Below are 72,089 nucleotides of genomic sequence, written 5' to 3'. Positions count from 1 at the left end.
TTTGGTATCTTTTAATTGTATGTTTTTTTTTCCTATAATCCTCTGCCTTAATATTAATGAGAGTAAAGATTGATAATAATGGATAAAGGGTTTATTGCTTTTTTTCAGCTAACAAGTACGAGGATCAGAGCATCATGAAGAAGAGAACAGAGTGTATTAAAGGACAAAGAGAACATGAGAGATCTAGAACCCTGCAGAACCAAACACACTGAAGAACAAACAGGTTGGTGTTTACTCTTCATCTTTTTTATCAATGAGGCTGAAGAACCATTAGGTTATAAAGCAGTTCAATTGTTTACTTTCTGTAGATTGGAGAGAAAAAATTACGCACTTCTCACAAAAAAATAGGGATATTCAAACTTTTGGTGAAATTTATGGAAGATGTAAAAAGTTCACCCTACAGTGATATTATATCATGAAAGTATGGTGTATTTAAGTAGAAGCATGCAATGGTGATTTCTTTATCTCAATTAAAACTGAAGCTATCAACAGTGGTGGGAATACCAGAACAGAAGTCAATGTCTCTTGTCATGTGTCCTTGAGCATCAATTACAGCTTGACCACGATGCCTCATGCTGTTCACAAGTCGACGTACTGTCTGCTGAAACATGGCATTGCACTCTTCTTGATGGGCTGCCCTCAGCTCATTGAGGTTCTGGGGTGCAGGGTTACGACCCTCTACACCACGACTCCACTGATCTCATTGGTTTTCTATGGGATTCAGGGCTGGAGAAAGTGCAGGACACTCCAGTTTGAAGCACCCCAGCCTCCAGCAGCTGTTCCCTGATGATGTGATCTCGATGAGCTGGGACATTGTCATCCTCGCAGGTCGTCTAGCTGATGATTCGAATGATCTGACGTGACACTCGTGTGTCTGGAGTTGAGTGTAGGGATGGGCGATATGGCTGAAAACTGTTTCATCATATCAGTGTTTCATTTCAGTCGATATTGATAATTATTTATATTTTTATGACCTATTTAAAATAAGGACCAGGAGAAAAATATATTGCATTTAAACATTTAAACTTAACCTTCCTCTGATCAAAATGCCCTCAGTTATTAAAACAGAAATGTCAACAACCATGGAAAACTCAAATAATACAAATGTAAACATAAGTCTAAAGTAACATTTAAGGTGCAAAATGAAAGAGAATGTAAGAAATGCCTAATAAAGTGTAATAAAATAGTGGAAAGTGTTAAATATAAACATAGAGAAACCTGAGAATTTAGCACAACTTTAGTGTTAGGAAGTTCACTAGCTGTTCACCTTCTGGTGAATAAAGTGTTTTAAAATATGTGCAGTGTTTTGTAAACATAAATAAAACTGATGTAGACTGAGATACATCTCTAATATAAAAAACAAACCTGATACAGTACATTAACATTGTATGAAATATAAAACCTTCAGAAATATGAAAAAGTAACTCTTCAGGTTATTCTTACTCTAATAATTAATCATACTTGAAATTGAAACTATTGTGGCTGGGATGCACAAGTACGTTTTCGCCAGCAGAGACAATCTGGAGAAGTTGTGTTCATGTAGCCTCCACCAGTCCAGAGGGTTAGACTCACTGTCTGCATGAGAGCACATCAGGTACATTTACAGCTCACTCTCCACTTTTTGCTTTTCAGTGAGAAGCAAAGCATCATCTTCTTGGCACTGTTTTTTGAAAAAGCTGCTTCTTAACACCCAGTGGCACAGGTGGTCCACTGACAGATCCTCTTCTGCAGCTTGGTCTGCTGCTCCCTCAGAAGGCCTTGCCTGTGATTGGCCCTGGTCTTCATCTATGGGGACAGCTTATTTCTCATCGAGGTCATAATTTTTGTCTTCAGCTCTTTTATGAGCTGAGTGTCCCCCTCATTAACTTTCAGCAAACTAAAGTGAAACAAAGGGGGAGCACAGGCTTCACGTACGAGACAGCCACATATTACTTGGCAACACTGGTTCAGGTGGAGCGGCAGTTACTACACAGAGCCGTAGTCTACCGAAAACTAACACAAAATCGTTTTCAAAATCGACAAAGTATCGCCTGCGATTTTAACATCGATTTTGTGTAGACTGTCAGTGAATTATGGCTTGGTGTAGTAAATGCCAACCGGTGTTGCCAAGTCTGTGGTGGTTTATCTTGTCCGCGGGTCAAAGCGACCCCAATACAAATAATGTGATATTTAGCCCCTAAAATGTGAATTTTACCAAGCAACCCTGCTAAAAAAACGTATATTTTAACCCCGGGAAGCAATTTTTTAATCGGGGAACCTTCTGGAAGCGCGATTGGGCTAGTTTTGGACTAGTTTTGAGAAGCAACTTGGCAGGATTTGTTGTGAAAACCTGGCAACCCTGATCTGAACACACGTGCTGGGGATATACTTCTAATTACAGGAGTGTCTTTACTGAGCCCTAGTAGCCTCTCAAAGTATCTGTATTGCAGTTTTTTACTTTTATTTCAGACCTGATGGAGGAGAATGAGGAGAGTGACGAGCAGAAGCATCATCATGGTACAACGAGAGAAAAAACTTGCTCACAGACCAAAAGAGTTTATTTACGGAAAAGAAGAAATAAGAAAGGTTTCACCTGCACTCAGTGTGGAAAGAGTTTGACATACAAACACAACCTCAATGTTCACATGAAGATCCACACTGGAGAGAAACCGTTCACATGTGATCAGTGCGGGAAGAGTTTCACACACAAAGTAACCCTTCAGCAACACATGATCCTCCACACTGGAGAGAAACTGCATGAATGTGATCAGTGTGGAAAAACATTTTCATGGGCTTCAGGCCTGAAGCAGCACATGAAAGTTCATACAAAGGAGAAACCACACTCATGTTCTTTCTGTGGAAAGAGTTTTTCACAACTGAACAATTTAAAAGTTCATCAGAAGAGACACACTGCTGTGAAAGATTACATGTGCTTTGAGTGTGAGAAGACGTTTACTACGGTTGCACAACTGAAGCTGCACAAGAGGATCCACACTGGAGAGAAACCTTACATGTGTTCATACTGTGAGAAGAGATTCAATCAGTCAGTACATCTGAGAAGACATGAGAGGATCCACACCGGAGAGAAACCGTATCACTGCACTGCATGCGGGAAGAGTTTCCGTCATTCATCAACTTTTTGTTTGCATATGAAAAACAAACACAGTAAGTAGATCATAGATCCAGCACCTTTAAATCTTAGTTTTCAACTTCGCCAAATGTGGCACTCTAATGCATTGAGTAATAATATCTGTCCTAACCAGCAACAGGACAAGGAAACAACATCTAAAGTTTTCACCGTAGATAAAGTTCAAGATCAGCAGTTTCATCTGTGAGATCCAGATTAACTCAAAGATGGACCAGATCTGATAGTTTCACTGTTGTAAAACATTACACTTTATTACAGGTTGAATTGTATGTTCAGTTCTCTTATAATGCTTATTTATCAATTTTTTTTTTAAGTTTAAGCTTTTATGAAAGAAGATTTTTAAGTCCAAACTGTTGTTCAGAATGCATTATTTTTAACTTGTTTTTATTCTTCAACTTAAAGTGTAGTTAGAAAATACAGATGTAAAGTATGTTGCTGTAACTTTGCTGTTGGCCGTTTCTTCAGTTTTATTTTCGGGAGATAATTTGGTTTTCTTATAAGTCCATACAAATCTGTATGGTTTGTTTCCATTTTTATTTGATTTGTTGTCTGCTGATTTGAATTCTCTAATTTTGGTTACATTTAAAAGCCATATTAATTGGATTTTGTGGATTTAGCTGAACTAATGTAGCTGGCTGGTTATGGAATCGTCTGGTGATTATTATCACCAAAAGAGGGCACTGACAACTTCACTGATTACATTAAATGATTACATTTTTGTATTGTGGATTCGTAAAGTCATCATTTTGTTTTATTATGTTCTGTCTGCTAGTTGCAGTATTTACTGTTTCATAGCCTGACTTTTGATGAACTGTATTAAAACTAGGGTCAGTTTCACCCACAAACATAATTATTATGAATTCTAATATTAGTATATGGAAGTTGGAACCAACAAACAATTAAAAACAAAAAACAAATATATGGTCCTTGTTTTCATTTATTTATAGATAACCACAAGTGAGATTTCAATTGAAGTTTCATTAATAAACTAGAAACTAGCCTATTATGTGATCTTTGGCAGCTGGGACTTGAATAGAAGATTTATTGCAAAGGGAAAAATTTTTTTCGACAACAATGGAAAGATATAATTCTTTCTTTTATGATTGTTTGGTAGGCCACTGATTTGCCAATTTGTTGAAATTGAGATTCATACATCATCTGAAAGCTGAATAAATCATCTTTCCATTGATGTATGGTTTGTTAGGAGGACAGTATTTGGCCGAGATACAATTATTTGAAAATCTGGAATCTGAGGGTGCAAAAAAGTCAAAATACTGAGAAAATTGTCTTAAAGTTCTCCAAATGAATTCTTAACGATGCATATTACTTATCAAAAATTAAGTTTTGATATATTATGTTAGGAAATTTACAAAATATCTTCATGGTTTTGTGCTCCAGGGTCACATTTGTTAGACAGTCTTTATTTTTGGTTATATTATATGCAACGTTAGTTCACTAGTTGTAGCCAGGGTTTGACATGAACTTTTTTGGACTCCAGACACTATAGATAATAATTTTCTGAATTTACAAGCCTGGACTGTAGTTGCATTCAGATGCATTTACAGACAGTTCAGTTTAGCTAAAATATAGCACAAATGCATTTACAACAATAATGTTGTGAGCTTGGTATTTTTATAAAATAATACAATTGTATATACTTACAAATAGTTGTCAGCAAGTGTATTGATTACTGAGTCATTGAAGCATGCCTTTAAACAATTTGTTCATAGGGCTAATTCAAGAATGTAGCAAGTGCCTGTCTTTATGAATTGAACACTGAATTATTGACCCAAATTCAGAAGCAAAACACTGCTGCTGAGAGAAGCACGACTGTCCTGCTGTGATCTTTGTTTGCAACTATTTTAGCCAAATCGAGCAAAAACAGTCAAGGTTGACAAAATATCCTTTCAATAAATTCAGATATTGAACTAAAATATATTAAGTAGGCTACTAGTTTCGACTCTTGAAAAACTACAGGGTTGGTTTAATTTTCCTTTACTGTCTTCTGTAGAGAACTGTGCGATTGCAGAATAAAAAAAAAAACTTTAGTTTTACTGGCTAAGTGACTCTCTCGTTTATCAATCTCTTTATTGAATGGACATTTAAATATATTTATGAGTGTAAATATGATTTCGGAGGGATTTGATTTGTCTGACTGAAGGAAACAAGATGATAAGCAATTTTTTTTTTATGGATCAAAAGAAGAATATCCCGCTGTTTAAACTGTAGTCCTACACTTCAGCGGCAAGAAATTAATGTAATGATATCCTACTTTAAAAGGGGGGTACAATGGTGTTTCGTGTTTTCAGAGTTGTTCACAGTGTTAAAGAGATGTATTCTCATGCTAAACATGGCCAAGTTTTTCTTAAGACAATTATGTTTATGCAAGTAACGTTACTGGGCTGCGTACAAGTTAAATGTAGGTTAAACTGTAAATCCGTCAGTCTTTCAGTTACCTTCAGTGTCCACTGGCAGAGCGTGCATGTACTTTATCAATTCATATGGCATGCTATTTTAGGTTAATGTTCTAAATGCTTCCAGATAGACAAAGTTACATGTTAATGGAGAAATATGTCTGAATCAGTTTCTTTTCACATTATAAATAATAAATAGTCAGATAAGTTCTTAACAAGTGTAAATGTATTCTAATGTACAATATTACACTGTTCATTTTAAGATGCCTTATTACTCATGTTACTCATTAATTTTTTTTTACAAATGTAATGCTCAAATAAAAGTTGTAAAAATACAAATGTATTTAATAATCAGATTAAATACCACATTTACTTATTTAACCTGTCAGCCAGCACCCCCCATTATTGGACTCACAGATGAAAGTGCTCTACCTAACTTATAATTGTAATAGTTTCCTACTTCAGTTTGTTATAAACATAATTGTGGTGTCTTTAGAAAGAAGACACTTTGGAATTTACTTTTTATCAACCACATTTGATAATGCTCAAACATATTAAAAAGTTATAGACACTGAAGTGCCTTTAATTTTTATTACCACTCTTAAATATTTTTTTATTTGATATAAAAATACATGAAATGAGTCCTGGAGCAATCTAGAAAAGTAATGGGTTGAAAGCCACGTCTCATGAGTTTCTGTTTCAAATCTGAATAAAATATCATGAAAAATGAGACTCCTGCAAATATTTTTATGAGACTATGTCTACACCCCCCACCCCCCAAATATAAGAAAATATATTTCCCAATAGTATTGAAGGCTTCTACAAACTATTTAGTCAGTAAACATACCACTGCATAGTTTTTTTTTTTTTTCAATTATAAAACACTAGACAAAAACTTAAGTCTGTTATTGTTTTGTTGTATCTGTTGTCTAGGCAACTATGCAGCATGGGTGAAAACGTAACCAAACACTTTGTAATGTTTTATTTCAATGAAACAAATGTACTGTATTTTAGTTTCAGTTTATAACATATGGGTTTTTTTATATAAAACTATGCAGATGGCGCTCTGTGGCGCAGCAGAAATTTGAACAGCGTTCTGAGTCGTAGCTGGGCACAGCGGACAGACGTCTAGTGTGTGTACAGTCATAGAGAATAATGTGCTCGAATTTTAAAGACGTGGCGCGACGCGAGGTGGCGCTGCGCTTCTCGTCCCGTCTGCGACCCCCTTTAGACATCATATAAGTGATTTATTTGAGCACTAGAAAAATACAATAAGAATAATTTGAGTAAGAAAAATAAAAAAAAGATTTAACTTTGTTTACCAATTACAGAACATCCTCCTGAGATTGCTAGAAATGCATATTTTACAATGAATCACGATGCAAATAAGTGCTGATGTGCTGATGGCCACTTATACAGCGAGCTGATTTGGGCTGATTTGCACTCAAACAGATGGTTATCATGCAGATACATACACATTCAACATAAAACACACTCTCACATATATAAAAACTGTTGAAAAAATAAAAGAAACTAAGGAAATGCGATCGCTGTAAGTTCCGCCTCCATCAGCTGACAGGTGCGTCAGAGCGCGTCACCAGCTCCCAGGAGTGAGCGCCAAATTCAAATAAACTAAAAAAAAAAAAAAAAAAAAAAAAAAATTCAAATAAACTATCTTCCGCCTATTTTTCATTCATTCTTTTTTCCGGTGGATCGCCTCATTCTGTTTGTGACACTGTACGCTGCAAAACCATTCCGTGCTTTTACTACCAAGACACAGTCTCCGATCGTGAGTTATTGCATAACGGACGCAAACAATTCTGTCGCTGAAGAACTGAAACGTAAACAAAGGAATCATGATCCATATTACAACGTTATTGCTTCGTTGGACTACACGTGCTTCATGAGATTTCGTTCAGTGGACCATACCTTCCTAACTAAACCGGGATTTACAGCTGTGGATGTGTTTATGACTCGTTATTACGACGGATCTGGTATGTACAGCGTTTCTAATGTTCATGTTTGTATCCTTACACAAATGTAGCAAATACAGTCTTTATAAGCTTTCCATTGAAAAACAGCGATCTGTCGTCGATGCTTGAGGCTTAGATCTTTATAATGATACATAGTTTGTCAAGATTAAATTTGTCCCGTTTCATTTAAACTTCTTATGTAATGTTCCTGTAAATAAAGAAGTGTGTTGTGAGTGATCTGAAGAGATTATTACACGGCAGTATATTTGTAGCATATTTTATTTGTGTATTGATTGCTTGATAATTCAGAGATTCAGCACTAGTTATATTCTTCATCATTTGTTCCTCTGAACTCTCATGATCTTGATCTGATTGTCATGTCCAGGTCCTGATGAGCATCTGATCGTCTTCAGAGACACAAAGATCTCAGTGTTGAGCTGTTCATCTGCAGTATGTCAGAGAAGAGAGGAAAGATGAGTCTCTCACACAAACAGAGGTAAGACTGAGTCTGCTTTCAGAGAAGCATTTTAAACACTGCTGCACTTTCAGAGGATTGCTGTGGGAAAAAACACAACCTTAACAAACTGTGTTTTATATTTACAAATGATTTACAGAACTTCAGAGCTTCATAACTTTTACTCAAAAATAACACTGGTATTTTAAAAGAAGCCAATAGATGATAAATATCTCAGAATCAAAAAATAAAAATCATAATTTACAGTCAATTTACAGTCGCTCTTCAGCACTAGATATGTCCTTAAGTCAATTATTATTTCAAACACTCATAAAAAAATGTTTCTTTATAGGTTAGCTCATTTCTCAATCGAAATGTATTCAGTGCCCCTGACTATCACTCTATTCACTTTCAAGGTACTTTACTGTTTAGTTTTGGAGAAAGTCCATTCAAGCTCTTACACCATGCCTCATTCTCAAGCACTATATACATTATACACACAATGACTTCTTGCATTTTACCTTTTACTGTCATTTAATGTAGTGAATACCTTCTGATTATGTTCTGAACTGATTATGTTCATCATCCATTTGAGAAGTCATTATTTGTGTGCTTACGAATTCCTCACCATCAGTTACATTTATTATATCTATGTTTCATAGCCCAGTCAGTGTTGTGTTTGGTTATGGTTATATATATATAACCTTATTCTTCAGTCTATTAAATAAAAATGCTCCGCTGGAAATCCTCACTTCTCATCCTTGACTGAATCATCACAATTATATGGTATTATGATGAACTGTTGAATTATCTATTTAAATTAAAGAGATTGGGAAACACAGTTGATAACAGAAAGAAAAATAAAAGTGATGCAGTGTCATTACTGTCACTTTCAATCTTTTAATACATCCTTGCTGAATAAATGTAATAATTTCTTTAAAAAAGTCAATTCATGCTAACAGCAAACCTTTAAATGGTACTATAGCTCAATGCTAATAGCATTTAAATATCAAATGCTCTGCAATGTCTTTCCTGAAGGGATAACGAGAGCTTGTTGAGAGAACTGGACTCATTGAAACAGAAATATCAGCAGCAGCACAAAATCAAACGTAAGGTAAATGGAAACACATCTGTAAACCATCAAAATAATACCAGTTTATGTCAATAATAAATCCTTTTTTAGTAATCACTATACAAACTTCTATCCTATGTCTCTCTTTTTCAGATTATAACGTTCATCATCAACATCGTTCAGTCAAATGGGATAAAATGTTGCAAAAGAACAGGAAGTTTGTTCACCTAAAGCACACAAAATGTTCTCATAGTCAGTGAGAAATGTGATTGAAGAGGAAAGTGTGATCTAATTCATGACTTCATCGAACACAATGCTGTTTAGTTATAAAAAGAGCTTGAAAGATAGAAACCGTTCCCGTAACTCAAACTACATTTTTATCTCCCGCTTCCCCAACTCTGTCCTCCATGGAGCTGGCATTGAACTTGAGTCTGAGGAAATACTCACTGAAAGCTTAGATAGCAAACTGATCTGTGTGCCATTTTCTCTTATAATTACTGAATCACAGATCTCTGTTTTATCAATAACTGGAGCAGATTCTTTTTCTGATGAAAAATGTTTTTTTGTTGTGGTTATTTTTCTTTCTAGAGAGACAAACCTCACTGCTTTAGTAACAGCTAACAAGCTTGTATAGTCTGATGTGTTTGATTTCATGTTCATGATCGATGCTTAGTCCTGGCTGCCACATCTCTGCTGTTAAAGACTCTGACACAAAAAGAGAAACCAGACACAGGTACACACACATACACACACGCTTCCCTCTCACACATGTACAAACCACATGAATCCAGAGCTTCCTCTTGTGGTTTGTTGTAGTTACACCGCAGAAGAGCCTGAAATAAACTGCAGAGCGGGAGCAGGAGAGCTGTGATAGTGGAGAGTTTTCAGATATATCACCATCCTTCAGCAACACTACACTGCCTTTAGAGCGCTCTTTTCTCATTTAAAACTCGAATGCATCTGATATTGTGCTGTGGTGTGGTGATAGTAAAAGAAGTATCTGAAACAGACAACTGTTGATAGTTCTGATAGTTCTGCCATTTAATGAAAGGATCAGTATCATTATACGGCAAGTTGATCTATGTCAATTGTAAATGATGTAAATCATTTACATTTTCTGTTGTGATTTTTATCCATCAGTGAACTCTAAACTCTAACTCTAGTGATTTCACAACAAACTTTAGTCTATCAGCAGAATTTACCATGTGTAATTAACCGTGTAGGGTGAAGCAATAGACCAAAATGACTGAAAGCACTTTGAATCATCTGTCAGTGTTTTAAAATAGTTCAGTAAATGACGGACATTTGTCTCTTAATGCAACCTCTGCAATAAATGCAGTTTTAAAGTCAGCATTTTTGTGTGGAAGGCTTGTCAAGATGGTTTTATTTAGCAAAAAATCTGCTGCATACTCTGCCACCCTACATGGTCAATTCTGCTAATCGACTAAAGTTTGTTGTGAAATTTGGTGAAACATTAAAGTTTTAGTCGTTTTCAATTACTCTCATAATAAATAATAATAATTATGTTCAAATATATGTTGGCTTTCTCAAGGCCAACAAAGAAGATTAAAAGAGAAACATCATTCAATTTAGTATGTAATAAATCTAATAATTCTAATTTATTTAATACATTTAACTATATTAATTTCCACAATTAATTATTAATGTCACACACACACCTTCCTAGTGCCTTTTGACTTAAAAGATGAGGGTGGTAAATGTTACAGACATATTAACAGACATATTAACATGGAACTGTTCAGTCTATTATTGATTTTTATTTCCACTTCACAACATTCATGCAATACTATAACCTAGAAATAATTTAAAGGGGTGACTTGCAAGTCACAGCAGCACGAATTATGTGCGCAGCAACATCTGACTCAAATATTATTTTAATTAACAGTGAGCTGTGGTTTCAGACATTACTCTTATAAGACTCTTATTCTGCCTGAAAGAATATAGAGACCGAGCTGAAGGCGGAGCGATTCGACCAATCAGATGAAAGCAACGTTTCAGCTCCGCCCACAAGTGCGAATTAAATATTGAAGCCATAAACCGTTTTTTAATCCCCAAATGACAAAATGAGAAATCAAGTAAAAAACTCATTTTCCGTTTGTTAACCTAGATGGAATAACGAATAAACGAGACATTTTTCACTTTCTCGTTATTTATTTCATGTTCTCTCACTTGAATCCTCTTGAGTCTTTCATTTTCAGTTTTTTAATTGAAAACGGATTTGGAATGGACAGAATATACCCTGATATAGAAATAGAAATACAGTAAAAAAGTAAGAAATGTAAATAAAAAAATATATACCTATTAGGCTATAGTATAGCCTAATGAATTACATAATAATAATAAACCTGGATTTATTTCATGTTCAAAGGAAAATTAGCCTATGCTTAAGAATGGCTTCTTTTCTTCAAACATTAAACGAAAAAAAAAATCCTCAATAACAAAATAGACCGATTTTAAATAAGTTACTTTGCTTAATCTTAGAAACTCTTGATATCGCCTTTTCCACCAATGGATCTCTCGCTATTTTGGAATGGAATTACACGTCGCTGTCCATGGTTTCATCAGCATCCTCCCATTCCGCAAAGTCTATTTTATTTTATTTGAGTCTATTATAAATAAAGGTTTATCTCTTTTTAGTAATTTTATTTTGCTAGATATTTCCACTTTGCGGGAGTCCCGCAAATAACTTTATTTTCCCTCAACCCGCACACAATAATATCCCGCGTCCGCATTCACCAATCAAATATTGTCCCGCGACGCACTCGGTTGCGCTGGGTCCCGCGGTACTCCCGCGGGAATGCAGGTCTCTACTTGAGTGTCGAATGCACATGCACCAACGCCTAGAAAAAATAGGCCCTTTTTGCGCTGCGTCATCAGGCCCAATTTGGTCTTAATCCGGCCCTGAAGGCGGTGCAGTGCCGGCCCGAAGGGTTGTGGGGCCCTAGGCGAGATAAAAAAAAAAAAATTGAGCACACTGGAGAAAAAACAGTGAGAAGAGAGCACATTAAATACAATTTCAATATTTAAGTGTATACATTTTTATTACCTGTAACAAACTCAACATGTAATACATGTGTAAAAATATTTAATCAGATTTAAATTTGGAAAGAGGAGGAGACCTTTTTTTTTGTTTTTTTTTGCATGAATTAGTGGGATAGATAATTAAATGATTATTTAATGAAACATGCTGAATGTGGCCTAATTTTCTCTCACATATCACACAAGTATGTCTGTGATCATGGGCATCATCATCAGCACATTTATTAAACCAAGTATTAATACTACACTAATAAATAATGTATTGTGTTTAGCGAAACATACCTTTACTTTGACCCTTTTTTTCTTCATCTGCTTCTCTTGTTTCTTTTTTCGGCTCCGGAAAGATATCATTTGGATACCATTTAATTTTAAATTAAAATAGCATCAATGTGCATTGCATAAATTAGAAATACGTCGATCAAAAATAGCAACCAGGCTTATGACGTTATATCACTTTAGACTTATTTAAGACACTTTCTCGAGTATATATCGAAAGGAATTTACACAGATATGTGGCTAAGTGGAATATGTTGGAATCTGTACTAAGAATACGTTACGACATTCTAGTTCACCCAATAGCCAATAGCGGGAGGTGTTATGTTAAATAGAGTGTGGTGCTGCTGTGAATGTTTCTAATCTTTTTTCCGCTTTTATTTAGACAGTTTATTATTATTATTATTATTATCGTTTTCAGCTATTTGTCATGTACGAATTATTCAGAGATATTCTTTTAATAAAATATGTTGTGTATTTTGCTCACCGTCATTGTGAATTTTATCGTGTTTAATAGGGTCTGTGCATTACACAAGCGTTATAATTGACACGTGACCACTCATACTATAAGTAGACATTTGAAAAAATGAAACAATTAAAAATGCGTGACATCATCATTTGCGGGGCCCTCAAATCAAAGAGGGACCCCAGCCTGTTGGACGGGCCGGCACTGAGGCGGTGCATTGCCATTGAGACTTGACTGAGTTCACAGCTGAGCGGACATTTCACTCGCTGGCTTCTGAGTCACATTTGCGTATGTTGTACTGCTGGAATTCGTGATTGGTTGACAGAAAATGTCCAATATGAAACGGAACGATAAAATAACGTTATTAACCGGTTAATGTCCATTTCAAATTTTCGATTCTGTTCGGAACTAAAAAAATTATTTTCGTTTCTGTTTCTGGTTCTGTTCCTGTCAAAATATCCTTCGTTTCCGGTTTTCGTTTTCGTTTCTTAAATCGGTTCGGAGCCCTGGTCAAAAGTAATCTAAAGTAGTCTGATTAGATTACCTAAAATGTGTAACGTAATGGATTATGTTACTAACTATAATTTTTGTCATGTAATTTGGAATCAGTACCGGATTACAGTTTACATAGCTAGGCTATTTTAGTTCCCCTCACTCCACAGCAATCCTTTCAATTAACAGTATTTAGAAAAGAACAAGAATTAAAATAGAAGAAGCTATAACCAACATTTGCTCTGTCATTCGACACAAAATCAAATGTTTCCGTATTTGTGATGCATTTGAATTTATTATGTCCTTCACTCACGTTCAAATATCTACGTAAAACAAAATGTTTTACATAACATCACGTGGTACAGTGATAACACTTAATGGCACAGATTTTACTACATATTTAAACTGCGCAGTGTTTTTGTATTTTATTATGATGAAGAGACTGCATTGTCAAAGTAACTGTGTGTGCATGCTGCCCCAGCACAACCACTTGATTTATTTATTTATTTATTTAAAAAAAAAATTTTTCCAGTGGAACTGTGGAAACAACTTCTCATTTTAGTCAAAAAGATCATCGTAATTGTAAACGATTTGCCTGTATTTGTGCACATTCACAATAAAAACAAATCTTTATACTTAAAATAAGCCTAAAGAAAAATAGGATGCCACTTTCTGCGTTTCTGGTTTCCTTTTGCGCAGCACATATAAAATGTCAAATATGTCAATCTTCTGTTCGTTATCTGGCTCGGCTCGTTGTCCATCTTCAGTTCTCTCTTCACAGCAGTTCAGTCAGTGTACTGTTTGAGTAAATGAATTACTCCGGGATATTGGTTTGTTTAAACTCAGAGGGAGTGTCAGCCACATTAAAAAAGTTAACAGCTTAAGTCATTTGTGGATTAATGCGTATTGGAGACGCGAACCGTTTAAAACGATTCAGTTCGATTTTGGTGAACTGGTTAAAGAAGATCCGGTTACATTGAATGATTCGTTCATGAACCGGATATCACAAACTGCTTTGTTTTGAACTCTCTCACAATAGACACGGAAGAGAAGACAATGCTGAATAAAGTCATAGTTTTTGCTATTTTGTGACCAAAATATATTTATATTCTAACGGACCCTTTGATGTCACATGGACTACTTTGATGATGTTTTTCTTACCTTTCTGGACATGGACAGTGTACCGTACACACAGCTTCAATGGAGGGACTGAGAGCTCTCTGACTAAATCTAAAATATTTTAAACTGTGTTGTGAAGATGAACGGAGGTCTCACAGGTTTGGAACGACATGAGGGTGAGTTATTAATGACATAATTTAGATTTTTGGGTGAACTTACCCTTTAAGGAAATGTTGTACAAAGATTAGATTAGATTAGATTCAACTTTATTGTCATTATGCAGAGTACAGAACAGAGCTAATGAAATGCAGTTAGCATCTAACCAGAAGTGCAGGAATATAGTGTTTTATATACATATAAGTGCAGAGTAAGTGAAGCTATGATATACAGAATGTACAGTAGAGTTGCTATAAACAGTATTGAGCAGAGTATATACAGAATATAAATATGAATGCAATGTAGGGATTATATGTACATTATGAACAGAGCAATGTAGGATTATATACACATTATGAACAGCAGCAACGTGAGAGCTGTGGTAATAAATACAGTTGGATTGAGTGTGCAAACGTATTGTTAAACAATGTATTCTATGCAAAATAACAGTAATGCAATGATATTTTTATAGAAATAGTTTACTGTGCTCTGTACAGAAGTACTGTGAGGAGTGCAGTAAAAGAGCAGGTGCAGGTTAGATTGGTGTTGTGGAGTTCAGAAGTGTCACAGTCTCGGGGAAGAAGCTCTTCCTGAGTCTACTAGTGCGAGAGCGTAGGCTCCTGTAACTCCTGCCGGATGGAAGGAGGATGAAGAGTTCATAGTGAAGATGAGAGGCATCCTTGATCATGTTTCTTGCCCTGCCCAGACAGCGCTTCTGATAAATGTTCTCGATGGAAGTTAACTGGGTGTCAGTGATCCATTGAGCAGTTTAAGGCTCCGTAAGTAAAGGTGCTGCTGTGTCTTTTTGACCAGGGTGGAGTTGTTTTAGTTTTCTCCACCCACTGGAGTGCTTTGAGGTCAGATGCAGAGCAACTGCTGTGTCATACTGAGATGCAGTTTGTGAGTATGCTCTCAATGGTACAGCGGTAGATTTCAACAAGTTCTTCAGTAATTCTGTTTGTTAACAGCAGCTGTTCATCACTAATGCTCAATTATCACTCAATTAATCACTTCATTATTTAATTGCAACGTATATCTTCTTTCAGTGAACTCAACTGAATTAAGTACAGAGTACTCACAACTATTAGTTTTTAAAACTTAAATGGTTTAAGGCAATCAGTTTCCTCAAATGGTTTGAGTAAACCTAATTTGTCAGGTGTTTAAGGATATCTGTTGACTCAAACGGTTTGAGTTAAGTCACTTGTCAGGTTTTACAGTGAAGGGTGGTCTGATGATCTTAATGAGCTAACGCTCGTAATCTTCATCGATGTATTTTCTTTCCTTGTTTGTAGCGTCATTGTAATGTTACACATCTGAGCAATTAAAAAACCTGAAATCTCTCGAGGAAAACCTCCAATTCACAAATATGGATGAGTGCAGGACCTTCAGATTTTCTGTGTCAATGAGCAGAAAATGGTTGCTCGCTCAAAGGTCCTGAATTAATTAGTTTTAATAATTGTCTTTCCATTTACTGTTTTTTTCTTCACTTATTGCATTATCTATGTTCTTGATACTTGAAGGTTACACTGTTGTTACAAGTTACTGTTGTATTAGCATTAAAAATGCACTAAATGTATAAATTAATTGTTTTTCTATTTTATTTTTTACTTATTGTCTTACCTGTGGTCTTGATAGTTGTTTATCTAATTACCTTTTATGTGTTACACTGCCCCTTTACTGGTTTTATATTCGTTACTGTAAACTGTACACATTTATTAAGAAGGCCATTATTCTCAGCCACATGTTTGTCACTGACATGACCTCCCCACATGAAAGAGAGAGATCCTCGTGGTGTAATGCCAATGAGATACTTTATGGTGAATTGCATTTAGTGAGATACAGTCTGTGGCAGGCAGACGAGAAGCTGTGTCAGCACACATCAGAAGAGAAGACATTGAAGAAGCCCAGTGTAGTACTTCACCTTTGCTTCATCATCTTTAAAACAATCCTCATCCGTTCTCTTTTGGCCTAGCTCTTCCTTCAGTCTCCTGTTTTCCTCCAACAAACGGTTAATTTCACCATTCCTGCAGCTACAAAGATGATATTCCTGCTGTTCTGCAAAGTTGTTATCTGAGTCTGCGTCATCCATTTGTGAAGCATCATCTGTCCAGCTACATGTAGTGAAGGTACATCATGATCTCTGTGACAGCTTGCAGTCTCCTCGTACTCCGGTTAAACCACACAGAGTGCGTTGATTTAACTTTTGTGCTCCCAAAATGAAATGATGGCACCCAGTCAGGATCGCATTCCAGCATTTCATAGGCTGGTTTGCCTAAAAATAAAAGCTAAAATGATTTCATGAGTAAAGATGAGACAAGGACTCAAACAGAAAGCAAAGGGCTTTATTGAGTAATAAAGCAAAGAAAGAAAAAACCTAGGGCAGACACGAGAACACGACCGATGAAAACACGAGACAAGACAAGAGTGTCCGGTGAGTAAATGAAAGTTCAACACACAGACGAGAGCACACACACGTTCACACAATAACAATATACACCAGTGTCAGGAATACGGACATAACCAGGAATAAACCAGACCAAAATGACAGTCCTGACATTAATAAAGTGTGCGGTGTAACAATGACTCCATTGCTAGTGGTAAAAACAACAACAAAAGTTAAACGTGTTTTGTTTATAACTTACCACGTATAACTTAATATTTCACTGGGAATCTGACTTGAGGGGTTTGTCAGTCTCTCAACAGTGACAAAAAGAGTACGAGTGTTATTTAAGTTACTGTTTATAAGGTTTGAGAAGAAATTCTGTCTAGCTGTGGCTAGTTTCACATTAAAAGCATGAAGGCTGTCTTTATAGATGCTATCGTGAATTTCAAGTTTCTTCTTTTCTGCATTGTCTTTTCATCGTCTGAACTGCTGTTGATCTTCTCCAAACTGATTTCTGTCTGTTTGTTTTCTTACTGACTATTATTGGAGCAATATCATCAATAACGTTCTTAACTTTTGAGTTGAAGGAATCAAGGAGAAGATCAACAGAGTCTGCAGAAGTGCTTGGTGTTAAAGATATCGCCTCCATAAATAGTTCACTTGTGTTCTCGTTAATGCATCTCCTTCTGACAGAGACAGATCTAGATTCAGTGGTAGCAGAGATCAATATATCAAAGAAAATACAGAAGTGATCAGATAGTGCTATGTCTTTAATAACAATGGATGAAATGTTTAGACCCCTACTGATGATTAAGTCTAGAGTGTGTCCACATTTGTGTGTGTGTCCATCACACGCTGAATCAGGTCGTATAACACTGATAAGTGCATGTAATTCACTAAATCTATCATGATCAAAAACATTTTTACTTCCACTCCACACAAAATGCCATATGAAAATATGAGAGATCCCACAGTTACAACAAGTGATCTGTTCTGGATCCATAAAGCAGTTGAAGAATCTGTGAAATCAGTCTGAGAGGAGAAACTATTTGATCAGACACGAAGAACAAACCGACTGAAGACAGTTACAGGAGAAACCAGAGTCAAAGACTCTCAGGATCTCAGGATCAAACACTGCTTTAAGACATTTTTAACATCTATATTTGGCTCAGCTTATTTCTGTTGAACATGACAGCATTGATCTCCAGGAAGCTCAGAAGAGCTGATGATCTTGTGCATCAATGCTGAATAAATCGAGGGTTATTTAGCTGACAGGAGAGTTTGACTTCACTTTACTACAGAGCAGCCTCACATCAGCTCATCTGTCTCATCTCTCATTACTGATCCAGTTTGTCTCTTCATATCTGTGGACTCAAACCGCTCAAGATGTTTGACACAGTTTGCTTCTGGTTGTGTTCGTGTTGTTGTTTGGATATTATTGGTCTAAGATTTACATTTCACACTGTTTACTTCAGTAAACCTTCACCTTAATCTGTGACAAACTCTGTTTGTGTTTGTTCTTCAGGTGTGTTTCTGATTCAGATGAAGTGAAGTCAGTGTCTGTGATGGAGGGAGATTCAGTCTCTCTACAGACTAACACTGAACTACAGACAAATGATGAGGTATTCTGGACATGTGGACACTCAGAGACTCGTATAGCTGAAATTGATAAAGACACTGGAAGATTCTCCACATGTGATGTTCTTGATGTGAGATTCAGAGACAGACTGAGACTGGATCTCTGATCATCACAAACACCAGAAACACAGACTCTGGACTTTATCAAGTGACCATCAGAGAGAGAAGATTGGCCACATACAGATTCAGTCTTACTGTCTCTGGTGAGTCACAATTACATTAAAATCATTATTAGTTAAAATCCCATGCTACGTGTACTGTGTTAACCTAACTGAGACTTGTTATAGCACTTATATATCACTGCTCTTTTTGTTGTTTTTGATTGCTTCCACTGTCTTCATCTGTAAGTCATTTGTGCTGACAGTTTTCATAAAAATATTTTCATGAACCAAATCAAAAAGCAATAAAAAATATATATTTAAAAACATTTATTCAGAGACCATAAAAATGTCAATAGTGCTCAGTGCAGTATAACTTCAGAATGATCTTTATTGTCAGGTGAAGTATTTTTACACACCTAACACATTTAAAAGACGGTCCATGGTTTAATGTGAGATACAGATGAATATTTAAGTTGATGTAAACTCTTCTCTCCACTGCGTCGATCTGTCATCCTCCATTCAGCTTCAAACTGCATGTAACATATACGACAGTCAAGACAATCAAATTCTCTCCCAGATGATTCACTCTTCCTATTATACTTGAACTGTAAATAAAGTGCAATGTTTTTATTTTATTTTATATAAAATAACTTTATCTTGCCAGAGTTTGGTTCTGTTTCTAAATCGTGTTACTTTCTGCCGGGTGTCTGTTATGTTAATGAGGAAACTTGCAAAGATGGGAATTCTGATGCGTATGTGTGTGTTTATCAAATCATTCAAAGCCAATAAATTAGCAAACAAACAATGCACACTCCTCTCACACAGAAAAAGAGACGGCACATACAGCTCTGGTGTTTGTGTTTCAATGGCTTAAAATCAGTTTTAAAACAAAAACAGGTCTTAAAAATGTGTGTCCATGCTACAAATGTAGTCCCTCATTTAGGAAGGAGCTCCTTGTTTTGTCCCGGCTGGTCATTGTCTCCTCTTCATGCCTTGTGGTGGTGTGTAAAGATCACAGTCATCCAAATGATGAAAAACTATTACCGTAAACAATGTATTTTGTGGAACCCCAAAATAAATGATGGAGCATAATATGAAACTATAGACTTTTTATTTCGTCCATCCGATATATGCAGTAAACACAAAGCAACAGAATGTGGACTCATACACATGGTTTATTTAATCTCATGTAATGTGCTGATTTATTAGGCTTTTTATTATATAAAATAACACCAAAGACTTATGCACTCAGTCTGTCTATAATATGAAAACTGGTGAAACAAAGAAAAATATGCTAACGGTGAAATCCTAATAGTTATTCCACTATTTCCAAATTGCAGCATTGCATTGTCAGTGACAGCATTTGAAGATTGATTTAAAAAAATCATTTCAGGTTTAAGAAGTGTTTCAACATTGCATCAACTACTGATGAACACATTGATTTTTGAATCATCACTCTGTTGATTATTTAATCATGTGTAACTGTGTATTTTGGAAGACGTTTGTCTTTCAAACACATTAAAACACACAAATTCACAAACTTTTGTCATCTGATCCTCTTTCACCAAATATGTTTACTTGAAGCACCCCTGAGATTTAAAAAATATATATCTTAATAATTATCACATTTGCATGTTCATGATTCTCTGATGTTGGTTATGTCCACATGACATGCAGGTAAACAAATGAAATGTTACACTTTTTAAGTAAGATTTTATTTTATTTTGATTGGTTTTAAAATTAATTTTAATGTATAATTTTTCATTAATTAATTAACTTGTTATTAAAGTCACAGACCCTAGTTTGGGAAACCTTGATGTAATGTAATGTTTAATGCACTTCATGTTAATAACAACACATGGAATATATATCTATATTTATTAGTCATGGGCCGGTATGAGATTTTGATGGTATGATAACCTTAAGCAAACATAACATGGTTTCACAGTATTGTTGTTACAGCTAGGAAATTATTTCGAATCATGAGTCAGTTCGGGAGTTCGGAGCGGGATCGCGAATCAGTTGAGTCAGTTAGGGGGTCGCGAATCATTTGATTCAGTTTGGGAGTTCGCAGCGGGATCGCGAATCATTTGAGTCATTTTGTGGATCGCGAATCATTTGAGTCAGTTTGGGGATCGCGAATCATTTGAGTCAGTTCGAGAGTTCGGAGCGGGATCGCGAATCATTTGAGTCAGTTTGTGGATCGCGAATCATTTGAATCAGTTCGGGAGTTCGTAGCGGGATCGCGAATCATTTGAGTCAGTTTGGGGTTCGCGAATCATTTGAATCAGTTCGGGAGTTCGTAGCGGGATCGCGAATCATTTGAGTCAGTTTGAGGTTCGCGAATCATAGCTGTATATGGATAGGCATTTTTTAACTAATTTAGTAGCTAGTTCTAATTACGTTTTCCACGTGTGGTTAGGTGCGATATGTGAACTCGTATTTTTTGTTTTAAAAAATTTTATTTTTAAATGACTGGGTTAAAAACTGTACACAATATGTATTTTGTTTTTGAGCAACATACAGAATGTTAGAAACAGAATTAGTTTATATTTTTTCTTTGATTTGTTTCCTAAAAAGAAATAAATAAAGACTGACATCTTTATTTAACGTAAATCTGTTATTACAGTTATTTAATTTTTGTATATTTCATATCATTTCGTTATATAATAATAATCATACACATAATTTGATTTAATAATAACCCAATGTGAAGCAAAAACAGAATGTTCTGACAAGCTTTGAGAAATTATGTATGTATATATTACTCTTTGTATTTTTATGTCAATATGGTAGAATATTATCCTATTTAAATCAAGTTAGGTCAAAAGTAATCTAAAGTAGTCTGATTAGATTATCTAAAATGTGTAATGTAATGGATTATGTTACTAACTATAATTTTTGTCATGTAATTTGGATTACAGTTTACATAGCTAGGCTATTTTAGTTCCCCTCACTCCACAACAATCCTTTCAATTAACAGTATTTAGAAAAGAACAAGAATTAAAAATTTAAGAAGCTATAGCAATACAGACGACAAGCCAAAACTAATTCATTTAAGCCAAAACGAAACTGAAACCAACATTGGTTCTCTCATTCGACACAAAATCAAATGTTTCCGTATTTGCGATGTATTTGTATTTATTATGTACTTCACTCACGTTTAAATATCTATGTAAAACAAAATGTTTTTACGTAACATCACGGTGGTACAGTGATAACACTTAATGGCACAGATTTTACTACATATATAAACTGTGCAGTGTTTTTGTATTTTATTATGATAATGAAGAGACTGCATTGTCAAAGTAACTGTGTTTGCATGCTGCCCCAGCACAATCACATGATTATTTTCCAGTGGAACTGTGGAAGCAACTTCTCACTTTAGTCAAAAAGATCATCGTAATTGTAAACGGTTTGCCCTTATTTGTGCACATTCACAATAAAAACAAATCTTTATGCTTTAAGCCTAAAGAAAAATAGGATGCCTCTTTCTGTCGTCTGGTTCCCTTTTGGGCAGCACATACTAGGCTACTTGTTGCACAGTTTTTTGTTCATTTTCTTCATTTATTAAGTAAAAATGTATTTCTCGTATAGGCCTATTTCTCACAGAAGAGCTGCAGGTGCGTGATGTGATATGAAGATTGTTTGCTGCTTTTTGCACATGTAAAATGAATTCCCAGGAAACAAATGTTAGTATTTTGAACGGGCCACAGACACTTATCCTTTCTGATTTAATTCATTTATAATTTAAAATAATCTTGTTGGTTAACAGTAAATAATCTGTTAACGAGCGTCACTTGTTGGTTAGGAAAAATAACCAAAAGAACATCCCTAACACATGCATTAGCATACAGGTGACAGTTGACCAATCAGAGCATCAGGGAGAAGTTGGAGCGTGTGGACTCATTAAAAGTTACCAATGCTTCAGGAAAAGCTGTATTTTGAAAGAGTTTGTTTGATTACCACGACAAACAATGAGCCAATTTTTCATGTGCAGTGCTTGCCATCTCCTCATTAAACATGATTCTATACCGATTATGTTCATGATAAAAAAGTTTTTGTTTTCAATATGTTTTATTTCATTAAGTACTAGATTAAAGGTGCCATATGCAAAAATTGAGGTAAAAATATCCATAACATGACCTACACGCATCAAAAGAATGAGAAGAAATAAGGCGATGATGTCATTAAAAAAATGTCAAGTTATAGTGCTGCAGAGATATCAACCTTAATTAGCATTAGCATTACTAGCAAATCCGATAAGAATACCAGAGTAAACATCGGCACTGCTTTTAATCGCTGGAGACAACTGATGGACATGAAAGAAATGAGGTTCGACTCTGAACTTGCAACATTTCTTTTCTATTTGTAAGTTAGATGCTGTTAGTATTTCGCTAGAAGTTTGTTTTATATGTTTGTGTATTTGTTTTCGGGAAGTTATAGCATAGAAATGTATCGAAGGCTGTTCGATAAACGTGCTAATGTTAGCGATGGCTAACCGTAGCTGCGTTTGATAATTAGCTATCTATAACTTAACCGTTGTTTTATTTCATAACTAACCCGCTCTGTCTAGTCTGTTGGTCTCCGTGTCCTCTTTGCTTTGTGGTTTTTCTGTGCGTGAAAAAAATTGATGTGTGGCGTGAAAGCGTGTGAAAAGAGTCGATTGCGTGTGTCTCACGGTGAATGCTTGAGAGTTGGCACATTAGTTCTCAAGCAGAATAAAGGACAGGTTGATTATTGCTGTTTACAGTTGTATTGATCTATGATGTGTCCCTGTTTGTGTACAAGGACTTAATTAAAAGTGATACGTGGACCAAGGTGTCTGAGATTGTTCATTTTAAGTAAAGGATCCTAATATTTCGTCCACAACAATATTTAATGAGGTTAACTTATAACTCCTTGTGGTTAGTCTGCACGAGATCAACAAGCTTGTTTGCTTTGCAGCCGCTTTAAATACAAAATAATCATTCGATCTACGTTAGAGCGTCTGAGCGCTCACAAATCTTTCTGCAGCGTCGTGACCCGAGCGGCAAGAGCGATTTTTGACGCTCTAGATGCCGGCGGTGTGAACGCACAGTTAGGCTTCGGCTATGGCTGTAGTGTTGTTGTGAAAGTAGGGGCGGAGCATAGAGACTATGCCGTTTCTCATTTGTTACTCTAGAGTAGACCAATTCACTTTATTGAGGCATACTGCCCCCATCTGGTATGGAATGTGGAGTATGACTTGATTTTTTTGCCAAACATTACAGATGGCACCTTTAAAGCTTTCTATAGATACATTTATGTCTGTGAGGAAGGTTTTCATTGAGTTTCGGTTTATTTTTGTGAAGCACTCCTTTTCAAGACCAGACGACAGAAAGCGCTTCATGTTTGTTTTCTTTATTTTATAAAAGCACAACATTGTGTTGATATTGTAACGCTTTTACTTTCATTTCAGATCTGATGGAGGAGAGTGAAGAGCAGAAAAATCATCACGGCAAAACCAGTGAAAACACTCGCTCACAGACCGAAAGAGTTTCTTTACTGAGAAGAAGAAACAAGAAAAGTTTGACCTGCACTCAGTGTGGAAAGAGTTTGTCAAACAACTTTACTCTGTGTTCACATGAGGATCCACACTGGAGAGAAACCGTTCACATGTGATCAGTGCGAGAAGAGCTTCACAGATTTAGGAAGTCTGAGGAATCACGAGAACATCCACACCAGATAGAAACTGCATGAATGTGATCAGTGTGGAAAAACATTTGTAAGAGCTTCACACCTGAAGAATCACCTGATAGTTCATTCAAAAGAGAAACCACATTCATGTACTTTGTGTGGAAAGAGCTTTTTAGAACTGGGCAATTTAAAACTTCATCAGAAGATACACACTGGTGTGAGAGATCATATGTGCTTTGAGTGTGAGAAGACTTTTATTACAGCTACACATTTGAAACACCAGAGGATCCACACTGTTTCACTCAAACATCTACTACACAAACACACTAAACACATTCAGAGCAGATCATCTTCAGATCCAGCACAAGTTAACAACTTTATTAATCTCACAAGGGACAGTTAGCATAGTAGCATCATATAACAAACACAAGATATGTGATATATAAAATAAAATAAAAACAAACAGAAAAAAATCTCTTCTTTATCAAAGTGATTTTCCCATCATATGGACAATTTAAAGCATAAGCAACTCTTTATTACCACATTCAGTGTTATAGAAAACCCAGATAGCAAATGACATGTGGCCCAGTTCTGGCCCACATCTCCCATATTCTTCTGGCCCACATACCGCGCGGAATGACGGCGATGACTCAACCTGAGTCTGGCTGACATATGTCAGCCACAACTTAACCAGATCTGGGCCACATCTCAGAAATGGTGTGGGTGACATCTGGGCCAGATCTGGCCCAGTTTTGTCAGACAGAAGTCAGCCACAACTGTACCAGATCCATGCCGCATCTCACAAATGGCATGGGCGACACCTGGCCCAGATGTCAACCACGCCATTTCTGAGATGTGGCCCAGATCCGTCCCAGTTGTGGCTGACTTCTGGGTTAGATATGGCCCATATTTACCCTTTCTAGACACAAAAGAATATGTAATTCATCCAGAATAAAGAAAACACTCATGTAGTCTAAACTGCTTTATTAAAATATAAAAATTAGACAAATAAATATACATACATGAATGCAACTGCATGTATAGATATAAAACAAATACATTTACATTATTACAAAATAAAAATATAGTTAAATACACATTAACATTACATTTACATTTAGCAGACACTTTTATCCAAAGCAACTTACAAATGAGGACAATGGAAGCAATCAAAATCAACAAAAGAGCAATGATATACAGGTGCTGGTCATATAATTAGAATATCATCAAAAAGTTGATTTATTTCACTAATTCCATTCAAAAAGTCAAACTTGTATATTATATTTATTCATTACACACAGACTGATATATTTCAAATGTTTATTTCTTTTAATTTTGACGTTCATAACTGACCAGTACATTGAGTACTATTTTTAATCTAGTAGGTTTAAACTGAAATAATTTTTCTAGATCCCTTAATAAACATATTATTTGTTGTCTGTTTTTGGGGAACAGACACACTCTCTATAGAATGGACTGCATATGCCAGAGTAACATTTAATACATTTTAATAAAATTTAACTGGGAGGAACATCATAACTGTAATTTACACAACCATTCAAGAGTTTGGGGTCTGTAAGATATTTTATGCCTTTATAAAAAATCTCTTATGCTCACCACGGCTCCATTTATTGAATCAAATTACAGTAAAATAGAAACACTGTGACTGTTACAATTAAAACAACTCTTTCATTCCTTTGATCAAAGCTGAATTTTCAGCATCATTACTCCAGTCTTCAGTGTCACATCTTCAGAAATCATTCTAATATGATGATTTACTGCTCAAGAAACATTTCTGATTATGTTCAATGCTAAAATACAGACGTGCTGAAATTTTTTTGGATTCGTTGTTACAGACTCTAAACATTTAATGTTAGTGTTACATGCATCAAATTGTTCGAAATCATCTGTTTAAAACAAATTCAGGTCTTTTGAACTTTGTATTCATCTGTGAATCCTGAAAAATAAAATGCATCACGGTTTCCACAAAAAAAAAAATGAAGCAGCACAACTGTTTCAACGCTGATAATCAGTTTCTTGAGCAGCAAATGAGCATTTCTGAGGGATCCATGTGAGACTGAAGACTGGAGGAATGAGGCTGAAAATACAGCTGCACATCACAGGAATAAATTAGTTTATAATGTATTCACATAGAAAACAGCTATTTTAAATTGTAATAATATTTTACAATATTACTCTTTTTACATATTTTAATCAAATAATTAATACAGAGGTGAGCAGAAGATAATTATTACAAATTGTATCAGCTTCAAGCGTACTGTATATTTGAGGTTTGACTTACTGTACTGGTCTTGTGGTCAATAGCATCTTGGAGATGTTGTCTTACAGTAGGTTCACTCCGACTCTGCTGGATGCAGCAGGCCATCAGCACTGAAGAATCTAGGAACAAAACAAGCAATTTGACACAGAGCCAACAATATTTAGTCTGCAGTTCCAGGTTTATTAGATGGAAACAAGCTAGAGCAGGTGAAACAGGCACGTGCACAGGTAGGCCTCAACCTGTGCAGAGCACATGCCCTTTTTGCCCTTACACTCCGAAGTGCCCTTTTTTTGGTGGTGTTTTTTTTTTTTTTTTTAATCAATGCTATTGGTCACCCTTTACGTCTGTCTGTCTGTTTTACCAAATTAAAGTTCTTAAAACGAGCTTGTGTAAATCTTATTGGATCCTCAAGCTGTCAGTAAGCTGATAACTCCGCCCCCTCTATATTCATCGAATCAACTGAAGTTCCACAGCAGCCGCACAGTAGACAACAGCTGAGCTGAACAGTTTTGCGAAGGGTAAATAAATATCTTGTTGTTTGAATAAGTACTACTAAACACTATGTCTATAAAGGCTCATATTTTATTTATTTGATGTCTGACTGACTCACTGACTGAGACATGTGGGACGTCGCCTGAGAGAGAGGGCTAGCATTTGCCATCTAGTCATAGCCAACACTTAAATAGCCTGTGCACACAGTTGCATTTCATCTTTTATAAAATGCTAATTTGGCCAAATGCATTTTACCACAGGAAAAACTGAGCGCTCCGTCTATATACCTAAAAAAACTAGTTTGTAACCTGTAGATGAAAATGTAATGTGATGCCGGCAGCGGCAGGCACCGTCGCGGTTTTAATGACGGACAGAAAAAAAAATCACATTTGCACACATTCACTGGTCAAAAACTATATATTGATAAGTAATACAACAACATAATTTGTTTTTACCATCGGGAAATCATAATAGGTGCGCCCCCGCTGTTTCGTACTGGAACTTACACAAAGCGACGAGCGATCCTCGTCACCTAACATATATTTCTAAGAAATTTCTTCTTTGATTCATGATTGCTGTTAGACTTAATTTATTAACATTTAGGCTAATCATGTTATGATATACTCTCTGTATACTCTCTGTATAAAATGTTGTAAAACATGATTTTACTACAGTAATGTAGTAGTAACTAAAAAAAAAATTACAGAAGATCACTGAAATCTTTATATTTTATCATGCAGAACGTAATTCATGATTCATTCCAAGGCTTCATTTATTTGATCCAAAATACAGCAAAATCAGTAATATTGTGTAATATTTTTACAATTTTAAATAACTGTTTTCTATTTGAATATATTTTAAAATGTGATTTTATTTTTGTGATCAAAGCTGAATTTTCAGCATCATTACTCCAGTTCAGTACTCTTCAGTGTCACGTGATCCTTCAGAAATGCTTTTCACTGCAACTGTACTTTTCACACTATTTTTATTTATTTTTTCATTGCTGGCTTATTTTAGGGAAAGTGTAGTGAATAAGAGACCTACAGGAGACCAACATCCCTGGTCCACCACAGTATCAAATTTTTGCCAGATACATGGGTCACAGAAGGTTGCTGTTGTATTAGATTTAAAGAAGCCCTTAAAACCCTGTTTATCTATATTATCTAATTATCTAATATTATTTTTATGGTTGTTATTAATCGTGAATAAATCTAAAGCTTTTGAGACTATTATTTTGTGTTATTGAATTTGTCATGAAGATGTGACCATTTCTTCCTTTTATCCAGGCTTACTAAATAATCTTGATATAAAAGGGGGGGGGGGTGCCCTTTTTCAGTTTCAGCACATGCCCCTCAAAAGGTCTGTGCACGGCCCTGAGGTGAAATGCAAAAAAAAAAAAAAAAAGAAAATAACAGATTCATTGCGATATATGTTGTGAAAAAAATGCATATTAGGTTACTTAACCTTTTCAGCGCTTCCTACATCTCTGTCAGCAGCTACCTTCAGAAATATTGAAATCTTGGACACTCCCTTCTGTTGTAGAATGATTATTTTGTCACTCTTGAAATCGCAGAACAGTTTTATGTTTACCATAAAAGATCAAAACAACTTTAGTTTTCTGCCAATTTTCGCGCTCCTTGATAACGTGACGTCATCGATAAACAGTAAAGTGTAAATGTTAAGGTTAAATAAATTAAGCAATTTCCAATCATCCATTGAAAGATTACCAACAAAACAGTCAAAAGCTATCATCTACAGATGAAGATTTGATTAAAAGCCCAAACTTTCATAAATAAGAGAACAATAGAGTTATCATACCTGACGATACGTCGTCTTAAAACGGTAGAAATGCTAACAGACTTTTTCGAAGACATTAAACCATTCCTATAAAGTAAATAAACAACAGAAGCGAGTCAAATACAATTAAGAGAAGTGTCAACAACAGTTATAAGTAATATTTGTGTGATTTTATGGACTTAACTCACCTGAAAACAGTGAAATCAGTGAGAAACGGGGTGTTTCCTCGTGACGTGCAGTGTTGCGCTCCGTTTCCATGGCAACTCCATCCGGTCCGCGCGCACGCCCATGAAAGCACGTCACGAATTAAAATTCACACCCTTACGTTACATAAATAAACATATGAATAAACATATGCCCCTTATTTTTTTTCTGTAAGAGGGGGCGCGGCCATTTGTAAATTTAATGTGTCTGGCTTTCGGTGTCATTCCAGCTATATTAGCTGTACAAACAGCTTGTTTTGCTGTGTACTGTTGCAAACTGCTGTATCTTACCATGTTATTTTTAATGTATTGTCTTAATTATGAACGTACTGGTTTGTAGTGCAAACAGTTTTTACCGTTTACTGCACTTTGTTCTTCTTGTTATTTCCCTATAACCATGACCATAATTCTCACACATTCACATACAATTGTTTGGTGGATAGAATTAGATCACTACATAATTCAAAATGTCATTCAATTATGATATTGCTAATTTAAAATTCATTTTGTAGTTTTATAGCCCAGTGCAAAATGCCAGGCCTGCACATAATAGTGGGACAAAGTGGCACTTTTATAGTTTAAGATTTTGTATTGTTGCTTTTACGAACACTCATATATGTATGTATGTGTGTGTGTGTGTGTGTGTGTGTGTGTGTGTGTGTGTATATATATATATATATATATATATATATATATATATGTGTGTGTGTGTGTGTGTGTGTGTGTGTGTGTGTGTGTGTATAAGGTGCATCTTGAAGAAATGTGAATATCATGAAAAAAGTTTTTTGTAACATTTTTTTATTAAAAAGTGAAATTTTCATATATTTCATATTCTAAAGATTCATTTTTTTTGATGATTAGAGTTTAATTTAATGAATGTAATTATTGCATTTAAAAGTATAAAAAAGGAGTTAAACAAATATTATTTAATTATTTAAATTATTTTTAAAGAAACTTTGTCCTGTGGTGTGACAGTACAGGTGTCACAATGGAGGACTTTTTTTTTTATCACACCAAAGGACGTTTCAGCCTTTTCTGTCAATTAATGACCTTGCTATTCCAAGCTAACCTGTCATTAGTGGCAAGCAAGACACATTTGCACATTTTTCAAGGATTATGTAGCTTAACATGCACTTTTTAATAAAAAAAATATATATAATTTAGGGGTGTCATATTAATGCACAACAAAGCATAAAACATTTGTAGTGGTTCCGAAAAAGTTCAAAGGACATGGTGTCACACCAGAGGACATGGTACAAAAATGTAAAAAAAATTGAATAACATTGCAGCTTCATAACAGGTCCGTTTAGGTCAAATAAATGTGTGTATGTATTTATATTACGTGTCCTAAAATATTATGGGCATCCAGTACTCAAAATACTGGCACACATACACCAAGCCAGAACTCAGCCTAAAACCGGTTTGTCACACACAGGCCTGGATCTGGCCCATACACAGCAAGCCACGACTCAAATTAAAGCCGATTTGTCACACACGGGCCAGATCTGGCCCACACACAGCAAGCCACGACTCAAATTAAAGCCGGTTTGTCATACACGGGCCAGATCTGGCCCACACACAGCAAGCCACGACTCAAATTAAAGCCGGTTTGTCATACACGGGCCAGATCTGGCCCACACACAGCAAGCCACGACTCAAATTAAAGCCGGTTTGTCATACACGGGCCAGATCTGGCCCACACACAGCAAGCCATGACTCAAACTAAAACCGGCTTGATGTGTGTGGGCCAGAGATGGCCCGTATAACCTCTGCCGCTGCCAGAACTGAGCCAGATGTGCCATAGTTGGCCCAGATGAGGCCCGAATATGTATGCTATCTGGGAAGTACCACCATGACAACAATTTGAAACCAGAAATGCATCATGTAACTGTAAGAGTAAATAACATTTATAATAAAAATAATAATAAGTACTATGCACCCATTTGTAAGGAAGGTTGTAAATGAGTTAATTACTCTACCCAATGCTGTCACGTCACGGGACAATCATGTTTGGGTCAAACTATAATACTCTGCTTCACAATGGTGAGGTACTGCCTAAATTTCTGCCATACTCATTGAATATCTGTCCATTGTGAGAACAGATAAAGGTAGATCTCTCTCATCTCTCACACTTTTTACAGTCTAATGATTGAGATTCGAGTCTCAAACAAGATCTTTCTTCTGTGTTCCTGGGGTTTCTCTTCATCAGATCCAGAAATGTCTCAGTCTATCAGATAAACATCACAAACTCTTTTCAGTTCATATAATCATTACCTTTCAGATTGATATGTTTGTCTTGGATTATTAGATATGATTTGTCTGTCATTATTCATTAACCCTTCAGAGTAGTCAAATGTATCAGAAGGAGGTGAATGGAGCAGATTGAGAGGGAGAATGTGAAGAAACAGCAGGTGGCGCTAGTGCACTGTTTTAGTTTGGGATCTGCTGTTAGAAGGAAGAAGAAGGAGAAAGCAGGTGTGTTTGTGCTTCACATTCCTGTCCAGTTGGTGGCGCTGATGCACGAGATCTGTTGTTAACTGGACTTTGATTTTCTCCAAGATGAAGTCGTGTCAGGTGACAAACATCAATCGTGAAGATCGCACAGGTGTTTAACAGCGATCACAAACCGGAAGTGTTGGAAAGACTTCTGGATTCTGTTCCTGCAGCACAAGATCGTCTGAACTACTGCAAGTAAGTCTGAATACTTTCACCATTACACTTATTTAGGAGAATGATGAACGCATTTCAGAGCTGGATGAAGGGTGATTTGTTCAGTTATAACTTATACCTGTCTGTCGTCGAATAACAAACCACCGAGAAACAGAAAGATTAATAAAACAAACCGTTTTAAGCCGATCGAGGCGTGTTAAAACATTTGAACAAGTCTTTACAAATGAAGCATTCAGATTAATTCTAAACGTGTTATTTTATTTCTCCTTCTTCCAGTTTAAGACTCGAAACCGAAAGTACTCTGAGGTCAGATCAAACCTGTTCTTCCGGTTATAGAGACGATAAACACGAGCAAACTAATCTTCTTTTAAACTTCTTAAGTAATGTGTATGTAAATAAAGACGTGTGTTGTGAGTGATCTGAAGAGATTATTACATGGCAGTATATTTGTAGCATATTGTATTTGTATATTGATCGCTTGATAACTCAAAGATTCAGCACTAGTTATTTTCTTCATCATTTGTTCCTCTGAACTCTCATGATCTTGATCTGATTGTCATGTCCAGGTCATGATGAGCATCTGATCGTCTTCAGAGACACAAAGAGCTCAGTGTTGAGCTGTTCATCTGCAGTCTGTCAGAGAAGAGAGGAAAGATGAGTCTCTCACAGAAACAGAGGTAAGACTGAGTCTGTTTTTTAGAGAATCCTTTTAAACACTGCTGCACTTTCAGAGGTTTGCTCGAAGAAACATAACCTTAACAAACTGTGTTGCTGGGAAAAAAAGGAAAATGTAACACACTTTGTGTATTTACAACTGATTTGCAGAACTTCAGAGCTTCAGAATGTCCCAATTAAAAATAACATTTGTATATATAAAAAAAAAAATAGCCAATAGATTATAAATATCTCAGAATAGGAAATCCAAATCATCATTTACAGTCAATTTATGCTCTTCAGCACTGGGTCTGTACTTAAGTCAGTTATTCCACATCAGTGATTTTGTTTTTTAGGTCATAAATTGATTGTCAGACATTAAAAAAGGATTGCACACTTATTTTAAAGATTTATATGATAAATATATGATATAATCTTTCTTTAGTGTGTAATGTATCTGTTTGTGTAAAATCTTCAACGTTACAAAGGTCACAGTCTCCTGTAAAGTGATTTATTCTGTCTAACAGAGAACACTGATCCAGAAATGATTAAAATGCCTTGACTGAAGTCCAGATATTAATTTCACAAATGTGTGCATCACAATGTGAAATATTAGTGTAATGCTGTTCAAAGGTTTACACAAAGAGAAGACGAGGCTTCAGTGAGTTGTAGTGTTGTCGTCATGTTGTGGAGACGCTGTGTGTTTGGATGAGAAAGCAAACCCTCTTTGTTTGGATTCAGTGTTTAAGATTTATTAATAACTCTGTTCCTGAGCCGTACGACCCAAAGGTTAGCTTGTGTACAGCACGCTTTATGAAGCTGCAGTGCATTTTCTCCCAGCTTCCTGTGTACAACATCAGATATACACACCTAAATACACTGTACATAAAATACAATAAACCACAGCTAAATATACACTGTACATAAAATACAGTAAACCGCACCTAAATATACACTGTACATAAAATACAGTAAACCGCACCTAAATATACACTGTACATAAAATACAGTAAACCGCACCTAAAATACACAGTACATAAAATACAGTAAACCGCACCTAAATACACACGGTACATAAAATACAGTAAACCGCACCTAAATATACACTGTACATAAAATACAGTAAACCACACCTAAATACACAGTACATAAAATACAGTAAACCGCACCTAAATACACACGGTACATAAAATACAGTAAACCACACCTAAATACACACGGTACATAAAATACAATAAACCGCACCTAAATATACACTGTACATAAAATACAGTAAACCGCACCTAAATACACAGTACATAAAATACAGTAAACCGCACCTAAATATACACGGTACATAAAATACAATAAAGCGCACCTAAATACACGGTACATAAAATAGAGTAAAGCGCACCTAAATACACACGGTAAATAAAATACAGTAAACCGCACCTAAATAAACGGTACATAAAATACAGTAAACCGCACCTAAATACACGGTACATAAAATAGAATAAACCGCACCTAAATATACACGGTACATAAAATACAATAAACCGCACCTAAATACACGGTACATAAAATACAGTAAAGCGCACCTAAATACACGGTACATAAAATAAAGCGCACCTAAATACACGGTACATAAAATACAGTAAACCACACCTAAATAACTGTATTTTATATTGACACTTCATGACATAAAGTTGTTACAGTGAAGAAGAAAAAATATAACTTTTATGAGATTGTATCTGAAACGTAAGAGAGTTGCATAACTAATTAGATCAGTCAAATATTTGCAAAAATATATTTATTCTCACATTTGAAGTACTTTACAGAAATTGTTTAACAAATGTAAATCTGTAAACAAGAATGACTGCTATCTTTAAAACTCTCCAAACGTTTCTGTGACGGACTAGAGAGAATGTGTGTCAATATAAAACAGATGAACCTCCTGTAGTTTCTCTTCTCTCTTTGTGTCATTTAGTGTAAGATCAGGATCACATGTGTCTGTGAAGAGTGACTGGTCAAAGGATGGTGACATACCGGAGTTCAGTGATGAAAAAACACCTATCAAAAGGTATTTATTATCTATGACATTATAATGTAGTGTTGGCTTATTTCTCCACTAAGATGCTTGTGATAGAAATGAATGAAATAAACAATAAATCACCGATTTCCTCTTTATTGAAACTCAGTCTGGAGCTTCTTTCCAGTAACACAATCACACAAGCAGCCACAAGGAGGTATAAATTAACCATGAAAATAGATCATGCAGCCAAACATGAATATGTCTTTCCATCTATCCATAGTCATAGATGGACTAATGCATGTCTATACTGTGCTTCATTACCATCCTCAACAGTGAAGCTCTTTAAATGAGACTGAAGGAGCTCCTGTAGTAAAGTGTTTTGTTCTTTGTGTCATTAGTGTAAGATCAGACTCACATGTGTCCAGCTCTGTGTCTGTGAAGAGTGACCAGTCAAAGACAGAAGGACCATACTTCAGTGAAGAAACAACATCACAAACCAAACGGTATTTGATCTGTTTCTGATTTTTGTTTACACATTTGTGTCAGAAAGTATATTCATTAATAATTATTATAAAACTTACATTTATCACCGTATTGTTTTTCTCTTTGATAAAAATGTTTACAGGATATTTTGGTAAATTGTCCTAAAATGCAGTATTTTTATTTATTTTATTTAATATCAGGCTTCAGTATGAAACATTAGATCCAGATTTACAGTCTCACAGGAACCACAATAATTTTACAGACAGTCTCCTGCAGATCTTTCAGGTAATAAAACACATTTTCAGGAATATTTAATAATGATAATAAACAAATGTTATTGAATAAGAGTGACAGAACTTTTATTTCTGTTTTTTTCTTAAGAACCCATAAAATAAGAATGATAACCTATTTTTATTCATTTTTACAGCAAATTAAAGTTACTCAACTTTATTTTTGATAAATATTTTTCATTACTGAATAAATAATTTTTACCAAATTAGATGATTTGTCTGTCATTCATTTTTTTCTGTCTTTGTAGGATCTTGAGAGCAAAATATTCACATTTCTGAAGAAAGAACTGGAAAAAGTTTAAGAAAATATTACAAAAAGAGAACTTGCAATACTTTTTGAAGGATTTTAATGAGAACAGAAGCAGTATGAAAGAAGCAGCTCTTGATCTCACGCTCTACTTCCTGAGAGAGATGAAGCAAGATGAAACTGCTGAGACTCTAGAAGGTAAGAGACTCGTAATCATCTGTCAGAGTGTCACTTATAAATGTAGAGAGAAAATATGATTAAACAATATCTGTATTTTTGTTTCTGTTTAGATGAGCTGGTCTTCATTCATCAGCTGAAGTGTAGCCTAAAGAAGAAGTATCAATGTGTGTTTGAAGGAATTGCAAAGCAAGGAGACTCTACACTTCTGAAGAACATCTACACAGATCTCTATATCACTCAGGGTTGTAGTGAACAGGTCAATACTGAACATGAGGTGAGACAGATTGAAGTTGCTTCCAGACGTCATGAATCACAGGAGATACAGGTTGAGTGCAAACATTTGTTTGAAGCACCTGAACAAGACAAGCAGATCAGAACTGCACTGACAAAAGGAGTTGCTGGCATCGGAAAATCAGTCTCTGTGCAGAAGTTTGTTCTGGATTGGGCCGAAGGAAAAGAAAATCAAGATATCAGCTTCATATTTCCTCTTCCATTTAGAGAGATGAACTTAAAGGAGCAAGAAAAACTAAGTTTGATGAACCTTATAAACTCAGTTTTTCCCAGAGACAAAAGGACTGAACCTTACGAGAAGAAATCAATTCAAAAGTCTTGTTCATTCTTGATGGATTGGATGAATGTCGACTTCCTGTAAACTTTAAGGATAATGAGACGTGGTCTGATGTTTCCTCACCAGCCTCTCTGGATGTTCTCCTGACAAACCTCATCAAGGGAAATCTGCTTCCTTCTGCTCTCATCTGGATCACCAGCAGACCAGCAGCTGCCAGTAAGATTCCTCCTGACTGTATCGACCGGCTGACAGAGATACGAGGATTCAATGATGCACAAAAGGAGGAGTACTTCAGAAAAAGATTCACGGATGAGAATCAGGCCAAAGAATCATTGATCATGTTAAACAATCAAAGAGTCTCTTTATCATGTGCCACATCCCAGTCTTCTGCTGGATTTCAGCCACTGTTCTCCAGAACATTTTAGAGGAGAAAAGAAACAATGTTGTGAAAAACAGTCAGGCTGTTGATGCCTCCAAAACACTGCAGGAGTCAAATACTGAAGACACTCCTAAGACTCTGACACAAATGTACACACACTTCCTCAGATTTCAGATCCAGCAGAGCAGACGAAAGTATGATGGAGAACATACACCAGATGTTTCCTGGGATAAAGATGCCATCTTTTCACTGGGGAAACTGGCATTTGATCAGCTGGAAAGAAACAATGTGATCTTCTATGACACAGATCTGGAAGCCTGTGGTATTGACGTCTATAAGGCATCAGTGTACTCAGGCATGTGTACCCAGATCTTTAAGGAGGAAACAGGGATCACTCTTGGTACCATGTACTGTTTCGTTCACTTGAGCATTCAAGAGTTTATTGCAGCCCTTTATGTACATCGGTTTCTAGACATCAACAAGAAATATGTGTTTGATCAAGACTCTACAGAACAGGAAAATAAAAGTGAAAACATGATTGATTTGCTCAAGACTGCAGTGGACAAGGCACTAGAGAGTGATAATGGACACCTGGATCTTTTTCTTCGCTTCCTCCTTGGTTTGTCACTCCAGTCCAATCAGAGACTCTTACAGGGTGTGTTGACACATGAAGAAGACAATGAGCAGAGCAAAGAGGAAATAGTTCAGTACATCAAGCAGAAATTAGAGTCTAATCTGTCTCCAGAGAGATCCATCAATCTGTTCTACTGTCTGAATGAACTGAACGACCAAACTCTGGTGAAAGACATTCAGACCCACCTTAGCAAAGGAAGTCTCTCATCTGCTGATCTTTCACCTGCCCAGTGGTCTGCTTTGGTCTTTGTGTTGATGACATCAGAGGAGGAGCTGGAGGAGTTTGAGCTTCAGAAATTCAAGAAATCAGATGAGTGTCTCATTAGGATTATCAGCAGTCATCAAAACCTGCAAAAGAGCTCTGTAAGTTATTTAATATATTTTCTCATGTTTTGTTCTCATGCTAAAATTGCATTAATCTACATTGATACTAGGGGTGAAACGGTTCAACTTTTTCACGGTTCGGTTTGTGTAACGGTTTCATGTTCACGGTTACGGTACAGTTCGGTATGTGCTATGCTTATGGAAAAATTATACTTTCAAACAAGAGTAACGAAAATAAGAATATTCTAACTACAAACAACAGCACAAATTAATACAATGGAGATACAAATAAAATATTGTATTAGATACAGATAAAATAAACAGTCATTTTCAAGGCAAGTTTATTTATATAGCACATTTCATACACAATGGTAATTCATAAAATACAGTAAAATAATCATGAAGAACAAAAAAACAATACATTTTAAAACTTAAATTATTTAAAATTGGACTTATTTAAAATGAATTTATAACAGTTAGAAATAGAAAATGATTTTACATAAAATTCAGTTAATATGTAAAATACAGTGCAATCAGTTCGGACATTGCACAGTACTCATTCAATAAATGCACAACTAAACAGATGAGCTTTAAGTTCAGATTTAAATGTAACTAGTGTATTAGCACATTTGTCTCTTCTGGAAGCTGATGCCAACTGCGGGCAGCATAGTAACTAAAGGCGGACTCCCCTTGTTTTGTGTGAACCCTTGGTATTTCTAACTCACTCAATCCTAATGATCTGAGTGCTCTGTTAGGTTTATATTCAGTGAATATATCTGCAATGTATTTCGGTCCTAGGTCACTGAGTGGTGCAATATGACGCAAGGCGCAGTGCAAGTGTGTTTGCTAGTTTCAGTCCGGCGCCATTCGCATTTTCCCGTCCAGTGCCACACAGTGCGTGTTGACTTTGCTTATTACACACATGGATGTGCATCACACAAATATGCCACATATTAAAAACAAAAGGATTACAGTGAAAAGAATATGATTGTGTAATAAATATACATAAATATAAAAATGTAATGGTGGATAGTCATTGCGTGTATTTGGGGAAGTCGTGGCCTAGTGGTTAGAGAGTTTGACTCCTAACCCTAGGGTTGTGGGTTTGAATCTCGGGCTGGCAATAACATGACTTAGGTGCCCTTGAGCAAGGCATCGAACCCCCAACTGCTCCCTGGGCGCCGCAGCATAAATGGCTGCCCACTGCTCCGGGTGTGTGTTCACTGCTGTGTGTGTGTGTGCACTTTGGATGAGTTAAATGCAGAGAACAAATTCTGAGTATGGGTCATCATACTTGGCAAAAAAAAAAAGAAAGATATTAGAATTAGGCTACCTATTTGCAATTCAGCCTATTACTACTTATAATGATGAATAAAATTGGCGAATTAATTGAACGATCGTGCCAATACACACACACACACACACACATACGTTTTCCATCGTTAAAATAGCAAAAGTGGATTTGGACACGCCCTGAGTGCACCTGCGCCAAATCAATCCTAAATGTAACTGGAAGCCAGTGTAAGAACCTGAGGACTTGTGTGATATGCTCAGATTTTCGGAGCAGAATATTGAGAGGAGCGTCAATCCATGCAGCGATGAGGAGAGTGAAACGTGCGTGCTAAACACTGCCATATTATTATTATTATTATTATTATTATTATTATTATTATATGTACCCTGTCTTTTTTGCTCGCATTTTTGGCCATTTTTCTCTTTGATAATTTGCAGATGTCGGTGCATACCTACACTGAACAAAATTATAAACGCAACACTATTGTTTTTGCCCCCATTTGTCATTAACTGAACTCAGAAATCTAAGACTTTTTCTGTGTCTGCACAAAAGGCCTATTTCTCAAAAATATTGTTTCACAAATCTGTCTTAATCGGTGTTAGTAAGCACTTCTCCTTTGCTGAGAACCAGTCAGTATCTGGTGTGACCACCATTTACCTCACGCAGTGCTACACCTCTCCTTCTGATAACTTTCCGCTATCCTGTTAACTTTATTTTACTAACTTACTGCATGCAGAAGGTGACCCAGCTGACCTCATCAGAAAAAAAACTCAACAGTATATGCAGTTTCAACTTCTTAAACTACTGCTTTAAAGAAGATATACTCTTGCATAACCTCAATGCATAAATTAACCTCCACATCTCCACTTCAAGAAACTCATCAAGATAGAGCAGCACTTTTAAATATATAACTCATTGCCATTAATGATATAAGCCTATTATTAATTTACATTTTATTGTTTTATAACTAGTTTGTTTTATGTAGGAAATTTGAATCAATACACTTCTAATATATATGCAGTATATTTACTGTTAATCTAAAAATAATTAGTATAAATTGATTTTTTGTATTTAACAAATGTATTTCATGTGTCGAACCTTGTGATTTTATTTATTTCTCTTGTAGGCTAAATGATTGTGGCTTAACTGACAAAAGCTGTCCAGCTCTGGCTTCAGTTCTTGGATCAGATACCAATCTGAAAGAGCTGAACATGAACAATAATAATCTGCAGGATTATGGAGTGAAGCTACTCTGCACTGGCCTGGAGAATATAAACTGCAAATTAGAGATACTGAGGTAAGTTTTGTGACAATCATTAGTGTTTTGTTAATTTAAATTTTGAAAATTTGCAGGCTTTAATTCCAGCATAAACTCTACATTCCAGGGCCCTCATTTATCAACAGTGCATACAAACAGATGTGTGTGTAATGAGTGCATAAGAACAGTCTCATGCAAAGTGTGGGATCTACCAACTAGTACTTTAAGGGTGCTTTCACACTAGCACTTTTGGTGCGCACCCGGGGTCGATTGACGTCAGATTTCGGTTCGTTTGGATGGTGTGAATGCTGTCTTCCGTACTCTGATGCGCACCCGCGAACCGTACCCGAGTCCGCTTAAAAACGGTGGTCTGGGGGCCACTTCATGTGAACTCTGGTACGTTCCATGCTTATGTGAACGCAATCGTACCAAATCGCGGAAGTGAACCACTTTTAATGACAAATTATTTGATGAAAATGTGTGTTTGTGTGTGTTTCACTCACTTTCCTGATGAGCGTGACTGACGCGCTGCAAGCAGAGAGCTGTACATCTCATTTATGTTCGCCTTCAATGTTCTTTAGAGCCTTTTCAGTACATTCGTAAGACAGACGCAAGTGCCGTTATGTACCAAAGCTTTATCAACAAAACGAACAGTTCAAAAACGTAATACATAAAAATGCAGAGAGTAATGTTATGCATTTGCCGCCTTCTCCTGTGCTGTCGTTACCAAGCAACGGGGTAAACAGCTGCTGGCTTGATGACGCAAGCAGACCGCGGTTCGGACTCAAATATTATAATATGAACACAGTCCAGCGGGGGCAGGGGGAGGGAGGAGCAACCGAACTCGGGTTCGGACCAGGCAAGTGAACCAAGTGTGAAAGCACCCTAACATAGGAAGGTGTGTAAATATGACCACAACTCTGAGCATGCTTAAGGAGAGAATCTAGTGCTAGAATGGCAATACTACAAAAATGAAGTGCTACTGTGTGTTTCCCGTGTCCTTTAATTGCAAATACTACATTTATAAATTAATAGTTCAAGTTAGATGAGATATTTAGTCTTGTTTATCTCCCCAGGAAACAAGACTAAATATATTTTTTGCTTGTATAGTAAATGCATCTTGATTATTTAAAGTAAAAACAAGACAAAATAAGTAAGATATGCCTTTTTTTGTGTGCAGCTGGGAAGTCATTTGATATGTAGCTTTAGTGTCATGACTGATCTTGCTTTGCTGGAGGATTCTGCAAACCATGCTCTGTGCAGAAAACATGTTTAAAAAGAGCGCACTGATCTGTTTAGTGAGCGCACAGAATGTCTTCTCAGTCGGTACTGCTTTTTTTTCCCATGATTTAGGGTGAGGACATTATACATTCACATGATTTATAAAGGGAGGTGTTGTCACCATATAAGGTTTATTGTAAGCGTTTCTGAATGCAAATGACAGTGTTTAAATGTTTTTTTTTTTTTAAGTCTAGGTCTAGGCACGATGAGTAGATTAGATGAGTAGAGTAGACCGATTACTGGATCTCAGTGTTCTGCACGAGTGAATCAGATTGCTGTTCTACTGCAGGTTAAACACTGTACACTCAACACATTGACATGTATTATTTCAATGTTACAAGGACATTTTGAAATTCTTGCTACTGGGTGTTTTTTGTGCGTCTTGTATAAGAAATTGCTGACTGAATGAGTTGCCATCATCATCATAATCGCCAGTATTTGTCAAATGTCAGCTAAAACATACTGGTAAATATTCAGATTAAAACTGAAGTGTTTTCTCTTTATGCAGTCTGAAGAACAACTGTATCACAAAAGGAGGTTGTCATGTTCTGGCAGCAACTCTACATTCAAACCCTTCAAATCTGACAGAGCTGGATCTGAGTGAGAATAAACTAGGAGACTCTGGAGTGACAGAAATCTGCAGTCTGTTGAGAAATTCACAGACACTACAGATACTCAGGTCTGAATTCGGTTAATCTAAACATAAATCTATGTAAAGTTCCAGCTGGTCTGTAAACTGGTGCTGTGTCACAAGGAATGGGTCAGTGATGTGAAATTGGTGTGTTGGTGTAGATACGTTTATAAAATATTCACAAACAGATGGATTTTTGGAGGTGATGGGAAATGTTAATATCCTAATGGTGTAATGTATGTATTTATTTATTTATTTATTTATTTATTCATTCATTCATCAGTTCATTAGTTTGGTCTTTCTGAAGACTTTCAGACTGCAGTATCACTGAAGAAGGTTATAATACAGTTGCAATCAATATAATTCAACCACCTTGACCTGCAAGACATTTTGCTGTGGAGAACATAATTTTATGAAAACCGTTAACAAAGGCATCAGTAAAGTGTTAAAGTTTGTTAATAGACTTTTGTGTGATTCTCAGAATGGAACATTGATGAATCATGATGAAATACAAATTGGATCTAAACATTCATGTTCAGAATTATTAACCCCCCCCCCCCCAAAAAAGTTCTTCAAATTCAAGCAGATATTTTCAATGAGAATTAAATCTGGAGACTGAACAAGCCACTCAAGTACATTTTATGACTGATCCTTGAACCAAGCGGAAGTATATTTGGATGTGTACTTTCCTGCAGGAAAGTCCATTTATCATCAGCTTCAGTCTTTGCACAAAAGGCATCATAATTCTTGTCAAAATGGCCTGATACTTCAAAGAATCCATTATGTCCTTCATACAGTCATGATTTCCACTTCCTGCTACAGTAAAGCAAACCCATAACAGATCTGATCCGCCTCCAAGTTTGACGATGGAGAGGGTGTTCTTCTGCTTATGAGCTTTGCCTTTTTTGCAGCAGACATATCACTGATCCCTGGGTCCAAAAAGTTTCAGATTGGTCACATCACTCAATAAAACATTCTTCAAGAGCTCCACAGGTCTACACAAATGGATTTTAGCTCAAGTTCAAGTCTGCCTTTTGTTCTTCTTGATCAAGAGTGGTATTCTCCAAGATGTCTCAACATGAAGGCCATACTTGTCTAATGTTCTTCTACACACTGCATTGAAAGAGTTTTCCTCCTTTCATCGGGTCATCTTGCAAGTCTTTGGCTGTACATTGCAGGTTTTTCTTCAACACCCTAAAAAATTTTCTGGTACAACACACGTTAAGATAAGGAATAAGGCTGAGAGTTTTTAATGTCTTGGAAATCTTCTTACAGCTTTTACAGACTTTCTAAAGAAATAAAATTATTTATTCTCTATAACTTTTGTGAGATCTCTGTTGACTTCCATTTTTGCTACTCAACTTCAGCATATGCATGGGTTAACTCTGTCTATGTGTAACAGCTCAAGCTAATTCTGTTTTTATTAAAGTTTCTAAAGACACAATTGTGTTTTTAAACCATTTTATTCTCCACCATGCAAATAAGAGATAAGAGATACTCCACTCCAAAATGAAAATTTACCCCCATGTCGTTCCAAACCCGTTGGAACACAATTGAAGATATTTTGGATGAAAACCTGGAGGCTTTAGACTGCCAAGTAAAACAGCAATGTTGAATAAGGGTTGAATAATTGTGACATCTCTTGTTATTAAAATCTTATAACTCAAAAATGATACATTATATAAGATTATATATTGACATTATGACTTTTAATATATTACTTTTGAAACCAGTGAACCATTATAGATACGATTTTATTTTATCCGGGATCCTCAGAAAAGCTTGTATTTGTAAAGTGCTACAATCTCTGAGGGGTTGAGTAATTTTGATTGCAACTGTAGGTTATAATTGTGGAAAATTAAAAACACAAAAATTTTATATTTGCATTTGTTGTAGAATGCGTTCACCAATATATAACTTTACCCAGCTTTACTGTGAAAAGAGTCCATTCAGGTCAAAAATCCTGTAGTGCATCTACATCTGCTTTTTATTTTCTTCATTCTAGAACATGTACTTGTGTAACAATCTGTGTTCTAAGGAAGAATAACATTTTTTAATAGACTTTCAGACTGCAGTATCACTGAAGAAGGATATAAAGCTCTGTCTTCAGCTCTGAGATCAAATCCTTCACACCTGATAGAGCTGGATCTCACAGGAAATGATCCTGGAGAATCAGGAGTGAAGCAGCTCAGTGATTTACTACAGGATCCAAACTGTCAACTCAACACACTGAGGTGAGACGTGATATATATTTATATATATGTGTGTGTTATATTATATTATATTAAAGTGTATTATAGAATAATATATTATTTCACTAATTCAGCCTGGTACACAATTTGTTGTTGAAAATGATCAAACATGAAAGATCAAATGCTGCAGCTGCTGTTGTTTTGATGATAAATGTCAGCACAGTTTAGTTGTGTTAAAAGTTACAGGTTAATCAGACATTTTGGGTCACTAGATGTGCTGGTGTTCAGTAGTTTGGTGCCTCAATAGTTAACATTTATGATTGTGTTATTGTGGACATTTCTCATGAAACCTATTCAGTGTGATTTATTATCCTGATTGTTGGATAAATGTTACTGAATGCATTGTACATTTAATTACCATCAAGCTCAGATTCACAACACTGTAGATCTACTACAGCAGATCTATCACGGACTACAAACATGTGATGTGTGTCAGGAGAGGATCAGTGATATCACACACACACACACAGATGTCTGAACCTGCAGTTTCTCTCATAATGAGCAGAATTACATCAACACATACAGGGTTTCCCACACATTGATTTATTTGTGGTGGGCCGCCACAATATAAAAACTGACCGCCACAAATCGATTTTCCAAAAGGCTTTGACTTCATTGAATAAACATGAGCACTACATGTTTCAAGATCAAAAACCGGTGGGAGTTTTTTTATATCACTGCATTTCAGAAGGTAACCGACTGTATTCAGAAAATTTTCAATGTCATTTTCGTTTCATCTTGCATGTAATGCCTGATAAAGCAGCATTTGTGAGCTCAGCGCTGCTTTACAGCCGTTACTGGATAAACTTCTATCTCTCCCGCTCTTAAAGCGCCTCCTGCTGGCAGAAAATTATTTTGCATATACATATATTGTATATGTAGAGTGTAAGACTGTGGGAAACACTGACATACATCAGTTAAATAAAACTATCCAGAGATGATCCGAACCCAGGTCATGTTATCTGTTAGTGGATCAGCAATCCAGTGTTTGGTGAATTCTGCTACATAATAACAGGAAGAGCCAGCATCAAAAGATCAACTAAATATATCACTATGAATGCTTAGCTGTCACAAGCTAGTTATCTCTTTGTTAACTTTCCTTATCTCCTGCTTAAAAGCAGAAAAATCTTCAGATTTTTGAGAATCATAAGCTTTTGAGTTTCTTTTAAATTTACTTTTGACTTTTCTTTCTTAAAAAAAAAAATGTATATTTAAATGTTTATATTTAAACTGTTTAAACTTGAACTAGAGTTTTTTTATTTCAAACAATGTTTGATAATCTTTAAATGTTTTGTGATGCAGTGCACACTGAATTGATTCCAGCTTCATCTTCTCTTCTGCAGGTTTTTGGGTCCTGCTGCAGATGAAGGCTGTCAGTATGTGACTGGAATTGTGGGTAAAAACCCGTTACTCCTGAGAGAGCTGGATCTGAGTGGACGTGAACTAGGAGACGCACGAGTGAATCAGATCTCTGCTCTACTGCAGGATAAACACTGTACACTAAACACACTGAAGTGAGTATCTTACATCATTTCACATGTTACGTGACTAGTAATGTTACAGTCGTCTATTTTAATTCTCATTTGAGTCTGACTCACGTCATAAAGCTTCGAAGAGCCAGGACATTTTTAATATAACTCCGATTAAATTTGTCTGAAAGAAGAAATTCATATACATCTAGGATGTCTTGAGGGTGAGTAGATCATGGGGTAATTTTCATTTTTGGGTGAACTATCCCTTTAAGTGCACAGGGGTTGGAGAAAATAATATGAACACATTAGAAATATCCAGTATTTTATTAATGTGTATACCATCGTTTGCCTTTAATACAGATTACAACCTTCTTAGAATAGATTCATACAACTTTTGACTTAACTTCAGTTAAATTTTGTTTCTATCTTCTGCTGTGACTGCTGAATGTGTTCACTTTTACTGACTACAAACTGAGGATTGAAGACTAATTAAAAAAAAACAGTATATGTGTATGCATGTTTCTATGTTTAAATGTAATTTCATAAAGGCAGGGTCAGTCTGGTTTCCACTGGTTTCTGGGACAACTGCCAGGGTTTTTTGGCCAACTGTGTCTCTGAGATTATGTTAGAGGAGGTTATGAATGAAGCTGGAGTTTCTCTGCATCTGGAGAGCATCAGTGCCAAGGATCATTTCATAAAGTTAAAGACATTAATAATAATAGCTCAGAACTCACTTTCAGACAGCAGCGAGTGTTTGAAATAACTTCTGTTTGAGATCTGATGTGGATTATGATCACCTTACAAGGCTGAATATTTATAAGTGATAAGGTCTATGCACTTAACATTACCATAGTAAACATGGTAAGACCACTTGAAGAAATCAGACGTCAGCTTCTCATTCAGACGATCACAATAGTGTATTATTTAGTGTTCAAGTTCAAGTCTGCTTTATTGTCAATTTCCACATGTACAGTACATACATACAGAGAATCGAAATTGCGTTACTCTCAGACCCCGGTGCATACAGATAACATTAACATTAAAGCCTAAAAAAATAACTAGATCAAATATAAAATATAGATACAATTATACAATAAGGGAATTATAAAAAGACATATAATAAAAAAGACATATAATAAAAATAAAAGTTAAAAATTCATAGTTCATAGTTCAGTGGTGCCTGGGGAAGAAGGGGGGGGGGGGCAGGTTCGGGAGGGAATTCAGCTTCCTGACAGCCTGGTGGATGAAGCTGTCCTTCAGTCTGCTGGTCCTGGCTGGTCCTGGCCTGGAGACTCCGCAGTCTCCTCCCTGATGGTAGCAGGCTGAAGAAGCTTTGTGATGGGTGGGTGGGATCACCTGTGATGCAGAGGGCTTTGCGGGTGAGACGTGTTCCATAAATGTCCTGGAGGGAGGGTAGAGAGACTCCAATGATCTTCTCAGCTGCTCTCACTATGCGTTGCAGAGTCTTTCGGCAGGACGCGTGTCAGGCGCCATACCACACAGTGATGCAGCTCGACAGGATGCTCTCGATGGTCCCTCTGTAGAATGTGTACATGATGGGGGGTGGGGCTCTGGCTCTCCTCAGTTTGCGGAGGAAGTAGAGACGCTGTTGTGATTTCTTGGCCAGTGATGCGGTGTTTTCAGTCCAGGAGAGGTCCTCTGCGATGTGCACATCCAGGAACTTGGTGCTGCTCACTCTCTCCACAGTCGCACCGTTGATGGTCAGAGAACGTGCTGAGTGTGTGCTCTCCTGAAGTCTACAACAATCTCCTTCGTCTTCTCCACATTCAGAGAGAGATTGTTGTCACTGCACCACCCAGCCAGGCGGCTCACCTCACTCCTGTAGTTTGTCTCATCTTTGTTGCTAATGAGACCCACCACCGTCGTGTCATCTGCAAACTTAATGAAGAGGTTGGAGCTGTTTGACGGTGTGCAGTCATGGGTCAGCAGAGTGAAGAGGAGGGGGCTCAGCACACATCCTTGGGGGGCCCCAGTGTTCAGTGTGATGGTGCTGGATGTGTTGCTGCCGACCCGTACTGCCTGAGGTCTTCCAGTGTAGTGTATAGTAACATGTTTTATCTGTCCTAACTCGTCTATGCTCAATGTAAATCTTTAACAAAGCATGCAAACAAACGTCTGCTTTTATCATGTTTGTTTTGTGATCGCGCTGGTTCCAGTCACTTATCTATTATTAGTTTTCTGATAACTTCTTTGTTGGTGAAATGATGGAGTTGTGTGACGTTGTTCCAGAGAGGCGTGTAAAGGGTGTTTTAATGAAGCGCTGAGGAGTTTCTGACCCGACGGTGGAAACACAGCGTGATTCTGGGCTCGGTGCTACAGGACTGAATAATTATGAGATACTGACACGTCATCGAAGTATTATAGTCCTTTGCCACGTTACAAAACTGTGTTTAAAACAATTAAAATTAATGAATGCTAACATTGTTTTCTATGAAGTGCAACACACACACCTCTGATACAATCTCAGAAAAAGTAGTCTGGGGTTTCATGACCCTTTAAAAACTATCTTCCCATCACCCTCACTGACCGTTACCAGTGATGCACCGCATGTCAATGTATAAACAACCCGCACCTGACCGATGTTTTAAACTAACCCACCTGCAACTCGGACCACAAAAAAAAAAAAGAAAATATTGTACCCGACCCGCTTCCTGACCCGCATTTTTTAAAAATAGTAAATGCTCATCGTAGCATCATTGGGCCATAGATGTAGGAACTAGGGGTGCAAACAAACAAAAAAAAAAACTTAAAATATTCTAATTTTGTCAAGAATTACCAAAAAAAAAAAAAAAGTCAATAAGCTCATAATTTGTACACAAATAGTCTAGTCTGGCTATGTCTATTTGTATGTTTCTGCAAGTTCAGCAGACCGTGAGGTTCGGGTTTGTTCTGATCAGAGCTCGTGAGCGGAGAGCACATTTCTGAATATTCACTCATTCCGTGGGGTCTCGCTCAACCCAGAATGCCCTGCTGGTTCCAAAATACGTGAAATAAGGGCTGTCTCTGACTAATTTATTTTTTTTTTCTAGTCGATTAGTAGTTGTTCATTTAAGCCATTCGTGGACAAATCACCCCTTTATATTAATTTAATTACTTAAATAGGCTATAGCCTACAGGATAATAAGCGTTATGACCGCACACATAAAGCTTGCCACAAATAACCGGTTAAAGTAATGATTATGAATGTGTCTAAATTAGCAAGGAGACATTTAATTGTTTAGTAATAAACTGGTGTTTTCTGTGTCGCTGCAAAGATGAAGTTGACGATGCAGACTAGCCATGAAAGCCAGAGAGAAATGCACATTTCATATGGATTACATAATCAGAGAGTAGCCTATTTATTTTGGTTTGAATATTTTCATTTAAAAGTAGTCATTTCATTTCAGTAGTCATATTTCTCAAGTCTGCGAGGCACAAGCTGAGTTTCGGCGTCCTCCAGTTCACATCAATGCAAGTGATCGTTCCAGCACCTCATTACATTGTCTGCTATATATTTGCTTCTTATTTATTAAATACGGGCAACTGATTGATAAAACATTGATCAAAATTAAGATTCACAAAAGTCTTTAAAAGAGCTTTCTATAAAACAAAACTTAATGAAGTCGTCAAAATCATGTTTTACCAAAAACAGCGCCTTCACCTTTTCTCTCACTGCCTCCATCTCTTCCTGCAGACTGAGCTCTGCGTCATCTTCACCAGTTATTCAGCCAATAAACTGTAGGCTTATGTATTTCAAAATTGTGTCTAGTACTATATAACTTACAAAGGTTTAATTGGCATATTTATATCAAACGACCTGACCGACCGCGACCCGAATATCATTAAAAATGATGACTCGTAACCACAGGCACCCACTCATTTTGGATCAACCTTGCATCACTGACTGTTAACTTGTTTTTTGCACTATATATATATGTATTTTTTTGTATAGTTAATCTGTCTATATTCTGTACTGTCTATTTTACTTGTAAAGTTAGTTGTTGTGTGATCTAAACATTTGAAAGTAATGAGTGTTTCTTGTTGCTCATACAGCAGGTCAAATACATAACCCAATATCCAATCATTTCAGTTAATACCAAAAATACACAAACGATTCTCTTTTATCCAGTGGGACAGAACTGTTTTCATTGTGTTTATTAATAGGACACAACAGAATAGTATCAGACATAACTACTTGTATAAGTAGTCTATTTAAGTTTAAACATATTTGACAACGTATTACCTACACAAAAACAAGGAAATCAACTAATGGCCAAGACTGCAGACCTCACGCTCTCTCACCCTCACGTTCTCTGCGCATAACGGGTTACAAACATATTTTGAGTGCTGGTGCTTGAGTGTAAGCGATTTAAGGTCGCGACTCTTGTCCCACATATAGCAGGCTTCGTTCAGTGATTGAAACAAATATTATTAATATTAATTGAAGTTTTACAGCATATAGGACTGACATTGAATGCTGCGAGCGAGCTGTGCTGTGGTAAACATGAAACTTTTCCTTGACATGAAACAATAAATAATCAAACCTCGGTTCCATTGCTTGACATAACTATCTGAAGCCTGCCCCATCCGCGATACTGATCGGTCTCATGTCCTTACAAATGAACAAAATTAATTTATCCGTTATGGCCTTTTGTCGTGTTGCACTTGCAGACAAAGAGCTTGTGGGGGGCGATGCAAAGTAACGTTACGTGTCAAGACGTGACTGTTTAGCTGGAGTTCCACACATGCCATGCTCATTTGGGTGCACATTTTTGAGATGTGACCTCATGTTGCTAGTGGTCGAATGGTATGCTAACTGTATCTTAAATAGCTTGCATACAACTTTATCTCGCGGATCAACAATTTTACCTTGCTTTCTCTGCTGCGGTCGAGTTGGGCTCTGCACTTCCATGAAGACGCGTCAACTTTCAGCAGTGATGCTGTGCCAGACAATAGGAGTCATGTGACCTGTCCCTGAACCCTCAGGCGCCCACTCGCAAAGCAGACGCCACGCCTCTACTAAAGCGGGCGTTTTTTTCCACATTTTTTTTTTTTTAATTTGAATATTAATTTTCACCTTCGAAATTCGATTTTTTAAAATTGTTCGAATATATATTTGAATTTAGAATATTCGTTGACAGCCCTACTACACACACAGACAAACCTACAGTTTTATTTAGATGTGCAAAGTTGAATCTGTGTAGCAAAGCTGATCAAGTCACTGGACAGAGCAGAGCGAATGCATTTACGTTGTAGTGATGTTCAGACCAGAATCAATTTAAACACAAATACACAGCAGTCAGGACTTTTATTTAAGACAATATGATCAGTTTTAGACAAAAGATGAAATAAGAATTATATGACAGAAATAAAAAAATAGGAAAGATTTTAACACCTTTTAAACAAAGTTGTGGGGAATTAAAAAAAAATTCTATTTCTATCAAGAATCAGGAGAAATTGTACATAAATCATGAGAAGTGTAAATTATTTGATTAAATGAAAAACTTATTTGTTTTTCTGTTTAGAAGACCAAATTGTGGAAAATTATCCAAAGGTGTTCAGACACTCTTCCTCTGTTTTTTGTTTTATCAAGACATTGTGACTTTATTAAATAGTTTTCTTCTATCTTCTCTCTTTCTCTCAATGAAGATTAAGATGCTGTGATTTGACAGATGAAGGTTGTTCTGCTGTGACTTCATGAACATAACGTGTCTGATTCATTGTGTTTTCTCTTTCTGTCTTCAGTGTGTGTTTATGCAGTATTACAGAGAAACAGTGTCTCATCCTGACTTCAGCTCTGAAATCAAACCCCTCACACCTGAGAGAACTGAACCTGAGTGAGAATGAACTACTAGGAGACTCTGGAGTGAAACACCTCAGTGGTCTACTGATGAACACACAATTCAAGCTGGAGAAACTAGAGTTTGTATCATTATACTCTACAGCAGTTACAGTCAGATTGATTTATCAGGGCACATAATTTATATCCAAAAATAAATGTATCCTTGTGAACTTTAATGAAAATAACTATCACTTTCTCTCATAAACACATCTCTTCTCTTGTCTGATGATGTGAAGGAGGGAAAACCTGTCAGTCACATGAGATCACAGCAATAACAAACAATTATCAGCTTTTCATCAAAACTCATGAATTCCTGACCTGCAGTTTTGTTTTTAAAGTGGTTTCACTCAGACATGCATCACGATAAGAACAAAATATGAAGAACTACAATCTTAAAATATCTTGAATTAAATTTTCATTTCTGAACAGAATTTTCTTTATTTGTTACATTTAAAATAAATGCTTCTGTAGTTGATCTTGTATCTTAATTACATTATAAATCACAAACCCCCCTTTTTTTTTGGTCTAACTAAGGATTCTCTAGACTTGAAATGGAACTAATATCACTTTTTTTAATTCGAATATTAATTTTCACCTTCGAAATTCGTTTTTTTTAAACTATTCGAATATATATTCAAATTTAGAATATTCGTTGACAGCCCTACTACACACACAGACAAACCTACAGTTTTATTTAGATGTGCAAAGTTGAATCTGTGTAGCAAAGCTGATCAAGTCACTGGACAGAGCAGAGCGAATGCATTTACGTTGTAGTGATGTGCAGACCAGAATCAGTTTAAACACTAATACACAGCAGTCAGGACTTTTATTTTAGACAATATAATCAGTTTTAGACAAAAGATGAAATAAGAATTATATGACAGAAATAAAAAGATAGGAAATATTTTAACACCTTTTAAACAAAGTTGTGGGGAATTAAAAATTTGTTCTATTTGTAGCAACAATCACTTTCTGGGGAATAATTAACTCAAATTAAGTGAATATTCATGAGTCTATGAATATAACGTGCTTATTGCTTACAAATATTAAATTACCCAAAGAGGGAATAATTAATCATTTAAAGGTAACCTTTACTGGAATTATTTTAAGTTAATCTAGACAATCTGTTCGTCCCGCAAACTGGAAGCTAGAATTCCTTATCAAAATTCAATAAAAATACCCTTCTTACAAACTCCAAGAAATATTAATCTTCTGATCAGGAAAAACAATATTTTCTTTGTCTGTACTGTTTAGATTACCGAAATTAATTCATATAAAACAAAGCTCGTAGCTTAGATAACACGATTCAGGGACTTCGATTTCAATGAGCAATAAAACAATTAAATTCAAGAAAATTATGGGATTTAATAAAAATGAACAGTACAATTTAAACGAGATAACGAACAAGAGTAGTAATGAGATAGAGAGGGAGATAAATGAGAGAGAGAGAGGGAAAAAAGTGAAAGTGAAGACCAATCTCAGTGTGACAATTTTCAAACAGTTAACTTTGCAAGAGACCCCAAGTCATGGAATAATTTCACAAACATGGAATAGCCTAGACAACCTTAAACAGCAATTTTAAGTTGCGATATAAGAAAGTACTTGCTTTGATCTGGCTCTTGTGTGTAGCTGAGTTCAAACTGTCTGTCGGTGTGGCTTCAGCGTTGCTCTTTCCAGAGCAGATGATGCGCGAGCTCGATGGTTAACGCGAATGTAAACTTTGCCAAAAGATGATTAGACTTTTAAGTTCGTTTGGCTCGTGAAGACAATTGAACGAATCCAAATATCAGAAGACAATAAAGAAAAACTAAAATGAAACAAAAAGTAAAGAAGAACAAACGGAGAACTTCTTGAAGTCCGGTTGCAAAGCTGGGAACCCCCTTTTCTCTCTGGCGGAATGCCAAGAACACAGCTTTTACGTAAAAGTAGGTTCACACCTATCTTTCCGTATGAACCAATGAAGTGTAAGAAACTGAGGCAGGAAAAATCTTCTTTGTTTGCTGATCTCCGCCCACAGGTCTAATTTATGGCGATGACAAAATTAAACATTTTTCTTAAGCAAGATTGTTCCTCTGAAACAATGTATTCTTTTGTAATTTGCTATCAAGATTCGTTACAGTCGTGTTTTTACGATTATACAGACACCAAAAACTATGATTTTACGAATCAGGTATACAGAGATACGGAGTTGTTCCTAATTATATGCATAAAATTTGATTAAACACACAGTAACATTCATATATTCCACTATGCCACATAAATACATACATTTGAGCACAAAAAGAGAGACATTAAAATACACTTAGAGGTAGTTTTATAAGAAAAAGGTCCATGGGCTAGCCAAAAATGCTTGTGCCTGTAACTGAATGTGTGTGCGTCTGTTCTGTGGAATGTGTGATCGCGCCGTGAGTGAAAAGGGCGGGTGTTTGTCTTTCCTTTGAAGTTCGATATTGTATCTCTGGATAGTCTCCAAGGCGTTATAATTCTCATTCACGCCAGGATGTTGCCGCCATGGTGGCGCCCGGGTGGTGAGTTATGTTGGACGCTGTTGTAAAACAAAGGTCCTTGTTTTTCTTTAACTCAAGTTCTGGTCTTTGAGTGTAGAATGTGTTAAAGAGTCAGGATTCATTAATATGGAACAGATGGCTGAATACCATCTACTCATTGGTGTTACATATTTCTATCAAGAATCAGCACAAATTGTACATAAATCATGAGAAGTGTAAATTATTTGATTAAATGAACAACTTATTTGTTTTTCTGTACAGAGGACCAAATTGTGGAAAATTATCCAAATATATTCAGACACTCTTCCTCTGTTTTTTGTTTTATCAAAACATTGTGACTTTATTAAATAGTTTTCTTCTATCTTCTCTCTTTCTCTCAATGTAGATTAAGATGCTGTGATTTGACAGATGAAGGTTGTTCTGCTGTGACTTCATGAACATAACGTGTCTGATTCATTGTGTTTTCTCTTTCTGTCTTCAGTCTGTATGATTGCAGTATTACAGAGAAACAGTGTCTCATCCTGACTTCAGCTCTGAAATCAAACCCATCACACCTGAGAGAACTGAACCTGAGTCTGAATGAACTACTAGGAGACTCTGGAGTGAAAGACCTCAGTGATCTACTGATGAACACACAATTCAAGCTGGAGAAACTAGAGTTAGTATCATTATACTCTACAGCAGTTACAGTCAGATTAAATTACTGTTTACTTTCATAATCACCATGAAATTAAAGTTGACAGTTATTATTTTTTTATGGAATATTGCAGTGCTGAAATGATTTATCTGTGCACATAATGTATTTATAATCCTGATCTTTCATCTGAATAACTTTATTCTTTCTCCTCACAACTGTCATGAATCCTGTCCGTGGTCTTCCATCCGCTCTCCACCAGAGTTCCTCCTTCTATTATATTGACTCACACTACACAGACTGTTATGTGTCCCCTGGACTACATTTCCCATGATCCATTGCACTGATTAACCATAATTGAAGGCGATTCATTTGTGATTATTAATGTGTTATTTAATATCTTGATAGTGAACTGCGGTTCTGTGTATTAAATGCTGCTCCATCTGAAATCACTCACTTTAAATAATAGTGTAAGTATTAAAATAACAAACTCAAATGGACAAAAATGTGTTTTAAGCTTATTAATATTTTGAGTCTCTTCTCCCTCACCTCACAGTGCTTTAGTTCAGGGCCTGCTTTCTTCTTGTACATATCTCACACACACACACATTTTTCGGTGAGTCCACTAGTGATAATAATGTTACCTGCTTGACAGAAAGGGTTGCCAGGTTTTCAAAACAAAATCCACCTAATTGCTTCTCAAAACTAGTCCAAACTAACCACATTTCGAGGGGGTCCCTTGGTAAAAATAGTGTTCCGAAGCTAAAATACACGTCACTGGGGTCGTTTTAACCCACGGTAACATTGATAAAGTTTCAAATCCATGAGAAAACTGCAGACTTGGCAACACTGTGAGGATAGTAATGTCTACAACAGACACAAGCGCTGTCTCATGCTGCACTTATAGTAGTACGACTTTCCTCTGTGGATACACTTCCTCACAAGTGCAATTCTATCTTTTACACCCAATTTACGCCCCTGCATGTGATTTATTGAGCAGCCCTACATTCAGAAGAGCACATCAGTTTTTCAGCCTGGTTCTCTTCTGAGAAGCTGGTGACCCATCAAATATAACAACAAAACGTACATTAATAATAGTAATGATATTATTGCATTTCATTAAGTGTTTATTTATATAAAATAATAAACTAAATAATAAAGTGTGCTAATTCTATTTTATTTTAAAATAACATGGGACTATTAAATACAAATACAATTATTTTATAGTAAACTTAAAAATAAAGTGCTAATATTTTTATCATTATTTGAATTTGAATTTCTTTATTTTTTCATCTTCGAACTTAAACTCAGCAAGCTTTTATTTTGGCGGGTTGCTCGTAAGTCTATGTGCTTCTGGGTTTAGTCTGAAGAGCGTCAGTGAATGAATTGTCTCAGTTCTGCATTGTGCTTTGAAAACATTTACAGGAAGCCTAGATTTATTATTTCAGTTTGAATAGAAATCTTATACACTACAGTTTGTCGATCTAAAATGGTAATTGTGCATTAACAGCAGTCAACCATGTCGGTCCACAAACACACACTCTGAACTCATTTACAGCACACTTCTTATTTTGGTCGCGCATGCGATAATAATTTAATTGAATAAAATAAAATAAAAGCTTTAAAAAAAGCTAACTGAGACTTGTTATAGCACTTGTGTATCATTGCTCATTTGTTGATTTTGATTGCTTCAGTTGTCGTAATTTATAAGTCACTTTGGATAAAAGCATCTGCTAAATGATTAAATGTAATGGAAATATAAGGTTTTGCAAGTTTTTAATTTGTATTTCTTTTAAATGATTGCACTGTTTTGTGTTAACACATGATGAATTACTCACACATGAGCATAACGTGTCTGATTCATTGTGTTTTCTCTTCTGTCTTCAGTCTGTGTAGATGCAGTATTACAGAGAAACAGTGTCTCATCCTGACTTCAGCTCTGAAATCAAACCCATCACACCTGAGAGAACTGGACCTGAGCTGGAATAAACTACTAGGAGACTCTGGAGTGAAACACCTCAGTGATCTATTGATGAACACACAATTCAAGCTGGAGAAACTAGTGTTAGTATCATTATACTCTACAGCAGTTACAGTCAGATTGATTTATCAGGGTACATAATTTATATCCAAAAATAAATGTATCCTTGTGATCTTTAATGAAAATAACCATCACTTTCCCTCATAAACATATCTTCTCTCGTCTGATGATGTGAAGGAGGGAAAACCTGTCAGTCTCATGAGATCACAGCAATAACAAACAATTATCAGCTTTTCATCTAAAATTAATTCCTGACCTGCAGTAAAAAAAAAAGAACAAAATATGATCATAAAATGTACTTGTTGACTGTAAACTTCAATCTTAAAATGTCTTGAAGTAAATTTAGATTTATGAACAGAATTTTCTTGATTTGTTACATTTAAACTCTTTTTTTTTTTAATGTTATTGTAAAGTGGTTCTATAGTTGATCCTGTTTTTTTTTTTTTTTTTTTTTGGTCTGACTAAAGATTCTTCAGACTTGAAATGTAACTAATATCCTCAAATCCTATTTTGTTTTAGATTAAGTTTATGGCTGAATGATTATTTATTTACTTATATTGTTTTTAGGTGTTATTTATCACACTGTATGTTGTTAACAGATGATGAATTACTCACACATGAACATAACGTGTCTGATTCATTGTGTTTTCTCTTTCTGTCTTCAGTCTGTGGGGATGCAGTATTACAGAGAAACAGTGTCTCATCCTGACTTCAGCTCTGAAATCAAACCCATCACACCTGAGAGAACTGGACCTGAGCTGGAATAAACTACTAGGAGACTCTGGAGTGAAACACCTCAGTGATCTACTGATGAACACACAATTCAAGCTGGAGAAACTAGTGTTAGTATCATTAATTAAAATTAATTCCTGACCTGCAGTTCTGTTTTTAAAGCAGTTTCACTCCGACATGAATCACGATAAGAACAAAATATGATCACAAAATCTTGTACTTGTTGACTGTAATCTACAATCTTAAAATATCTTGATTTTTTCATTTCTGAACAGAATTTTCTTTATTTGTTACATTTAAAATCAATTTAAACATTTTAATGTTATTTTTAAGATGCTTCTGTAGTTGATCTTGTATCTTAATTACATTATAAATCACAAACCTCTTTTTTTGGTCTAACTAAAGACTCTCTAGACTTGAAATGTAACTAATATCCTCAATATCCTAGTTTTTTATGGCTGTGTAATTATTTATTTATTGTTTTCAGCTTCAGCAACATTTTATTTATTGCACTGTATGATGTTTACTCATGATTAATTATCCAAAGGTGTTCAGACACTCTTACTCTGTTTTTTTTGTTTTATCAAGACATTGTGACTATTAAATAGTTTTCTTCTATCTTCTCTCTTTCTCTCAATGTAGATTAAGATGCTCTGATTTGACAGATGAAGGTTGTTCTGCTGTGACTTCATGAACATAACGTGTCTGATTCATTGTGTTTTCTCTTTCTGTCTTTAGTCTGAGTGATTGCAGTATTACAGAGAAACAGTGTCTCATCCTGACTTCAGCTCTGAAATCAAACCCATCACACCTGAGAGAACTGAACCTGAGTCTGAATCAAATAAAAAACACAGGACTGAATCACTTGTGTGACGTACTGAAGGATTCACGCTGTAAACTGGAGAGATTGAGGTCAGTAACATTCACAGACAAGAATCAAAATGATGAAAATCACTTTGTTTAACTCTTATGTGCTGTTCAAGGTCTTTTGAGACCCCAAATGATGTTTGCTGAAATTAAAAACAAATGTTCCTTTATCTAAACGATATGAGACTTTGTACGGTTGTCAACACTTGATAGATCTACAAATAGAAAATTAAATTGGATTGATATCTGGTTGTGTGTTAGTGTGAAAAAACATTAGAAAAACAACCATCACATTTAATTTATTTATATAAATATAAAAAATATCATAAATCCTTAAAGAATTACACAAATGTGGTTTAAAAACATTAGTAAAATTACATTTGTAACAAAAAGTCCTTTTGTTGGCTGTGTTCTCTGGAGAGCCCAAACAGCACGAGTGTCGTCCCCAAACGAACAGCACATAAGAGTTCAACAAAACACTTTATACTCAATATCTCATGATGAATGTGTTAACATTATATTCGTGAAAGATTCTTCATCCTAATGATTTGTTTGTAAGATGATCTCTCTTCCTCTGTTTGTCTCTTTCTAGTCTTTATGACTGTGACATTACAGATGTTTCTTCTTTAACTCAGTCTTTGACAAACACAAAAGCTCTGCAGTTTCTAAAAGAGCTTGATCTGAGATATAATAAGATTGGAGACTCAAAGCAGAAGCTCATTGATGTGCTACGAGACTCAAACTGTGAACTGAGGTGAGTAAACTTCACTTTGACAAACAAATATATACTTTCAGATATTAGTGAAAAGAGTTGATCAAATGATCATCAAGCTTTATTTCAAAGGGTTTGTGTCAGAATGAAATGTAAAGTTGATCAAAATGTTGAACACAAATGAGGAAAGAGAAGAAAAGCAGACTGTCACAGCTTTCTACAGCAACAGCTGCTTTATTAATGAGATCAGTAACAGTGAATCATTCGAGTTTGAAATAGATTTGTTCAGATTGTAGGAAAACGCTGGTAAAATCAGAGCAGATTCAGCTTCAGCTCACAGTCGTCCAGCATCACATGATCAATGTCTCTGTCTCTTGTGTGTTTTTACTTTGACAAGCAACACGTCACATTACTTTACACTTACTTTCTGTAAGAGATAATGTCCCTCCAGCCGCTTGTTATCACAGAATAAACCCGACAGGGTGATCAGGACTTGTGTCCTCCTGAAGAGACTTATTCTGTGATAACATCCGGCTGCATCTGCATTATCACACTTATTATATGCTTTCTTGACACACAAGTGAAGAATTAGACAATTTAGATTCAGCTAAACACTTCTGGTCAGTCAGCAACAACTTTGATTAAAGGATTTTAATGTAACTTTTTACTTTGGGTGATATGGCCGGCAGCCATATCACCCTGGAGCCCAAGACCGGTTTCCCACTGAAGCTAAGCAGGGCTGAGCCTGGTCAGTACCTGGATGGGAGACCTCCTGAGAAAACTAGGTTGCTGCTGGAAGAGGTGTTAGTGAGGCAAGCAGGGGGTGCTCACCCTGTGGGCTGTGTGGGTCCTAGCGCCCCAGTGTAGTGATGGGGACGCTATACTGTCAACGAGCACCGTCCTTCGGATGAGACGTTAAACCGAGGTCCTGACTCTCTGTGGTCATTAAAAATCCCAGGATGTCTTTCGAAAAGAGTAGAGGTGTGACCTCGGCATCCTGGCTAAATTCGCCCATTGGCCTCTGACCATCATGGCCTCCTAACAGTCCCCATATCTGCTGATTGGCTTCATCACTCTGTCTCCTCTCCACCAGTAAGCTGGTGTGTGGTGGGCGTTCTGGTGCACTATGGCTGCCGTCGCATCATCCAGGTGGATGCTGCACACTGGTGGTGGATGAGGAGATACCCCCTGTCTATGTAAAGCGCTTTGAGTGCTAGAAAAGCGCTATATAAATGTAAGGAATTATTATTATTATTAAATTATTATTATTATTACTTTGATATATAGTAATTAATTAGTACTTTATTCCACTGAACTCTGATTATCTTCTCTTCTGTTCAATCTTACAGCTTGAGATAAATCACCAAAAGCTGATAAAAGCTGTGTATCATAAAGTGAAGTGGTCTTGAGATGAGCAGTAAACATCAGCTGAAGATCCACAGAAGAGCTTCACTACTGTGTCTATTAGGGGAAATAAATGTGTGATAAATGTGTAAATGTGATCCATACAGGTGAAGAGACTCAGACTTTACAATCAAATAATGCAGCATGTATGTTAGAAACATGATATTGAATGATTAATGTTGCTCTAGTATTCAAGCAGATGATCATTGTGTTTAATGTAAAGCTGGAACAGAGGAGGAAGAAGCTCAGATGAGTCTGTCTGGCTCTTCAGTTTAATAATATTTCTATTAAACTCATTCATAATGATTCAGATGTTTAAATGTGATAGTCAAGTGCAGCACTTAAATGTGTCAAAAGATATAAAGCAAATCTACAATGTGTGAAACTTATCTCATGTTTTCTACACATTATTATTCTATTTTACTTTATATTTAGTTGTGTGTCTGTTGTTAATGTACAGATATCCAGTATATAGTCTTTGTTCTGTGGATGGAGTCCCTTCTTCATCAAATCAACTAAACATTTTCACAAGTTAACAGCATTTGTGTCTTTCACTCTCCTCTAAATACTCAAACACATTTAGTCTTTTTAACACTTTTATATTTTCATGTAATAAAATGCCACATATAGTTAAAAACAAGTGAAAAGTTTACTCGTCTGTTAAGTATTATTAAACTGTTTTAAATGTAGGCTAACTTGTAGACATGAAACATAAAGCATAAATAGCTAATGCATAATAACAGAAATGTTCCCATTGTATGTACAGCAGGTAAAAGACGTCCGTATTTTTATTTTATTTTTATTTTTTTCATTTAATATATTTTTAAAGGTGCTGTACTTTCTTAATTGCGCCGCATGAGTAGTTATTGGTCATAGATGTTTTGGAGCAGAAGATCTGCAGGATTCTGGAGGTTCATCATGTGGAATGTTTATAGTTAGGTAAAGTGCTTCTGTCGTTCTCTAACATTCAGATCTGTAAAGTAAGGTGGAAAGGACACAGCTCTGATACAGAGTCATTCTAGTGTTGGACCTCCACATATTGTTCAGTGTTATAAAGCTGTTTCTGCTCTTGCTAATGCGTCTCTTGATGTCATTGTCTGTCCTCCATCATGTCTAATGATGAAGCCCAGCTCTACAAACTCCTCATTTTTACAGAGGTCTGCTCCTGTACTTTAATTGCTGAGGGGTTTGAGGTGTTCAGTGTTATCATCTCTGTTTTCTGCTTGTTGATCTTCAAGTCTAGTTGTCTGAGTCCAGATGTTTTCTCTGGTGAGGGTGTAAGAACAACAGCTAATCATCAGTGAAGTCAAGATCTTCTCTGGATAATGCTCGACTTAAACAGACAAACACTTAATGAGTCAACTGTCAGCTTTCCTCACAACGGAGAGCTCAGACTCAGATGTTGATAAAATAATCTTATAATATTCATACACCAGACAGTTGAGTATCTAGAGTACAGTATGCACCGTGTGTAGTGTGTCATTTAGGATTTCATTTGGATATAAATTAAATCCAAGCAATGGCTATTTAGTTTTTTTAATGAATCTAAATGAAACCGTCAAAAAGTCAGTGAATGAACTTAATGAACTTTGATGTTTGAGCAGCAAATCAGCATATTAGTATGATTTATTTTTTTATTTTATTTTTTTTCAGATAGCGAGCAGGACAAACAACTATGACTGGGACTGTCATACACACACTGTAAAACCCGACAAGTTCACTTAACTCAAAAAAATTGTTGAAACAGATTACATCGAATTAACTTAATATTTTTTAGTTCAATAAAATATATATTTTTAAGTGTCTGTTACCATACACTGTAAACCCTAATAAGTTCACAGAACTCTTAAGTTTAAAAATTACATTACATTAAAAATTACGTTTCCAGTTGCCTTAAATTATCTCAGTTATCTTATAAATATTGATATTTCTCAACTTAGAGAGTACTTCACTCAAAATTTTCTCTATTTTTCAACTCATATGATGTGGGAAATACCCTCAAATATAGTCTATTGTTGTCCATCCTAAACCTAACCACAGGCTCTACTCTTCGCCACAACGGTAACACTACAAAAACAACATAATAGAAACCTTTGTAAGTTCTGACATAACACAACATTTAAGTACTAACTTAAGTCCCTCTATGTTAATCTTGTGTAAAAACACACAAAATAACACTTAATTTCTACATTTATTTTCCTTGTTTTCTGATGCAAAGCATGTAACGCAATAATTTTAAGTTCACCTTACTACAACAATTTTGAGTTTACAGAACTTATTTAAATTAAGTCCAATGAACTTTCATTATTATTTTAGTGCAATTAACTAATTTCATTGTTCGGTTTTATAGTGCATAACATTATAATGAGGACACTATTATAATAAAACGCTGTGAATGTTTAGAGTTTAGTTGTCGTGTTTCTGCTCGTTGTTGTGTTGAAGAACGCTTCCACAAAAGGAGTTCATTCAGAGACACACAGACACGTTCACTTCTGCGTTCAGGGGATTCTGTGCAGATAGATATAAGTCCAGTGTTCGACTTGAGGGGGGGCTGGGGGGGTCCGGGACCCCCATAAGCATCAAGGTTTTTCATTAAAACTAAAATAGAAACAATATTTGACATGGCCCTATCTATTTTTTTTATCAAAGTATTGCGCTGCCGCTCCCATAAAAAGCTCCTTCAAATTAGATGTGCGTCTGAAAATACGCTCAAGTGCGCCACACGCTGTTTTCAGAAGGAATTTATTGACTGCGGGAGCGACGTCGCTGTGTGATTGACTGACAGAGTGATCCTTCCTCATTATTTTACCTCACGATGACGGTAAGATAATATTTCTTTGTTTTATGATTGTTTAGTACACCTAATTTACTGCTATTGAATAAGTGTTTATCCTAGAATCGGACGGTCACTTTTATTATAATCTTGGTCTGTCAATAGTTGTTGTTTTTTATCTTATGATGCTGGCTCACTATCGGATTGTTAGTTGTAATTAGCCATCTAACGTAATTCTGAGAAAAAAGCTAGCGTTGCATCCATTCTAAATTAAACAAATAATTTTAAATCTATAGCCATAACTGCTCATAAACAGTGTTAATTTAATTAAGGACATTATTACTGATGAAAATGTTTATTGGGTGAAGGCTTTTTTTGTATCAAAGATGACAAAGCAGGGTTGCTAATTCTCACAAATTGTGCGTGAGACACACATGCATTGATTATTACACCGAAGACAAACATGCAGATCAACCGTTTTTGTTATGAATTGTATCCTATTTTCCGTTATTATGTATATCCTAATAAAATTAGTGTAGTATTTACGGTTAAATGGAGAAAAGGGTTTTAAATTCAATGCAAAGAGGCAAATTAAAGTCATTTTGTGGCATTTGTTTACCAACTCTAATAAATATACATCTATGTACCGTATTTTTCGGACTATGAGTCCAAAAATACGTCATGATGAGGAAAAAAACATATACGGTAAATCGCACTGGACTATAAATCGCATTTATTATAACCAAGAACCAAGAGTTCACATTACCGTCTCCAGCCGCGAGAGGGCGCTCTATGTGTTCAGTGTAGACTACAGGAGCACTGAGCAGCGTAGAGACGGTAATGTTTTCTCTTAGTTCATTTCTCTTGGTTCATGTCAAATTAATTTTGATAAATAAGTCGCACCTGACTGTAAGTGGCAGGACCAGCCAAACTATGAAAAAACGTATAGTCCCGAAAATACGGTAGTCTAGTTGCTCAAAAGAGTATTGCAGGTCATAACTGCTTACTTATTTTTAGGTTTTGCATTTGAATAAATATTTAGTTTCAAATTATAAATTTTAAAAAGATACTAGTATAAGCACACAAGTGAATATTAATGCAATAAAAATACTGAATTTAACCCAAGAAAAGTACAGTAGGCCTATTCATGTGAATTGATAGTGAATCAAGAGATCGAAATTGATTAGTGGTCATCAGCATCGTAATCGTATCAAATTCTTTCTATTTTTCCCTCTTGTAGAAACACTATTGTGACAAAACATATATTTAATGTAGTCTCTCATTCACCACTATAGAAGTTTACCCAACTATGACAACTTCCGCTTGAAAATATGAAATATGTGTAACTACATTCAAAATAAATTAGTTAAATGAAATAAAATACCTACATGTGTACTGTTCAAAGTTTATCACCATTGATAATGACCTTAATAAGTAGCATGATAATCATATAGTGCTTTCTTAAATATATTCGCAGTAACGACAACAAATATAATATTAATCTTACGTCTTACATTATTTTCAGATATGGACAAGGGAAAGAAGAGAAGAGCCATCACTGACTTTTTTGAAGGGTAAGCCTGTTTATTATTATCATTATTATTTTAATTTCAAGATTCTTCTGGATTTTTATTTTAATTTCTGCTCTTTAAAAGTGACTTGGTGTGTCCCAGGCTTAAGACACTTAATCAGAAAAAAATATGTAAGGAAAACACTTTGAAACATCAGATTGGTATGTAATATTTATTTCTTGTAGCATACAGCCTAAGAGGAGCCTCATCGGTAAAAAGCTTAACCAGGACACTCAAACAGCACAGCACTTACATTTATCACCCAGGCTACAAGAAAAACTAACAGACAGCATGAAAAGAGTATGCACTATACCATCAATCCCCAAAGAATGGCAGACAACTTTCAGAGGCAGCTTCTCAAGTTGACATCTCTCTACTTAAGATTGGTCACATTTTTACCATCCACTGGTTAGCAAGTAGTTTTGTGACTTTACAAGCTGTTTGGAGAGACTTCCCTGCTCTGGTTGCACAAATGAAAAAAGGAGCTGAAGATGGATCTCGCTCTGATATAGAAAGAAAAAAAATCAGTGGCCTTCTGAATCGCCTCACATGCACTGGCTTTGTTAATGACCTGGCAACCATTAAAGATGTGCTACGTGAACTTCACAGTCTGTCCCTAAAACTTCAGGTAGGTACAGTGTTTTTCTTCAGATTAAGTGTGAACAAGACCGTTAAATTGAGGAATATGCCAAATCTATCTATCTATCTATCTATCTATCTATCTATCTATCTATCTATCTATCTATCTATCTATCTATCTATCAAAATACTTCAAAATTTTTCAAGCCAACTTCAAAGTTTATCTAGTTTAGATGTGTCTTTTTTTACTTTTCAGAACAGAAGCACTTCTCTTATGGAGGCCACACGAGAAATAAAGATGACAATTGAGGTGTTGAAGGCTCAAGATCACCCCAGGGAAGTCAATGGAGAAAGCAGCGGAAGCTGTTAAAGTAGGAGAATTCAAACAAGTGCCCTTACGTTCAAGCAAGGAAAATGTAAATAGATTCCTATTCCTCCAAGCCATCATCGACAGTCTCTCTTCACGAATGCCTGACACAAATCTTACAAAGATCGTAACACTACTGGATCCCCTAAACTGGCCAAAATCCAGGGAGTCTCTTATTCTCTTTGGGGAGAAAGAGATCCACGACCTGGCAAAGATGCTTGAAGTACCAAGTAGGGAGGCAGTTGAGGACTTCAGAAATTGGAAGCTCAACAATGATCAGAATGGGAAGGTCCTCAAAAAGTTGTTGACTGCTAGCAAAACATACCTGGCAAGTTCTTCTGAATGTGAAAGAGGCTTCTCTGTCCTCAATGCCACTGCCACAGATGCAAGGAATGGCCTTCAAGTCAGGAGCCTCTCTGCAGTACTTTTCATTGACATTAATGGCCCCCCTCTCAAGATGTTTGACGCTTATCCGTATATTCAGTCTTGGCTTAGGGAGAAACATTGTCTGTCAACTGCCAGTAAAACAGTGACGGGGGGCAAAAGCTTTGACACAATTCGAACACTGTATAAGTCCTAATATTAACGTTATGCTGTATTAATAAAATAAGGGATAGATGATGAGTTAAATCCCGTTTAATAAAAACCTGCTATCAGATGCTTCATTAGCGTTTTCTGAGAGTTATTTTACGATCGTTCGTTATTGATTCACGTGTATTTCCCAGAAATGCACTGAACACAATCTCAGTATCTGTGCTTTAAGAGCTGCTTAGAGTCGCTTTCCGTTTGTCAAGTGCTGAAATCTGATCTTTTGACTGACAGCTTCTGGGTATTGTTTGCAACAATACCCTTCACAAGGTGTTCAGATGAAGAAAAAAAGAGGATAAAACTCCAGAAGAAGGACACATATCATTTCACGTTAAGAGGAGCATCCAGCAGGACATACAGAAGATCAAAAAAACAAAAAAAAAAACAATTGGTAAATGTAACTTGTTTATATCTGTAGACACGCTGTGATAGATGTGTGTGGGATTAATCGGAGGATAATATCTTAATGTTACTGAAATGTTTCAGAAAACATATTGTAAAGTCATCAAAGGCAGGAGAAGACATTTACAATTACCCATAGAAGGTAAATCAAACAATACAGCTACATTTGTTGCAAATATTTTATTTATTTATTTTTGATCCCTCCTTCTTATAGATATGAAGATTAGTAAAATATACATTTATACAATGGCCATGTCTCTTTTCAAATAAAAATCATTTTAGAAATATTATTCCTTTTAATACTTTAAAAATATTAAAATTGAATATTTGACTTTTTAAAGCGTTAAAACGAGTAGTTCTTATACATTTTAGTTCAATATTTGATATATTGTCAAAGTTGACTGTTTTTGCTCCATTTGGTTAATGAAAACACTTCCAAACGCTTCTCTGAGCAACACACAGCAGTGTTTCGTTACTGAAGGATTCGTGTTTGTGAATTTTGAATCATTTGAGTCAATGATTCAGTTCTCCATTTATAAAGACATGCCCTGTGTCTCAATGTTCATACTATCATCCTAAATCATGTGTGAGATTAGAAGAAGTGTAGAGAAATATAATGTAGGAACCAGTTAAATGTCCTTGTTAGTTTTTATCATATTTAGTCAACCTTATCCTGTTTAGTTTTAGTCGACTGAAAGTCTCAACATTTTAGTCTAGTTTTAGTCAATGAAAACTTGACATTTTAGCAGTAAGATTATTATTAATTAACCGCACAGCAGTATTAAGTTTGGCAGCCATTTTTTAATTCAGTCTTAGTTTTACTCAAATGTACATTTTAGTAATCATATTTAGTCAACCCTGTCCTGTTTTTGTTTAGTCAAGTTTAAGAAAATGAAATGTATGAGCATTTTAGTCAGGTTGTATAATGGCTAAACCGATCAGAATTATTTTTGCTCTAAATTATAATCGTAATGTTTGTTTTTATTTGAGAAATGTACTTTTGTGTTTCAGGTATTGCTCTTTCACCAGTAAACACAAAGCAACAGAATGTGGACTAGTATAATAAATTTAAAAACAATTATTTTAATTTGTAATAATATATCACAATATTACTTTTTTCTGTATTTTTGATCAAATAAATTCAGGCTTGAAGAAGAAACGTCTTTCAAAAACATTAAAAATAGTAATGTTTCCAAACTTTTGGTCTGTACTGTATCTGTTTGAGTAAGATCTTCAAAGTTACAAAGGTCACAGTCTCCTGTAAAGTGATTTATTCTGTCTAACAGAGAACACTGATCCAGAAATGATTAAAATGCCTTGACTGAAGTCCAGATATTAATTTCACAAATGTCTGCATCACAATGTGAAATATTAAAAAGTTAATAATATTAAAAAAAGTTTAACACAAAGAGAAGACGAGGCTTCAGTGAGTTGTAGTGTTGTCGTCATGTTGTCGAGACGCTGTGTGTTTGGATGAGAAAGCAAACCCTCTTTGTTTGGATTCAGTGTTTAAGATTTATTAATAACTCTGTTTCTGAGCCGTACGACCCAAAGGTTAGCTTGTGTACAGCACGCTTTATGAAGCTGAAGTGCATTTTCTCCCAGCTTCCTTTGTACAACATCAGATACACACAGCTAAATACACTGTACATAAAATACAATAAACCACAGCTAAATACACTGTACATAAAATACAATTAACCTAGCCTAAATACACTATACATAAAATACAATAAACCACAGCTAAATACACTGTACATAAAATACAATAAACCACACCTAAATACACTGTACATAAAATACAATAAAACACACCTAAATACACTGTATTTTATGTTGTCACTTCAGGACATAAAGTTGTTACAGTGAAGAAGAAAAAGTATAACTTTCTGAGATAGTATCTGAAATGTAAGAGAGTTGAAAATCTCTTTAATTAGATCAGTCAAATATTTGTAAAATATATTTATTCTCACATTTTAAGTACTTTAAAGAAATTGTTAAACAATTGTGAGTCTGTAAACAAGAATGACTGCTATCTTTAAAACTCTGCAGATGTTTCTGTGAAGGACTAGAGAGAATGTGTGTCAATATAAAACACAGATGAACCTCCTGTAGAAAAGTTTCTCTTCTCTCTTTGTGTCATTAGTGTAAGATCAGGATCACATGTGTCTGTGAAGAGTGACTGGTCAAAGGATGGTAACTTGCCGAACTTCAGTGAGAAAAAAACATCTAACAAAAGGTATTTATTATCTTTGACATTATAATGTTGTGTTGGCTTATTTCTCCACTAAGATGCTTGGGATAGAAATGAAATAAAACAATAAATCACTGATTTCCTCTTTATTGAACTCAGTCTGGAGCTTCTTTCCAGTAACACAATCACACAAGCAGACACAAGGAGGTATAAATTAACCATGAAAAATAGATCATGCAGCCAAACATGAATATGTCTTTCCATCTATCAATAGTCATAGATGAACAAATGCATGTCTATACTGTGCTTCATTACCATCCTCAACAGTGAAGCTCTTTAAATGAGACTGAAGGAGCTCCTGTAGTAAAGTGTTTTGTTCTTTGTGTCATTAGTGTAAGATCAGACTCACATGTGTCCAGCTCTGTGTCTGTGAAGAGTGACCGGTCAAAGGGTGGAGTACCATACTTCAGTGAAGAAACAACATCACGGACCAAACGGTATTTGATGTGTTTCTTATTTTTGTTTAAACATAGACTGTGTCAGAAAGTGTGTCAGTGAATAATTATCATAAAACCTATAGTCCATAAATTTAAACACATTATTCTTTTTTTGCTTATATTTGTTTTTCTAAAAATTCAGTATTTTTATTTATTTTATTACTATCAGGCTTCAGTATGAAACATTAGATCCAGATTTACAGTCTCACAGGAACCGCAAGAATTTTACAGACAGTCTCCTGCAGATCTTCCAGGTAATAAAACATTTTCAATAATATTTAATAATTATATTGAATAAGAGTGTGACAGAAATTTTATTTCATTTTTTTTTCTTTTTAAGAACCTATAAAATAAGAATGAAAGCCTATTTTTTATATTAATATTTAGAACAAATTAATGTTTGTCTCAACTTGATTTTTGATTAATATTTTTAATTACTGAATAAATAAATTTGACCAAATATAGGATTTTTTTCTGTCATTCATTCTTGTCTGTCTTTGTAGGATCTTGAGAGCAAAATAATACAATTTCTAAAGAAAGAACTGGAAAAGTTTAAGAAAATTTTACAAAAAGAGAACTTGCAGTACTTTGTGAAGGACTTTAATGAGAACAGATGCAGTATGAAAGAAGCAGCTCTTGATCTCACGCTCTACTTCCTGAGAGAGATGAAGCAAGATGAAGCTGCTGATACTCTAGAAGGTGAGAGACTCGTGATCATCTGTTAGATTGTCATTTATAAATGTAGAGAGAAAATAAAAAAATAAGAAAATATTTAAAAAATATGATTAAACAATATCTGTATTTTTGTTTCTGTTTAGATGATCTGGTCTTCATTCATCAACTAAAGTGTAGCCTAAAGAAGAAGTATCAATGTGTGTTTGAAGGAATTGCAAAGCAAGGAGACTCTACACTTCTGAAGAACATCTACACAGATCTCTATATCACTCAGGGTTGTAGTGAACAGGTCAATACTGAACATGAGTGAGACAGATTGAAGTTGCTTCCAGACGTCATGAATCACAGGAGATACAGGTTGAGTGCAAACATTTGTTTGAAGCACCTGAACAAGACAAGCAGATCAGAACTGTACTGACAAAAGGAGTTGCTGGCATCGGGAAAATCAGTCTCTGTGCAGAAGTTTGTTCTGGATTGGGCCGAAGGAAAAGAAAATCAAGATATCAGCTTCATATTTCCTCTTCCATTTAGAGAGATGAACTTAAAAAAGCAAGAAAAACTAAGTTTGATGGACCTTATAACTCAGTTTTTCCCAGAGACAAAAGGACTGAACCTTACAAGAAGAAATCAGTTCAAGGTTTTGTTCATTCTTGATGGATTGGATGAATGTCGTCTTCCTGTAAACTTTAAGGATAATGAGACGTGGTCTGATGTTTCATCACCAGTCTCTCTGGATGTTCTCCTGACGAACCTCATCAAGGGAAATCTGCTTCCTTCTGCTCTCATCTGGATCACCAGCAGACCAGCAGCTGCCAGTAAGATTCCTCCTGACTGTATCGACCGGCTGACAGAGATACGAGGATTCAATGATGCACAAAAGGAGGAGTACTTCAGAAAAAGATTCACGGATGAGAATCAGGCCAAAGAAATCATTGATCATGTTAAACAATCAAAGAGTCTCTTTATCATGTGCCACATCCCAGTCTTCTGCTGGATTTCAGCCACTGTTCTCCAGAACATTTTAGAGGAGAAAAGAAATAATGTCGTGAAAAACAATCAGGCTGATGATGCTCCAAAACACTGCAGGAGTCAAATACTGAAGACACTCCTAAGACTCTGACACAAATGTACACACACTTCCTCAGATTTCAGATCCAGCAGAACAGACGAAAGTATGATGGAGAACATACACCAGATGTTTCCTGGGATAAAGATGCCATCTTTTCACTGGGGAAACTGGCATTTGATCAGCTGGAAAGAAACAATGTGATCTTCTATGACACAGATCTGGAAGCCTGTGGTATTGACGTCTATAAGGCATCAGTGTACTCAGGCATGTGTACCCAGATCTTTAAGGAGGAAACAGGGATCACTCTTGGTACCATGTACTGCTTCGTTCACCTGAGCATTCAAGAGTTTATTGCAGCCCTTTATGCACATCTGTTTCTAGACATAAAGAAGAAAAGTATATTTGTTCATGAGTCTACAAAATGGAAACATAAAAGTAAAAACATGGTTGATTTGCTCAAGACTGCAGTGGACAAGGCACTAGAGAGTGATAATGGACACCTGGATCTTTTTCTTCGATTCCTCCTTGGTTTGTCACTCCAGTCCAATCAGAGACTCTTACAGGGGTCTGTTGACACAGAAAAACACAAATGAGCAGAGCAAAAGGAAATAGTTCAGTACATCAAGCAGAAATTAGAGTCTAATCTGTCTCCAGAGAGATCCATCAATCTGTTCTACTGTCTGAATGAACTGAACGACCAAACTCTGGTGAAAGACATTCAGACCCACCTTAGCAAAGGAAGTCTCTCATCTGCTGATCTTTCACCTGCCCAGTGGTCTGCTTTGGTCTTTGTGTTGATGACATCAGAGGAGGAGCTGGAGGAGTTTGAGCTTCAGAAATTCAAGAAAT

At 35.9% G+C, this 72,089-nt stretch overlaps 2 protein-coding genes and 2 long non-coding RNA genes across 4 annotated transcripts; all 4 read left to right on the top strand.

Annotated features, from left to right (window-relative positions):
- The first annotated feature begins 166 nt into the window (after positions 1-166).
- On the top strand, positions 167-3,152 carry LOC113074446 (gastrula zinc finger protein XlCGF49.1-like). The gene is made up of 2 exons (XM_026247291.1): positions 167-223; positions 2,449-3,152. Exons 1-2 carry the CDS (start codon positions 175-177, stop codon positions 3,150-3,152), a joined length of 753 nt encoding a protein of 250 aa, XP_026103076.1. The 5' UTR covers positions 167-174.
- A 28,344-nt stretch (positions 3,153-31,496) lies between these two features.
- Positions 31,497-32,434, top strand: LOC113074442 (uncharacterized). The gene is made up of 3 exons (XR_003280648.1): positions 31,497-31,634; positions 31,719-31,850; positions 32,396-32,434. It is a non-coding gene; the product is annotated as an uncharacterized LOC113074442 (long non-coding RNA).
- A 5,187-nt stretch (positions 32,435-37,621) lies between these two features.
- Positions 37,622-42,126, top strand: LOC113074445 (ribonuclease inhibitor-like). Its single transcript, XM_026247290.1, has 3 exons — positions 37,622-37,637; positions 40,019-40,189; positions 41,940-42,126. Exons 2-3 carry the CDS (start codon positions 40,104-40,106, stop codon positions 42,124-42,126), a joined length of 273 nt encoding a protein of 90 aa, XP_026103075.1. The 5' UTR covers positions 37,622-37,637; positions 40,019-40,103.
- A 27,121-nt stretch (positions 42,127-69,247) lies between these two features.
- On the top strand, positions 69,248-70,040 carry LOC113074444 (uncharacterized). The gene is made up of 3 exons (XR_003280649.1): positions 69,248-69,496; positions 69,666-69,750; positions 70,000-70,040. It is a non-coding gene; the product is annotated as an uncharacterized LOC113074444 (long non-coding RNA).
- The last annotated feature ends 2,049 nt before the right edge of the window (positions 70,041-72,089 follow it).

This window comes from Carassius auratus, unplaced genomic scaffold (assembly GCF_003368295.1).
Source record: "Carassius auratus strain Wakin unplaced genomic scaffold, ASM336829v1 scaf_tig00014648, whole genome shotgun sequence".
NCBI lineage: Eukaryota > Metazoa > Chordata > Actinopteri > Cypriniformes > Cyprinidae > Carassius > Carassius auratus.
This window is presented reverse-complemented; position numbering and strand designations above follow the sequence as displayed.

Excerpts from the sequence above, each read along its gene's own strand:
- LOC113074446 (XM_026247291.1), top strand. The coding sequence starts at position 175 with ATGAGAGATCTAGAACCCTGCAGAACCAAACACACTGAAGAACAAACA. Across the intron at positions 224-2,448 it reads ACACACTGAAGAACAAACAG|ACCTGATGGAGGAGAATGAG; the intron begins GTTGGTGTTTAC and ends CTTTTATTTCAG.
- LOC113074445 (XM_026247290.1), top strand. The coding sequence starts at position 40,104 with ATGAACAATAATAATCTGCAGGATTATGGAGTGAAGCTACTCTGCACT. Across the intron at positions 40,190-41,939 it reads TGCAAATTAGAGATACTGAG|TCTGAAGAACAACTGTATCA; the intron begins GTAAGTTTTGTG and ends CTCTTTATGCAG.